General features: G+C 43.4%; 6 protein-coding genes across 7 annotated transcripts; 2 read left to right on the forward strand and 4 right to left on the reverse strand.

Annotated features, from left to right (window-relative positions):
• Positions 1–9,582: 9,582 nt before the first annotated feature.
• On the reverse strand, positions 9,583–16,151 carry LOC118792026 (pinin-like). The gene is made up of 9 exons (XM_036549711.1): positions 16,017–16,151; positions 14,513–14,584; positions 14,310–14,378; positions 14,017–14,092; positions 13,696–13,790; positions 13,523–13,598; positions 12,474–12,629; positions 12,240–12,378; positions 9,583–11,569 (listed from the first exon to the last, which is right to left on the reverse strand). Exons 1-9 carry the CDS (start codon positions 16,127–16,129, stop codon positions 10,344–10,346), a joined length of 2,022 nt encoding a protein of 673 aa, XP_036405604.1. The 5' UTR covers positions 16,130–16,151; the 3' UTR covers positions 9,583–10,343.
• A 682-nt stretch (positions 16,152–16,833) lies between these two features.
• On the reverse strand, positions 16,834–20,123 carry LOC118792490 (NPC intracellular cholesterol transporter 2-like). Its single transcript, XM_036550346.1, has 5 exons — positions 20,081–20,123; positions 19,579–19,668; positions 18,217–18,324; positions 17,757–17,929; positions 16,834–17,487 (listed from the first exon to the last, which is right to left on the reverse strand). The coding sequence occupies exons 1-5, from the start codon at positions 20,100–20,102 to the stop codon at positions 17,401–17,403; spliced, it is 480 nt and encodes a 159-aa protein (XP_036406239.1). The 5' UTR covers positions 20,103–20,123; the 3' UTR covers positions 16,834–17,400.
• A 2,767-nt stretch (positions 20,124–22,890) lies between these two features.
• Positions 22,891–32,562, forward strand: zc3h14 (zinc finger CCCH-type containing 14). 2 transcript variants are annotated; one of them, XM_036549676.1, is made up of 17 exons: positions 22,891–23,048; positions 23,448–23,490; positions 23,609–23,723; positions 23,826–23,866; positions 24,280–24,472; positions 24,662–25,064; positions 25,297–25,487; positions 25,615–25,715; positions 26,157–26,312; positions 26,646–26,714; positions 28,660–28,834; positions 28,941–29,149; positions 29,589–29,724; positions 30,117–30,253; positions 30,500–30,576; positions 31,604–31,710; positions 32,494–32,562. In XM_036549676.1, the coding sequence occupies exons 1-17, from the start codon at positions 23,013–23,015 to the stop codon at positions 32,495–32,497; spliced, it is 2,193 nt and encodes a 730-aa protein (XP_036405569.1). In that variant the 5' UTR covers positions 22,891–23,012; the 3' UTR covers positions 32,498–32,562. The 2 variants fall into 2 exon arrangements, with proteins under 2 accessions (XP_036405569.1, XP_036405568.1); XM_036549675.1 differs by lacking the exon at positions 32,494–32,562 and having other exon boundaries at positions 31,604–31,777.
• A 4,668-nt stretch (positions 32,563–37,230) lies between these two features.
• Positions 37,231–42,947, reverse strand: LOC118792085 (transmembrane emp24 domain-containing protein 10-like). Its single transcript, XM_036549788.1, has 5 exons — positions 42,733–42,947; positions 41,487–41,607; positions 40,670–40,743; positions 38,863–38,989; positions 37,231–38,491 (listed from the first exon to the last, which is right to left on the reverse strand). The coding sequence occupies exons 1-5, from the start codon at positions 42,910–42,912 to the stop codon at positions 38,370–38,372; spliced, it is 624 nt and encodes a 207-aa protein (XP_036405681.1). The 5' UTR covers positions 42,913–42,947; the 3' UTR covers positions 37,231–38,369.
• Positions 42,948–53,645: 10,698 nt separating this feature from the next.
• On the reverse strand, positions 53,646–56,459 carry LOC118792176 (proto-oncogene c-Fos-like). The gene is made up of 4 exons (XM_036549928.1): positions 56,150–56,459; positions 55,328–55,570; positions 54,967–55,074; positions 53,646–54,856 (listed from the first exon to the last, which is right to left on the reverse strand). Exons 1-4 carry the CDS (start codon positions 56,288–56,290, stop codon positions 54,233–54,235), a joined length of 1,116 nt encoding a protein of 371 aa, XP_036405821.1. The 5' UTR covers positions 56,291–56,459; the 3' UTR covers positions 53,646–54,232.
• Positions 56,460–61,014: 4,555 nt separating this feature from the next.
• On the forward strand, positions 61,015–64,178 carry LOC118792148 (proto-oncogene c-Fos-like). Its single transcript, XM_036549874.1, has 4 exons — positions 61,015–61,298; positions 62,289–62,498; positions 62,868–62,975; positions 63,087–64,178. Exons 1-4 carry the CDS (start codon positions 61,152–61,154, stop codon positions 63,768–63,770), a joined length of 1,149 nt encoding a protein of 382 aa, XP_036405767.1. The 5' UTR covers positions 61,015–61,151; the 3' UTR covers positions 63,771–64,178.
• Positions 64,179–69,920: the final 5,742 nt, after the last annotated feature.

A 69,920-nucleotide genomic window follows, 5' to 3' on the forward strand; every position in this document is an offset into this window, starting at 1 on the left:
GGAGATCTTTCAGGTGTCAAACCACGGTCTCTGTCTCTGTAGCCAGTGAAGACCCAGTTAGATTCACTAAAAGCAGTCTGAGGCTCTGTCAGATCTACCTATCTAAACATCTCCCAGTTTAATTAGCTGACTAGATCTATGTACTACCTCAACTAACAAGTTAGATACTGCCACAAAAAATGGTAGCCAGGGGGGTCAGACTGCCACCCCACCACCCCACCCACACAAACACAAACACACACACATATACACACAAAGTACTGCGTCCAATGCTTCGAGATCTGTGTGAGTGATGAGAGGAGGTGCTATTCAAATCCAGCCCGATTGCATTATCATTACCATCACTGGCATATGGCTCATTGGCTTGGTACAGGTTTATGTGAGGTAACGCTTGGCTGCTGTGCGGCAGGGGTCTCTCAGGGAGGGGCCAAAGCATAGATGAGATTTCTGCCAGTTTAAGTCAGTGAGGACACTGGCAGAACAGAGAAGCGAATCTGCTTTGATATCCATCTCCCGGAGGAGTATGCTAGGCCTCTGGCCTGCATCCAGCAGGGCCTCTGTGTCCTCCACGGATCCATCAGGGAACACTGTGTACATAAGTCTCTCTCCCACTCCATTCTCTTCAATGAGAGTCCCCCCGGTGGGAGGGGCTCCGTACTGCCCAACCGCCATAATTGGCTGACACTTCAAAGAACGGGGTGGCTATTGGGAGGAGAGCTCGGCTGCAGGAGCGTCTGTTGACCAGCAATGGGGTGAGCGAACCGCCTATATTCAGCGCGAGAGAGATTCTATTTTTGACATCTGTAACACTAACAGAAGAATAGTGGGTTTCCACAGTTCATTGTATTTTGTTGGGAATGGGACACTTTTTGAAATATCATAGACCCGACATATGATGTTAAAAATTCCACCAGACGGAAAAAAACAGGTATTTGGATATATATTTCTTCGCTTATTACTGTCTCTCAACATGGTCCTGCTGTGGTTGAAGGGGTAGTATACACCCAAGTTGCAACTGTTTTTTTCCAAGACAATTGGCTATGGAGGAAACCTTGGCCCTTTGCAAGGGTGGCACTAATTGATCCCTCATTACACTCCAGCAGACAATGTCGCTAATGGACACTCTCATCCACTTCCTAAGTAACAAACTGAAGTGCTGCTGTCACTCTCCTGCTGGGATCACCAACGGCGGCAGACGTTCGTGACGGCTATCGACAGCCTTCAGCCCTAGCTTTTCATGTGTCGCAGCAACCTAACCTGCCGTCACCATGGAGATACGCTTTGCCATTGAAGAGGTGATGTCCACGGTGGGCCAAACAGGTCAGGCTGCTACAGGTGCAGGGAGCCCCAAAAGTTCCACTCCCGTTTCCCTCCTACGGTGCGCAGCAGATGGAACCAGCACAGCGGGGGGGGGGGGGGGGCGTAACGTAGCAGCATTATCAAGGTCATACGTCTTGTGCTCTCATTTCATGGAAGAGGCTAAACCCTGGATTCCATCAAACGGCCAAACTATCACAATGGAACACAAACCTACAGAGTTTAATCCACTGCTACATGACCACATTCCTTAAGAGAGTCTGGCAATTTTCATTCAGTCTAGGTGTCAGTTTTTTTTTTTTTTCTAACACAGTGCCAGATTCATCAGGGTTTTTTAATTGTTCTGGATTCTTCTTTGGATTGAGCAGAACTCCAAGTCTACTGATCAAATTCAGGAGAATATCTAATCATTTGCTATGCAGTCCAAACTTTGGTAATGTCTGCTGCTCATAGGAATATCCACACGCAGAGCACTGGAGAAAGGCTGCTTTTTCTATTTTGCCAGCAGTGTTAAAAAAATTGAGACCACAGCAGATGCCCAGGACACTTCTGCTCCTCTATAACGAAGCATTTATTAACTGCTCCATGACAGCAGGTGGCCTTCGCTGTGGGATCTGATCAAAACTCTCAACTGACGTGGTCCACAAAACACTTTTCTACAAATGGATGAGGAGTAGGAGTCTTGACCAATCAGTGGAAAGTGCACATTGAGTGCAGATTGGAGCAACACCCCCACACTGCTGAGGCCAGGATACTCATTTGATTGTTTCTCCTGTGGGGTTTACGAATCTTTAAGACCTATGATATGACTCCGGTAAAGTGGCACAGACACTTTATGCATGTGTCCAAACAGGCCAGTTAGGATTTTCTCATGCCAGCCCTAGCAAAGTTTCAATCTCTGCAGAGCAGCGTAAGTGATACCAATGATCAGCCCCACCTACCTTTACGACAATCCACTTTTGGTTACACCCCATTCCTTCGTCACATGCCAAGAATGGAACATTCCATGTGTTCAGAACTCTATGTCCCTTTCTGGCTTCTATGCCCACACATAAGGACTTCAAATAGCATCTGCAGCCTGGCTTCCTTTAGAAAGCCTCAGCCGGCTTGCCTGATCAAAACAGAACAGTCTGCCAAAGAACAAAAGCACAATATCTGGCCTTGCCGACGCGTTCTGCAGCTAGGAAGGTCACCCTAAAAAGTAATGCCCCACTTTCCTTTTTCTCAGCCATAAAGAGATGTGGAACGTGCCTGTATATCTAGCCGATTTATAGGGAACACACACTGAGAAGCAAGAGTTATGTCTTCCAGCGCAGACACTGTAATTGTTTTGTTCTGGGTGTTTATTATTTCTTTTATGTGAGGCAATACCTCCTGGGCAACCCACATGCGCGCTCCCCCTACCCTCCATTCAGACACAGAGCTGTGACCCACATTGCTCTGCTGAAAACTATGCTCTCAATGCAGGTCCCACTAGGAAACACTGTGACTCACACACCTGCTGAGAGAGAGTAGACAGGCTGATGGAGGATTTCGCACGTGGGCGGAGAGAGTCAAACCCCAGAGGCAACTTCACCCGGAGGACTTTCTGGTTTATGGATCGAGCAACAAAGGCGGAGGTGGGAGATGGCAGGACGGAGGTAGGGAGGTCAGAAATCCACAGGGACACATGAGAATGCCGGAGAACCCGGTCACGTCAGATGACTAGGAGGCCGGAGCAGGGGTCACTCTCACAGGGTGGGAGAACATCAGGCCAGCGGTCAGGGCCTCTGTGGACTTGCTCACGAGTCAGAGGGCATTCACTGCACACTTCCACCCTGCCCAAGCACCCCACAAACATATGCGCTGATTGAGCATCAGGCTTTATGTATATAATCAAATAGAATGCATTGAAGACTACAGAAAACAGCCCCACATGTGGCTTCTGCCCCCGCCCCCCACTAACAGTTTAACAGTATGATGTGTTCGTAGTTGGCTAAACAGGTATAACATTTTAAGAGACAAACAAAGGAGTTATATGTAATTAATTTTTTTCTCTGATCTAATTTGATTATTAGGGCTATAGTGAATTTCTTCATTCTGAATGTTTATGGTCAAAATGCACTGTCAGTGTCAACAGATGTGAAGCGATACCATCATTCAGAAAAACAACCAAGCAACCAGGCCACTGTCCTTCTCCCAGGGCAGTCACACGCGGTCCTGTTTATCTTGCGCTTTTTGAACCCGATCAATGCATCTCACTGTCCAGTCTTCAAAGACGCACATTTCTAATGAGATCGAAATAGATGACTAGAAAACTAGTCGTTTTCAGTGGTGATCCTAGACTCTGGGGGAGTCCAGGCAAAGAAGCCCATCATACTGCACAGACAGTATAAAGTAAAATCAATCTAATCATGGTGTATTTATTTATCATAATTATATCCACTTACCACTGTCCTGGTGTCTTTTCCCTCCTCTTCTTGTTTTTTCTTTCGTTTCTGGTGACCAAAAAGGTATGCTTGTTTCATTGTGCTGACGGTTAAACCTAACGTTGTATGTATGACAGTTACAGGTAGCTAGCTGACTGTCCTAACTAACAGTATCCAGCTGTCATACGGTAGCTAGAAGGGGTCCCACTTAGGGGGTTTTTGGGGCAGCGGTGGTGCACTATATAGTGCCTTTATGGGAGGTTTAAGGGGGTTTATAGTTGTCATTTCAAAATATGCCAATATGAGTGGCCGTTGGGGGCCCCTTTTCCCAAATTTTTTTGGGGGGCCCCAAACATTTGCCTGGTTTGCCTCTCCTGACGGTGTGCCCCTGGTAGATTTCATAAATAGTGGTAACAATAAGAGACATTTTAACTGTAGTCTGAGCATTTTCTACCACCACTTACATTTATGACAGGAACTCTAGACTTGTGTGGATATTTCTATGAGCACATGTTAAGTGTCCCTGTTTGTTTTTAACCATCTTCTCTGCACTGGGGAAAAGAACCAAAGCTGAAACGGAATGGAGGGGAGAGGGAATGCAGACACATACAGCCCTCTGCCATACAGCCCTGCAGTCTCCTCCTGCAGAACTGAAGCTAAGTACGGTTGACCTTGCTAAGTGCCAGAGATGTGAGACCTCCTGGGAAAATCAGGTCGGCTGCTGGAAGTAGTGCCAGTCAGCTATTACTGGCAATCCCTCCCTCTGGGCCAAGCAAGCGAAGTGCAACGATGGGGACACTGTGCCGCTGGAGGTTCCACCTGTCAGATGGAGATGTATTAAACCGAGATCCAGACTTGCTGTAGTCATTAAAAGGTACCATGCCACTTATCGGAAGAGTAGTGGGTGTCAACCCCTGGTGGTTAGGTCAAATTCCCTGACTAACCGGCCAGATGGAGAGAGTCAATCATCCCTTCCATACCCAACTGGGCGAACGGTCCTTTACGTTCCCCCCCCAATGCCTTGTTTTCTCCAGGTCGACACCGCCAAACAGAAATGGGTTTCTCGGTCGACCTTCTCGCCTAAACAAAGGTTAAATAAACAATTACAACAGTGAGGATTGAACTGGAAGCAGAATGGAAGCAGGCCTTTGTTCTAATCAATTCTCCCAGTTGGTGTAGGGGCCTAATCTCCAGTCTTCAATAGACTGGATCGCTTAATACTTAGCTTTGAAAATATCAAATGATCAGCTGTGAAATGAAATCCATTAACATGGGCTGGAACAAAATTTGTTGCACAATGCAGCCATCTGTCATCTGATTGGATGCACAGACTCCTGGGCCGGAGCCTTACATATCCATACTGTTCCACACATCGGCAAATAAGCAAATAATCAATTATGAATAATTCATCACCATTTTGAAACAAAGATTGGCTTGCACTGCATGGTTCCCCCTAATGTATTTGAACAGAAAAAAAAACATCTTCCTGGAAGGCGGGTGGGAAGTTAACAGGGTGTGAAAGGAGAGTCTTTGAAGAAGGGCTCTACTGACATCTAGTGGCATGATAACGCATTGCAAAAGTTTCAATTACCTGGTCTGGCCACAGGGCTTTTTGGTTCCATTTTTGACCTAAGTAACTAGCCAGGGTTGACTCTGATTAAGCCCTGCCATTCATTATAAATATTTGTTTCCCACCTCATGATTTTTGGTCCAAACATTCATTTGCATCATATAAACTAAGAAATTAACTAAAGAAATATTTGACAAGGAATCAAGCCAGAAGTCTAGTTAGTCTTAGCTTTTGGTCACAATCATGTGAATGTTTTCAGTGTTCAACAGATAGCTTAAGTTTGTGTTGAACAAGAATAATCATTCCATGTCCAACATTGCAAAAATAATGTTGGAACATACAGTGCCAAAAGTAATACACCAAAGTGGTAATATAAGCTCATGAGGTTTCAACGCAGCAAACCAAATAAATATGCACCTCAAATGAAAACTGCACCAGACAAAATCAGACTTACGGTCTCATGGGCAGCCTAACACAAAATTGATCTTGGTAAAACAAAAATCTCAAAAACACAGCAATCCCCAGAAGATTGAGTTGAATGAGACCACCAAAATACCTCTCTGTGAATGGACAAGAAAGACGCAAAAACCCCTAGTAGTTTGGTATAACTCAGCATATTGATCCAAACTTGCAGAACAGAACAGTCTTGTGCTGAAAACTGCAAACATTTTGTCCTTTAGGATTGATCACAGTGATGAAGGCAAGGGAACTGTCTGCTTATTAAAAAAGATACAGACAGCTTTGAAAATACAAAATATTACACGTTAGGTGCATTAATTTCAGCAATTTAGAATGGCATAATTTCCCTTAGTTAAATAGTGTAATGAGGTCATGATTTTTGTTAGATTTATTTAACTAATGATTTGATTTTTTAAGCCAATTCTCCAACCATTCAGGTGTCTGGTAAGCAGATTCCTTCAAATATGCGTAGGAGGCCAGGATGTGGCCAGCAAGCCACACACAAATTGGATGCTTACCTTGTACTCAAAGTCTGGGTTAGTTAACAGCAACATGCAATCTTGTCTCAGTCCCCCGTTGGTCTGCTGCTCCACCATAGGCTACAGGTTGGTGCAAACGGCTCAAACAGACCAATCCAAATCTCTCAACAAGAACTGTGAGTGGCAAGCAAAAGCCCCACATACTATACTCACATCTTTTCCTCACTCAGACCCTCAATGGTAGAACTAACTAACCACAACCATGTTCACTGCAGAACAGCCTACCATCTTTTCAACACTCGCCTGTCCCCAGAACCAGAACACATACTACTACAGACTGCAATGTAGCGTACTGGTAAAGAGTAGGACTAGTAACCCAAAGGCTACCAGCCGTATCCCTGGGGGAGGCACTTAGCCTCAGTAAATATCCAGCTGTATAAATGGATAACATAAAAATCATAAACTGTGCAATTCTCTATGGATAAGAGCGTCTGCTAAGCATATGTACACTTAGCTCCTGGTACCTCATCATCCCCCACACAGTGAATGAGCTTTGACAGAGTGTTAGACATCACTGTGGGGTAATTTGTGCATTTCAGCATAATGTGATGTTATGCTGCTCTTGAATCACCATAAGGCAGTGTCCATTAGCACAACGTAGCTTGTCACTGTTGCAAACCATCATCTATGCTATGAGAACGCAATACTTTCTTTATAATCAATTAGGTACTATGCATTTACTTTGGTTGTTTGAACGTGTATCTTTTTCTGCCCTTCATAAGTCTATGATATCTGGCTTTTCTGTATCTACGCACTAGTCCTGATTTCTCTCTGGATGATTATTTTCCAAATTATTAATGCCAACAGAGGGATGGATCTACAGTGCAGTATGAACAGAAAGGCTTAACTGCCATTTTCTGTGAACTATTGCAAAACCGACTAGAAAATACTAGAAAGACTACACTACAAATTCTTTAATAAACCTTTTAAATAATTTTGAGTGCCATTGCTCCCGATTGATCCCTTGAAAAAATGATATACAAACCTCAGTATCACAACTGAATCATGACTGTACCCTTCTTTCCATTTCTGACAGTAAAACACATGGGTAATTCCCGTTGTCATATGTTAAAAATCCAGGCCCCGCAGAGAGTAGCCGAAGGCTTAACTACTAACACAAACTAGTTTTCCTGCATCATTCCACAAAGAGCACCATGTGTTCAAAGCAATGGTTAAAATCTATTTTAGCTGGTGGTAAAATCTTTTTTAAAATGAGTTGTAGTCAAAACTGTAAACTGAACACACGCTGATAGGGAAGATGAAGGCTTGGAGGCCCATGAGCTACTGCTTACCTGTGCTCTCTGGTGGGAGTTCATCCAGGAACGGGGTTGCAGGTGCCATCCAGGGGTCTTTTATGGCAATACATCACCTGATAGTCCCAGTATGGTCTCTTCCATTATGGGTATTCCATGGGTGGTGTAAAAATGAGACACTGTTGTGCAAATGTCATTTTGACGTATTGTAACAACCATTGCGTGTAATATGCATGCCTTTTGAAATAATCTAGATCTTTCTGGGAAAGGTCTATTTTGAATATTTTCTATGGTACATGGGTAAGATAACCTTCCTGTACCCAGAGAGAGGGGCTACATGTACTCAAGTGCCTGTTCAGAGCTCCCAAGAAGTCTAATCAACTAGGAACTGTCCTGAAAGTTTGCAAGCCAAGTATTACCAGGGTCAGTAAGGGCCTAGCCTGAAAAAACATGTTTTGTCTAGTCTACAGTGTTAGTGTCTTGTTCCAAAATATACTGTCTGGGACGTGGGGATTCAGGAACCTGCACATTGTGTAAATAAACAATTGGTGTTTTTTTTTTTTTTTTTTTGAATCTTGTCTCATGACCCTAACCTGATCTCCAGGTCACCCTGCCGCACCCTTCCCAATTTCCCAGTAAAAGACCAGATTCACATATAGATGTCATTATGCTAGCACTAGCCAAAACATTCCTGTACTCATTTGGAAAAGCTTGATACTGAGGTAGGGATCTGATATACACTGCCTGGCCAAAAAAAAAAAAAAAAAGTCGCACACTCTAATATTTTGTTGGACCGCCTTTAGCTTTGATTACAGTGCACATTCGCCGTGGCATTGTTTTGACAACCTTATGCAACGTCACAACATTTATTTCCAGAGTTGCATTACTTTTTGGCCAAGATCTTGTAATGACAAGGGGAGAGTCGAACCACTCCGTGAAGTCTTCTCCAGCACATCCCAAAGACTCTCAATGGGGTTAAGGTCAGGACTCTGTGGTAGCCAATTCATGTGTGAAAATGATTCCTCGTGCTCCCCAAACCACTCTTTCACAATTTGAGCCCAATAAATCTTGGCATTGTTTTCCTAGAATATGCCCCCGCTATCAGTAAAGGAAAAAATCCATTGATGGGATAACCTGGTCATTCAGTACATTCAGGTACTCAGCTAACTTCATTTTATTGCCACATAACGTTGCTGAGCCTAGACCTGACCCATTGAAGCAACCCCAGATCATTTGCTTATTTAAATCCAAAGGGTGACTTTTTTTTGGCCAAGCAGTGTACATTCTTGAAATTAACATACGCTACATGTCAACTCACCCTGTTCACTCTAAATAGCCAATAAGCTCATTTTTCACAAATGATGTGGAGAAGGGGAAATCAGGCTAAAATTGGTTACTTGTTAAGACACCGTCTTGTGGATGAAATGCTGAACCCAGGTCCTGATTGACTGTGGCCACTAAAACTCAACTGGCACTGACTGGAAAGATCGGGGAAGTTTCTTTCACCACCTTCAAACCACCCACAGATAACAGGCACACTGTCTTGGAAAAATTGAGATGCAGCAAGCAGGTAGGTAGTTTAACCGCAAAGGCATTGCTGTCGCATGCATTCCTCCAGGTAATACAGCTGCCAGAAAAATAATGTTTCACAGAGCGCAACTGTATCGATGTTCAGTCCCCCGACACTTCCTGAAGACTCATACTGTTGCATGTGTTGATGAAGCAATTAACTGATGACGTTCTGCATAACCTACATTAGACCATAAGGGCTCAGACTGGATAACTTGTAAAGATATTTATAAGAATATACATAAGAATGAGTCTTATGTGGTAGAAGGCAGTATCAGAATTACATGACTGCATTTCTCTGCATGTTCTTGGAGATGAGTTCCAATCCATAGGCAATTTGCCACAGGACTGGAGAGATTTTATCCTCCCTTACAGAAGCAGCTGATTCTCATCCAAGTTTTTTTGAACCAATGGTTTTTTATTATTAATGAAGATGTTTTTGATCACTTGTACAAAAAAGCAAACCTATTCAGCAATTTCCCAAAAGCACTGCCTCCACACACAGGGTTCCGAGATGCTTGACCATCTCAGAGAGCAAACGGAACTAAAATTAAACATGGACGTGGCATGTACACGCGACTGCGACAAATTACAACCTGTCCACACAGTCGATGAGAAAACCAGAAATGCTTACATTTAAAAGGTTGACGCAGACAGGTTCTCCTCCTTGAGCTCTTTTTAACTAATCTGAATGGCTGGATCTCCCCGCCGAGACGTAGGTGATCAGAAATCATGCGACACTGCTCCGATTAACCAGGCCCGACACACAGATGGCAGAATTAATTAACAATTAACATTATCACCTTAAAAGCAGTACAATATAAAAAAAAAATAAAACAAGGCTTATACAGAAGACAGGACAGTTTTGCTCCTTGCAACTCCAGCATGACAATTGTTTTGACACGCAGTTTGCGTTATTGGAAAACCCCTTGCCCCTCCTGAAAAAAAGTGATGGACTCACGTCTCAAGAGCTGTTGTAGATGGCAATTTCAGTCCGACTCTAAAAACAGTTTAACAGGAACACGTGGAAGCCATGTTGAATTATCTAAACCTGGAAATGGCAACATCCAATTGCCCCTCCAGCGACCGACAATGTGTTTGAGTCTGAGACATCAGTGACGCTTTAGACGGAAGTTTACCCTTTCTGCAGAGCAAACTTCACTTCAAAGTCCATGTTCAATCCTTTCCTGGAAACATGGCTTCTCTTTTTAAGGGGCTGGGGAAGAACTTAACGCCTCTTGTCTTTCCTGTCTGATTTGTGATCCCTCTCACTTCGTGAGGACCTTTGCCCTGATCGGCTCCCTCCTGAGAGGGATCGCTTCCTGTCAGACTTGGAGCTCTTGGCGTCTCGGCTGCCGCCTTTGGATGATTTGTGGCCCCTCTCACCACTTGCCCCGCCTCGTTTCCGCTCGCGGTCCCTCTCGGAGGGCCGCCTCCGGCGCTTCCTGTCCCGGTCGCGGTCACGGCCAGCACCGCGACTTCGGCTCCGGCTGCTGGAGGAGGTGCTGGAGCTGGAGCTGCTGCCGGAGCTGGAGGAGCCGCTGGAGGAGGAGCCCGAGGAGCTGGAGGATGAGCTAGAGGAGGAACTGCTGCTGCTCCGGCTCTTCTTCCTGTCACGGACTGTGCCCCTGCCCCGCCCCTCTCCCGGGACGCCAGCCGCCTTGGGCTTGGCATCGGGCTGTGGCTGGGACTCCCGCTCTGGATGGGCTGCCTCGGTCGGCACCGGTCGCTCGGCACCAGAACCCTCCTGCAGGGACTGGGTCTCGGAGGCTGGGGCAACCCTAACTTCAGCGCCAGGCTCCGTCTCCATGGCCTCAGGGGGCTGCTGCTGCTTGCTGGTGGAGGACTGGGCCTCGATGCCATTCTCCTGACCTTCGGATTCCACTGCGGACTCCTGCCTCGGGTCTGCCGGGGGCTCCTTCCCTCCCTCTGTCTCTCCTGACTCCCTCCCGTCATTACCTACCTCCATCTCTACCTCCTCTGGACTCTCCTGCCCTCTCCCTGTCGCCTCCTCCACTTGCAAACCCCCGTCTCCCGGCTGCTCCCGCTCGGTACGCCCAGCCTCCACGGCGGCCACCCGCTCTTCCACCTCCCTGCCCTCCGCTTGCCCTACATCCTCTTCCTCCTCATCCTCCTCGTCTTCCTTGCTGGCCTCCGCCTGCCGCGCCTGCTCCTGCCCCACTCGCTGCTCCTCCTCCTCCTCCTCCTCCTCCGCCTGCTCCCCGTCACTCTGAGCTACACTCACCTCCTCCCCCGCCTCCTCCATCTCCACATCCTCCCGGTTACCTGTCTCCGCCTCCTGCCCGCTTGGCTTACCCTCCGCCTGCTCTTCCTGCTTCGGCTCTTCACTCTGATTGGCCTCTTGCTCTCTGTCCCGCATGGACTGGCGCCTGGGCCGCGCCTCCATCTTGTTCAACTGCTCGGCAAACTCCGCCTGCCTCTCCTCGAACATGGCTGCAAACACATTGGTGACGTGAGGACAAAGACTACAGGAGAACATGCAACACTACTTTGACTGTTCTCCACTTCAAGGGCCCATTTATACTGTTCTAATACAGGTAGAATGCATTGTTTTTATTAAAAAAAGTTTAAGGCTTACACAAAAACAGGATGTTCTCAAATTGCTCATTTGTTTGCCAGTTATTTTAGAAATCACAATTAACAGACTGCAAGCAGTTGACAACGCACTGTTAACAGTATAGCTCAAAATAGTGCCTGTAAAAGTGTACCTTTTTGAATATTTCACTTACATTGGCAGCCTGGTAATGAAATTACTTCTACAACAGCTTTCACTGACCCAGACTGTGTTTGTCTGAAAATTAAACTAGGCCAGCGGACACATCGGCAGCAGTGGAGTACTGATTAAAAAAAATCTACTTTTGACTAGACAGCTGCAGTTCCCAGCCCCTATGGGAAATTGTTGTAGAAGACAAAGTGAATACAGAGTCACATAAATGGGTAACGTTGGGAAGGAAAAAAAAAAGCAATGCAAATTCATGGCATTTCAAATTTCAGCCACATTAACCCTTTTGTTCAAACAAAGTCATTCTGGTTCACTAAAACACTGCCGTTCTAAGATACAACTGAACTGTGACTGGATGGTGATAAGGCGCTGTTTTCTTACCTTTCATTTTTTTCTGAGACTCCTCCAAGAGCTTATGGGTGGCTGAGCACATCCGCCCAGGGATGTAGAAAATCGGTGGCTTTGTTTTCGTGCGGATGTACTTGATTATTTTGGCGTTGTGAACGTTCCACTCTTCTTGCTGCAAAATGAAAAACAAAAAAGCATTTCTACGTGATGAGCGCAGCAATGAGTGATGTGTAAATTTCGGCGACGGTTGCTACGGGAGTCGCGTACCAGCTGAGCGAGCTCCACTTTCTGCTCCAGCAGCCTCAGCTCAGTCTGCTTTGCCCGCCTCTCCTCGAAGAGCTCTCGCCTCTCACTCTCCACCTTCTTTCGCTCTTGCTCTGCTTGGACTTCAAGCTTTTGTTCGATCTCCTGACGCCTTTTTTCCTGTGGGTACAGGAGGGAAAAATATTCGTATCCCTCCATTTCCATCAGCCCAATTACTTCCTACCTATAAAGTGGAGTACCATTAAAGTACCATTTCCCACAATGCACATAACTGAAAGTGTCATGTTTATGTTGCCATCTGTAAAGAAAACAAGAATGTAAAATGTATTTCTGAACTGCTGCTGACAAATACTCTAGTCAGTGTGTGGACTGTTTGAAATTGGGTAATGAATACATTTTACAGCTGGTGAGAATATTGTATTGAATCGTAAAGAGGCAATCAGGTACTAAATTTAATAAAGTTTCAATTTCAGTTGTCTGCACACCACTTAGAGTGGGAACAAACTGAAATCACATAGTTATGTCTCAGGTATGCATTAATAAAAAAAAAAATCAACTTTCATCATCATTTCACGTAGTTCAGTAAGATGGGAATGGCCACAGATCTGCCCAGAGTGGTGATCTTCCCCAATGTGGTCTTGCGCAGATGTGACGCCCCTAACCCAATCCATAGAGACTAATGTTTACTAAACCAGCCACAGTGCTCCAAGCTGCATTTCGCACACGTGTCTGGTTTCATCAATTTACTGCCATAAACCATACTAAACCGTTTTAACATTGCGGTCTCTGTGGCATGTTGCGGTGTACAATTCCCTGGACGAGTAAGAGGGACGTCACATCCATGAGCAGGATCGCATGGACAAGGTTGCCTTTTTTGGAAAGATCTGCCTTTGGCATCTGCAGCCAGAATCTATCAACATTTCACAGCTGATAACTTCTGTTACCCAGCCATTAACAATTTTTAAATTGTTTTAATCTTTCTGTTAAGCAGTATACAGTAAATGGGCTTGTTAAACATGATACAAAAGATTTGAGACAATGGAGGACCTTACCTTCTCTGTGGCCACTGTGGACTCCTGTTTGAACTTCTGAAGAGTACCCATCAACAGGCCGAACATGCGTCGATTCCTGCAGTGTCAGAATCCAGACAATAAATTAATAAAAATAAAATTCTCAACTTTAACCAAAAGTAAAAACTGACATCCTTGGGATAACAGGCACATACCTTTGCTTTCCCTTTTCGTCCATGGTTTGATCTTGAATCAGGTCCCGACGCGTTCGCTCTTTGGAGGTAGCAACAACGGATGACTGCAACGCTGGCTGTTTGGAAGAGAAAAAAGGTTTTCTTTCAACTTTTACATGTTTAAGTCACTTTTGCACACTGTGGTGTTTCTTCATCCAGAGACCAATGCAAGCTGCAAACTCTGCATCACAAATGAATGGAAAGAGAATCATTGACCATGGGTGCACTCTCCTAAGGTTTCCGATGTAAATGTACTGTCTGCCTTTTATTATGTCGCGATTCCTCTCACAACGGTGGCGTTACCTTTTTGACGTCATCGTCATCGTCTGCGTCGCTGTCATGGCGCGAATCTCTCCGCGCTCGCTGGTCTCCGGCCAACCTGAAAAAATTTACAAGACTTTGTGAGTTGGCTCTCAAACCGAAGCTCCACCATAACAATTCCACCATCATGAAAGAATGAGCAGTAAAACCAGACCAAGCCAGGCAACATGCTGCACGGCAGGGTTTTGTAAGAGACACCACTGACTCGAATGGAACATTATTACCACCCCATCCCACCCCACCCCTGCAAAACCAGTCTGATGAGCAAAACTCACCTGAGGAGTGCCCCTTCGATGTCCCTCTGCTTTGCCGGGGGTCCTCCTCCGCTGTCCGAGAGCCCGCGCCTTGACAGAACCGCAAAAGAAATACATCCAGTAAATGTTTCACCCTCTCCTAAAATTTCTTTGCATATTCTTTCAATCACAAAAATCATTCATAACATGTTAAGTCAGTGTACGTGAACTTCGAAATGGCTTACCTCAGCAAATTAATGCCACGCCCCCTACCTCCACCAAGCCCTGCGATGGGTAGTCTTCTGGCCTGGCCAGGTCTAGGAAAAAGAAGGGCACCATTACATGCCTGAGCATGCAAACACTAAACTATTATTCAGTGATCAGATCAACTTATACTGCACCGAAATGATTTAAGAATTGTTTTGCACCACACAACACCTCCGAGAAAAGACGAGGGGTTGCGTTCAGGGAGCTAACATGGTACAATGTATCAAGCATGTCTGTCTATGATATGTAAATTTATAAAAAAAAAATGCACGGAAATCCACAACCTGACCCGAGACGTACACAAGACGGGTCTACACCTAGCGGAGTTCCCTGTTGTTACAACAACCGTATCGAGCTAACCAACTTACGAACCCTCGTCTAATAATAAACGATGTTTTTCGTACAAGGGCAAGGTGACTCTTTACAGGTCAGTACTCTCAGCAGATTAAGATGTTGAGTTCACTACCTGTTGGTTTTCAGATCGCACATTATCGTTTTTAGCAGATCACCGTATTGTTTGATGAGCGAGTTATCGCTGAAACTGAAATTAGATACTTTTCCCACCTTTCCTGCATCCAGCTAGACCGCAAAAAAGCCGTAAAATTGAATCTCATACCATTGTGAATAACAACCATACCACAGTAACTAACATTGTGTCTGGCTAGCCAGTTAGCCATCTGCCCAACTAGCACGCCAAACACGTACATACGGAACCGCAATACCAGGTAGCTGTAATTCGCAACCAACCAACGAATTATGAATTAGGTAGCTGGGCAATGTCAACAGCACCGATCAGGTAAGTAACTTCTGTATCTTATAGTACCTCTATTTTTAACACTTGGAGACTGTATAATCAAGCCACTTAACTAGCCAACTATAACTTTAAGGATAATGTCGGCATCCATATTTTAACAGGTAAGACATAATATACATGGACACTTTCGTTAGCTATCCATCTGGTGTGGGCAAAGGCCTAGTCCAACAACATAGATAGCCATTACCTAGATAACTCATCGAACTACTGCACACAAGAAATACATCTACCTACCTCAGCTCACTACTGCATGCACGATAACGGATAACGTCGTTAGCTTACAAGTTTAAACAGTCACTGGTATACAGCAATCGATTCTGTCGCATATGCTTGGGACGGAGACGCTAGGCCTAACTAGCTAAGACATTAGCTTCATCATTTCGTAAAGGATTGAAGGCTTGTTCGTTAGCTAACTAGCTAGATGGAATACCGAAACCCCAAATGTACTAAGATATTCTTACTTTGCTGGAAAAGTAAGGTTAGCTTGCTAAGTTGCTGACTGTGTATATTTCTTTGCATAGTTAAAACTCCATTTAGCCATAATACTTATCTTAGCCACTTCGGACCAAACAAATGCCATGACCACACCATGCATACCAGCTATCTACCTCTAGTGATAATTTACTAACGCTGATTGTTTGTGCCTGTACCTTTCATGTCACACGTACCTGAGTTCGTTAGGATCCCTCCCCGTTAATTTGCGAATGTTTTCATCCACATTTTTAAGGCTTTCTTTCGCCTTTTCGAGCTGATCTTGTAGAGTTCTTACAGCCACCGCCATTTTAGTGGGTTCAGGAGCGCGTTCGCCTTCACTGCCGCAAAGCATCTCTGGGTGAGCACACCACAGCGCCTTTCAATGGACGGAATTTCTCTCTTCGAAGACTCATCAAATGCGACTGTGATTGGCTTAAACTTGCCGGATGCAGCGCCTCAGCCAATCATCCGCTACACGTGGACCAATCAGACATCAATACAATTTATATCCGATTGGAAAACAAATAGCGCCCTTTGCAAAAGAGCGTTGTAAAATTGACATGCTTTAACTTGTGTCCTGAAGACAAACTACAATAGAGGCAGGGCCAGGCCGGGGTGCTTAGGGATGCATTGCATCCCCAGTTGTCTCCTTATATCCAGATATCCACCCCCTGTATTTTTTCCGGTCGCCGAGCTTGGCTGCTACTGTGTCTCAATAGAGCCTTGCTCCTGGAACTCGTAGCCCTTTTGATTTTCATATGAGTGTGTACCCATGTTAAATGCACTGCCAAGGACGCTATTATTTGTATGTGAACTCTGTCACATTCAAATGTTTTGTTTCTGTGACAGGTGTTTGTGTATTTATGATATCCAATCTTGGCATGACGTCAACAAAAATGTGCAAATTTAATTTCTGTGGTAAGTAGCTGCAACTCCACTCTGTAGGCTCCACAATTCCAAATGAGTTCTTACAAGTAAACAGACCCCAATGTTTATTAAATTTAGGTCTTTATTAAATGTGAACATTAAAATACATTTTTAGTAACATTACAAAAATACAAAAGGTATAATTTATTGACAATCCCTTTGGATGAAGCTTCCAGTGCATTTTCTACCTGTGTGTAAGACCCCAGGGACACCTGACATTAGCTAGTCTAACTAGTCTAAATCTTAACAGCTGGTGAAAAAACAGCATGAAGTCACACAATTTAAATTATACATGTTAAAATAACTATGTGCTAAAAGTTTGTTCTTTTCCGGTCAGTGATTCACTATGGAAAAAGCATGAAGGAAGAACAATTAGGCAGCATTAAGGCAGTTTCAACAACGTGACCATTAACCATAAGAACTTAAGACACTCTTTATACTCTTTTATGGTGATAAGAAAAAAAAAGTTTAAACATCAAAAACTTAATGTGCAATTTAATAAAGGTGTAAAATTTAAGATCAATTAGAGACTAAAATCCATTAATAAAAATGAGACAATTCATATGTGTCCAAAACTATTCCCTTATCAGACCTCTGCAAATATGTTGCAGCCTAAGAACCTCATTTACATTACTTTCAGCCATGTCTCCTTTAACTTGTGATCTGTACAGGGAATTTGATGCAAAACAAGTCTTTGCCAGAATCATCCCTCAGCTCCCATTCCACAACCAGTTTGATCTGGGAAAAAAAAATCAAAGAGCACATTTAAACAGGGTCTAGTGTCCACTGGAAATTGCATAAGGCTGTAAAAAAGGGTTCACTTTCAACATGAAGACCCTGTAGCCAACATCAGATCAATGGAGGAACTACCTCTGCAGTACACTGTTCAAGACATACAGCATGAAATCAAGTATGAAGGAGCTAAATGATAGGTAGTGAAACAGTTAACAAAAGACTGTATGTATTTATGGATCCTGTTCTGCCCAGGAAACTGACAGCATACTCACCGAGGGGTACTGTGTCTTGACAGGCAGCTTATTGACATAGCTGTAGACCTTCTGCTTCTGAATGGGGCAGGTGATCCCAGACTGACAGCCATCATCGTTCGGGATGGGGAAGGGGACAGGCACCTTCAGGATCACCCCATGCACCACCGCTTTACTTGTCTGACTTTCGACAGCTGCAGAGTTTGCACAAAAAAGTGAGCAGTTGCAACACCACGGTAATTAATGTAATTCCATTTGTCCAAACACAACTTCCGAAGGCTGTGCGAACCATTTGCCAACACGTCTTTGCACCCAGCAAATAAGTTGTATATTTGTACACTTTGTGCCATTTTGGCACTTTGTGATCTCAGAAAAAACAAAGGCCTGTACTTTCTCCTTATCAAGCAAGGAGTTTGACAACCACCTTTCTCATTTTTTGTTTGCACTTTCTTTACAATCAATAATAAATATAAATGTTTACCACTGCTGAAGGTCACATTGACTCCATAGGACTGTCCTTTGTGCAGCTGACAAGGCTGTGTCGGACATGGTTGGATATCAACGGTTATGACCTTTCCCTCAGCTGATCCTGGAAGTGGGTCACCAAGGCAGTTAGACAATTACAATCACAACATGATGGTTCATTACGTATAATAATAATAATAATAATAATATCCTTTATTTCCACAGTGGTTTTCATACTGGCAACCTAAAGCACCCTCTAACTAAAATATTAAAAATAGGCATTGAAAATACACACGCCAAATTTAAAATTAGGTAGGAACATCAATAAAAGTGGGCTAATTGATAAAATTACTCAGGTTAAAAAAAAGTAACAATTACAAATAACCAACAGTAAGTTTAAATAGCTTTTTAAAAGGGCCTAAAAGTAGCCATGGACCCAAAGGGCTCCAAGAAGGCTTTTCATAGTTAAGATGAAAGCAGAGGTCAGGCTTAACTGGACCAGCCATGATCCTTTCACATGAAAACTTTAGACTGAATCAAACCACCAGCATGCACGCGTCACAATGAGCAGTGTTGAGTCACCCCTTACATGGCATCAGGTCTTGTAAGTATGATCGAGAGGAAAGCTATTTTAGTTTTTCACAGCTATTTGTGGGTGACACTTCCTTCTCTCTGACAATTGAAGACTTCATGTTCACAATCAGTATACAGTAATAAAATTATTTTCCGCTTTCAATTCTGCAAACAAGAAACTATGCAAGGACTCTATGGATGGAAGACTAACGTGTAAGTCAAGATAAATTATAAGGACAAGACACTATTACTTTTAATGTGCCCAAATTTACAGCAGTTACATTACTGGCATGGGATTTGAGGCCATACTTTTTCAGTCAAGAGTTGAATACACATACTCTTGTCTGGCAAAGTAATAGCATTTACTAACGGTGTACTCACAAACTCATTTAGTGGGTTATACATAACGTTGCTTCAGCAAGCAGAACGAAAAACCGACCTGAATAGGGCTCTAAAATAAAATCCGCAACTGGCAAGGCAAAACTGAACAAAAACCTTATTCCATACGCACGTAAACGGGAATAAAGTGTTGCGCACAAAGTAAACAAACAAACACGTAAACAAGCCCGCAAAAGCGATTCTCTCACACTCAAAGAACTGTGTGACCAAGAATGTGATTTTCTTGCAACTTTTGTTTTATGTAAACCACTGAGTCCAATGTGAAAATCAACGTGAATTCTTCCCTTTTGATAAAACAAAAGGTTTTAGCTTGTTAAGAAAACAAACCATGACTAACGCAGACGAGCAGTAAGTTGCATAAATCGTTGTATATTTCAAAAAAAAAAATAGCTACAGCACTACTTACCACAGTCAATAAACTTCACGAGTTCAGCAGAGGCGACCGAGAAGAGGGCGAGGCAGATGGCAATGCGAAATTGCATTTTTGGAGTTTCGGCTAAAAGGGAGAACACAACGAATTTGACTTGCAAAGCCAGATTGCTGTACTCATGTGGTGTTCTAACAACACAGGTGAAGTAGGAAGTGCGACTCACTTTCCATGTGACCGATGAGGCAAACTACATCAGCATTCCACACCCTCTTTTTGTCCCCAGTTTGCTTTGTTAGTTATTGGTTCTTGACATTACCTAGCCAGTTAATTTTAGTCTGTAGACTAACACTTTGTAATGAATTATATCACCACGCTATTCAACTTTCCGAAAACCCATCATAGAGTAAGCAAGTCTTTGCTAGACTAGTCACATTATTCGTAACTGAACAATTTAGCCTGTGCATCAAACTATATCGCAAATAAACAAAATTGGTAAAGCTAACCAAATAGATTGTAAAATGTAAGAGAGACGCTTAACCTGTATCGCTCCAGTTCAGCATGCTGACACACCCGTAATGACTCTCAACTGTAGATCTGCTTTTCGGGGTTTGGGGGGGGGGGGGGTGTCGGGCGTCGAAATCCAATGCATGAAGCGTGTGCGTCCGCAGACGTCAGAGACAGACAGCCCCTCAACCCAATCATTCAACGGTGCGTGCTGGAAATCATGGTAGCTAACACTTGTAGCGGCTCTAGCAGCACCTTGCTGTAGTTAACAATATGGAGCTAGTTTTACAAATACTTGTAGTTTACTAAGTTTTTAGTGAGAAAATACTTTCCGCAACCTTGGAACAAATTTACGAATCAAACCAGTATGGCTGTAGAACTTGTATTGGTTGCCTGGCAATATCCATTATGCTACCATACTGTTTGGGATGGAAGTGAGGGGTAGTGGGTTGGTAACCTGAATTACTTTTGTGACCACCCAGCCAGTTGCATCGATAATAAATAACACGATTCACGATGCCATCTTATCAACAAATAATAAAAAATACTATAGATTGCCATTTCAGTTTCATTAATAAAGACTGTAAATCACTAAATACATGAAGGTCGCCAGTGTGTTTATATTAAATACAACAATAATATTTCTAGTTATAATGATACTGAATATTTGTCAGTTACTGTTGCTTGTTGACCAGGTACTGGCAAGTCTGAAGACTGAAGAGAGACCAATCATCCACTTAAGGAAAAGCCAGACAAATATGGCTCAGTTTAAAGAGAAGTCAATAAAGCCTTGATCCACTTAATACAATAATATCTGAAGCAAATCTTGTGTGAAGGAGAGGACAGTCAGTGCTTCCTTCAGTATTGGCAGAATAGTAGATTTAGCCCTTGTTTCAAGTTAAGGAGGGTTAAATGAGTAAATATTGATTTCTGGATCATTTTGCAGGTCAAAAGGTGGTTTGTGAATTCACCAATCCACATGTAATTTGCATTTGCACTAACTATAGTTTAACCCTACATCACACTGAAGGATATTCGTCATGCTTTTTCATGGCCTAATTAATTACATTTGGAAGCGGGTTTTGGAAATCTGACTTAGAAGAAACTGAATGTGAGTTTTGGAGTTGTCGGGTTGTTCAGTGACAAGGATCCCAAATTCACTTGTAACAATGTGTTTGTGATAAAATTGACTTGCACACTGTGTGTCCCTACCATAATTGCCACAGGAAAAAAAGCATGTGATTTGGGGAGCCGTGTGTGGGACGGTCCCTGAGTCCTGATGTATGTCTACATGACTGTGGAAGAGCAAGCCAAGCACTCAGACAGATATTTAATTAAGTTAGACAATCAGGTAGCATAGACGTTGTATGGCAGAACATTGGAGAAATACTAGAGTAATCCAGGAAAGAATTCTCATTGGTGTAGGATCCCTGTAATACCTACATCTTTAATCACTTCAGCATATAGTGGACAGTCACTCCATGGAATGGTTTCCTCAGAAAACCCTCAGGGCTGGCTCAGTGTGAATCAGCCAACAGTTTTTTTTTTTTTTTTTTTTGTGTATTGCTGGAGCTGCTGGGTGGGGGCCATTACATTTTAAAACTGGTCTCATTATAGGGTTGACTGCTTAAGTTTACATTCACAGTTACACTTAATCATTTGATAGACATGCTGATCCAGTGCAAAGTACAACAGGAAAGGTATCAAAACTGCACACAGTATGAAGCCATATGAACCACATGAATAGCATATGCCGGGAATGACCCACATCTGAACATGTGTTAATCTGCCACACAGCACTATAATAACCAGTGTCATGCTGAATATATAATAAGTGCCATAATAAGTACATTTCAACAATTAGGGTAAAAGTACTATAATCATTGCAGTAATATACAAGGAAAGAAAAATGTAAGTGTTATACTTACATAGACGAGCCAATATGCAGCCTGAAGTTGTGTGTCTTCACCCTATGGCAGAAAACAGCCATCTAACAGCATCCATTCCAAAGGCCAGATGTAATGAGTTTGTTACCCATGGAGTTAAATGTTTGAAGGGGAGTGTCTGGAGGTGCAAGGGTCCTCCAGACCCTTTGGCATCCCAGGATCTGAGGTTTCCTTGTAGTGCTTTACAAATGAAGTATGGAACACTGAAACAATGATCTAACTGCTACTAATGACAACCGCAAATTGAGATTCTAATGCTTATGAAAAGGGCATGTGGGACAGAAAGAGTAGAATGTTAACATGGCATTCTAAAAGGCAGTGAAGTGAACATCAGCTTAGTTCTGATTACTTAGGGTTTGTTTCTTGTTTACTTTTTTCGGGGGGTTCAGTGGTGGGCAGAGTGACTGATCTCTATCTGGATTATTATTTATTTACGATGAACTACTGAGAGGAGTTCATTTAATCTGTCAAGGCACCCAGGTGTTGGATTAAATACAGACAGGTTTAGGGTACCGATTAATACCATACTACCATAGGTCCTTATTATTTTCTATTTATCTTACGATCAGCTGGTGTTCGTTGGATATTGGCCCTTTGTGTAGCCTTCAGCAAAAGTCTTGAGCGAAAAATCGATAATATTTTAACTACTCAGAGGAGCTGAGACGAGCACAATGCCGTGGATACTTCTTGGTTAAATGGGTCGAAGATAATGTACGTTTTCACCGAGATACAAGTGATACCTTTATTTTAGTTTCCGATTGAATTGCCGAACACAACCGGAAGCTTCGTTAAACCGGAACTCTTTATTGAGACTAGGGAGGAACGCAGCGTGGGTAATCTTCGAAACGATAAAAGGTTGAAAACATCTCTTTCCCAGAATGCAATTTTGATGGCTAGGGAGTTAGCTAGCGATATTTAGCCTCTACAATACATAACGCCAGCTAGGGAGCTGGTAGGGTCTACAAAACGTAACAGTGCTTTAATTTGAAACGTTGTCTAACTTAAAATAAGAGAGCCACTATGGAGATCGGAACGGAGATAAGCAAGAAAATACGGGTAAGATCATTCGGTTATTCATATCAGTTTTGGAAGATACAGTGTAGGGAAACCAAGGCCTAACGCTGTGTTTGTGCCATTGAAGGACTACAACCAACTATCTGTCTATCTCGTCATCTAGGTAGCTGTAGCCAGAAGTAATCGTTAGCAATTTTGGCTATATGGTTCTTAAAATCTAGATTGGCTAATTAGCTAACCTATACCTAGTTATGCATTGGAATGAACTAACTAGCTATCTAGCTACGTGTTTGCTGTTCAAGACCGATAGCTAGCCAGCTGTTAGCTGAAAACAGCCCGGCATGAACGGTGTGATTGCCTTTGTTGCTAAGCTGCAAAGGGAGCAGTTGATACTTAACTGCCGTACAAAAATGTTTATATTTTTATATTTTCATATTTCAGGCTGCTATTAAGGGAAAACTACAGGAGCTTGGTGCTTATGTGGGTGAGTTGGACATTGGATAATAGGTTCGGCGCTGAACCCATAATTTACCAGTTGTGCACTGGTAAAGTACGGAACCTAGTTATCTATATCATAGTGTATCTGTTTTCCTGTTCTTCAGACGAAGAGTTGCCTGATTATATCATGGTGATGGTGGCAAATAAGAAGAACGCGCAGCAGATGGCAGACGATCTTTCACTCTTCCTTGGCAACAACACTATCAAGTTCACAGTGTGGTATGTATGTGCAGGAGTCAGCGTGAGAGTAGTTTAAAATTAACCTCACGTCCTGTTGTTCTATATGTATGGTAGATGGAAAAAATGTAATTGTCTTTGCAGGTTACATGGAGTCTTAGAGAAACTGAGATCGGTGGCTGTTGGTAAGTTTCATCTCAAAGTCTGCATAGTGGAAGAATACAAGTGCAGTTGTTATTAACATAGAAAAGCTAAAGCATTGAGTTAAATTGTGTACATGATCAGATTCATAGCTTTTACTTTGATTTCTAGAGGGGAATATAGACTTAGGTGGTGGCAGATGCCTACCATGGTTGGGGCAGCAGTGTACCATTAGGGTAAAGAGCAGGGTTTGATTCCCCGCTGGAGCACTGCTGCTATACCCCTGGGCAAGGTACTTAACCCACAATTGCCCCAGTAAATATCCAGCTGTATAAATGGATGAAATTGTAACCTCTACAATTCACTCTGGTTCAGAGCATATCTGCTAAATGACAATAATGCAGTGTAATGTAAGAGTTTCCTCTTGGCTGTACAAAGTTGTAATCTGCGTTTTCAGAGCCGGCCTCGCTGCGACCGCAGCACCTGTATACACATCCCGGCGCCACTGTCGGGAAGGGTCGGGCAATCAGCGGAGAGGAGAGGAGGGGGGAGGAGCTGCGCGGTCTGACTGTCTCCAGCTCACGCTCTGATAGGACAGAAGCCCGGGTCTCCACCAGTTCTGCCCATGAGCATCACAGTTCCTCTGGCAGGTGTGTGTTTTTTTTTTTTTTTTGTAATAGTGAATAGCTATTTTGTGGTGCAGCTCCAGCAAAGCGGAGCAAAGCATTGAAAAGGCTGAGAGCAAGTAGCAACCAAGGCATGTATGTGCCCAGCTTTCCGTCCTCCCTCCATCTGAGGGTCTCCTGCCACAGCACCTGACCGGCCTTGTCTGCTTTCAGGAGGGGCTCTAGAGAGAGGACTTTGCCAAGGCTCACATCAGCAGTGAGGCCCCTGATGGAGCCTGCGGAGGCCGTCATCGACATCAAGCCAGAGCCGGATGATGACCTCATCGCCGATGACCTGGCAGAGGCAGGCGGTACCTCACGTGGGAAGACGGGCGTCACTGTCACCTATGGCTCCGCCCGGCCCTCAGCTGAGCTCTACAAGCCCCCGCAGGGCGGGCGGCAGTCTGCGGGGGCCTCTCGTGCCCCTGGGCGGGCCTCTGAGGGCCTCTACAGCTACAAGCCCACAGAGATCGCCCATGGGCCAGACCGGTCCTCCTCAGCCTACAGCAGGGGCCAGCACAGCTACGCTCCTGACAGGCGGGGGTCCAGGAGCAGCATGGACCGAGCTGCCAGAGAGGTGAGCGGCTCATGCACCTGCCTCATCGGTCAGGCAAACTCTACTTGATTTTGTGTTCTTATCAAGCGAAATAATACATCAAGTTAACAGAGCTTTAATCTCATTAGCATGACCAATCGTCTGTCCAAATAATGGCCCATGGACTGTGTGTGAAGCTCCACGTGTTCGATGTTCAGTAGGCTCTGGTTGCATGACGTACTACCTGTGTGTCCCTGTTTATTTGGGGTTGCAGGAGGAGGGGTCCCGCAAGCGCAAAGCCCCAGTTGCAAGCTCCATTGTTCGGGTGAACAGGACTGGGGATGAGGGGCAAGAGAGTGATGAGCTCGAGGAGGAGGAAGAGGAGGATGAGGATGATGAAGGCTACTCAGCAAGAAGTGGTGGCCTGTCCAGCCGAGTCTCCTTGCCGTCCAAACCGGAGCGCAGGTGCGAGGGCGTTCCGCGTAACCCGCCCTGTCCTCTTTCCCATCTGTCGTCTGCACACATACAATGTGAATGGAGCCCTCGGCTTCCAGGTATCCAGCTGTAACATTGACCTTCATCTGTTTTTCAGGCCATCCCTGCCCCCAGCAAAGCAGGCCAACAAGAACCTGATACTAAAGGCCATCTCTGAAGCTCAGGAATCCATCTCAAAGACAACAAGCTACACAACAGGTAATAACATATGCACTGCCACCCTGTTGTGCGTTATAGCCAAACTTACAAAGCTCCTTTCCTGAGGAGACATCCTTTCTTCTTCATAAAGCCCTATTTGTTTGAGGTTTGCTGTCGACAGCACTGTTTCTCTAAAAGACAAAATTTCAATGTGAGATTTCTTGTTGCTGAAATATTTTGTAGATGTATTTGGTGAAAAACAAAGGTGTGCAGAAGGTCCTCAGTGAAGAGGCAAACATTTCTGACTACTTTCTTCAGCATTGGTTGGTCACACAGCATTACCTTGCTTTTACAAAGGCTCTTTCTGTGGCCTTAATTGAAGCCAGCGCGCTGTTGTCTGTTTGGCATTGTTGTCATGACGACATGCGCTGGCTCCCTGCGTCTTAGTTTTGTGTGGGTCCCCTTCGCCCGGTTGTCATGACGCCCTGCCATTTGTGCCAGTGCCACAGAGGCAGACGGTTCCCGTGGCGCCGCGAACGCGTGTGGCCGGTGAGGAGGTGGGAGCAGCCGTCCAGCTGGTCCAGGAGCACCTCCATGCCCTGGCCCCCGGCGGGCAAGCCCACACACCTGCCGAGCCGCAGCCAATCAGGCAGGCAGGTCAGAGATCCACCCATCCGGTCACTCACTGGCTGCAGATCCATTATTTGACGCCCCTTGTTCACTTCAGACAGAGTTTCATAGACTTCCAAAATTGGACATACTATGTTAACATTTGCATAAATACTTCGGCCCTAAATTTCCAAGCTGTTCCTTTGAGTTGTGTCGTTTTCATCACAACTACTTAATGTTTTGCCCAGCTTGCTTTCAGTGCTGAAGGTGGATAGAAAGCAAGTTCCTACTGTACTTCAGTGTTCCTCTCTGTGGTTGGCTCCTGTGCTTCCCCTCAGGTCGGAGTTCCTCATTTTGATTGGTTTTTGTGCTTCTCCTCAGTTCAGAGCAGGTGCCTGGCTTCCCGCCTGCAGTTGGAGCTACCGGAGGATGGAGTGAGAAGCCAGCAAGGTAAGGGTGGGAAATAAGAAACCTGTGACAGCCTGGAAGCACCAGAGTATTTAATACATCAAAATAAGAATGGTTCTCGGCCTGTTTTTGTGATTACCAAGCCTACCAGCAGCTCATTCCTTTAGACATAATTCTGTGAAATGTGTGCTTGTGCACTTCGCATGAAATTAGTTTAATAACTACAGTTGCCCTTCATTACATAATTTTCATTGTAGCAAAGAGTCCAGAGATGGGTTTTTAACTTGGAGCCAGGTTTTTCATGATCGCTGCAGACAGGCACAACCGCAGCATTGGATACTGTCAGATGGAAACGGAGGTTGCGTTAGACTTTCTCGCTGTCCGTCATTTTAACGGACAGAGTCGTAAAAATTCATAGTCATAAAGAAGTCATGAAAAAGTCATAATCTATTATTACCTGTCATTTTAATTTTCATATTTAACAGCATTTAATTTTCATTCATTCATTTTCATTTTTTAACAATTAATATACAGAACAAGCTTATAGATTATGCATTTATAAGGGCATGGAGAGCAAAGACGAACAGAGACACCGACCGTGCAGTCACTTTTCATGTCAACACCGCACAAAGCAGATGATGCATTCTGCAGTGCCAGAGGGTATTACATAATTGCCAGTGAACACAGTTTCAGGCTCCCCTTTCTGCTTAAGTGTCAGGTATGAGATCAGCATTTTCTCAACCGTGATATTAGTAGTTTCATCTACTGTTACCCCAACGTATCTACTGTCAGCGATGCGGTCATCGATAGCACTGGTTATGGTCATTGCTATGGCCTCCTCCATCTGACTGACTGTGTCATGGTGGGTGTACGTGTGTGCACTGTTTAGGTTTGGACACCCGGCAGACTGTAAGAGGTTTATTAGGTTAGGTTATGGCTCGGGGGAATTTGTATTTGCCATATACAACACAACCTTAAGTTGCGTTTTTTAATGCCTCCTTATAGGCAGCCTGCGATTTCTCCACATGCTTTACCATTGCTACGCACTGGTTGACCACCCTTGAAGCTTCGATGTGGCTATGGCTTCTTTTGTGATCATTTAATGCCGATTTCTGCATCGTCGTGCACCCTCGGACAAATCCGTTACTCATGTTAGCTTTTCTACAGATGTCGCAGAACATTCTGCCATCTTCCCTCCTCAGCCACGTGAACTCCTGCTTTCGCTGAACCCGGTACTACCTCTTGACCTCATTGCTCCACACTTGCTTGCCCCGTAACATTAGCTGCCGCTGGCTGATAAACATTATCAGGATTACTTGCTTGTCCTTCATCCTCCACCACATCAATCCCTCTTTTTTCACCTCGTTTATCAACACCATCACAGTTATTGGGTTTTTTAAAGAAACTTCGGACACTCAGCTGCCGTGACATTTTGCAATGGTATGTAGCGATATAGCCTACCAATGCGATGGCTAAAGCCAGCTAGACAATGAGGTCATGCATGTGAGATCAAAGACAAGACTAGACAATGGCTAATTAATATGCACGCTTGCCGCCAACTGGACAAGGGTGTGAATTACTTAAAGTTATGGTAGATCACCCTCATTGTTGTGATCTGTCAAAATGAGGGACAGCTTTCAGATTTTTCCGTCATTAAGAAAATTCAGTCAATGACGGAAAATATTCGGTTAACGCGACCTCAGGATGGAAACTCATCAGCTCACCATGGGCGATCCTTAAATTGGAGTGTTTTGTAATCGCACAGAACAATGGAAAATGGCTTCAGGATGCTAGACCAAAAGTTTAGTAATGAGGCTCCCATGTCTGTAGCTCATTAGCAGCCAGTGCCAGTTGACGGTATTGTCCCATTGCGGGACATCAGGCCACATTTCTCTGCAGCTGGTTACATTAACTGTTGTTAGAATGTTGGTTGGACATCATGAGGCCTGCTGTGGTGTGTAGTCAGCTAACGGTTGGCTGTCCGCAGCGCTCCTGTTGGCAGAGATGGGCGGGTTGAACCCGAGCGACACGCGATCCTTCATTGTGAGGCGGCCGGAGGTAGAGGAGGCGGCTGTGTCTGTCCGCGGCCGACTGGGTGCCCTGATGCGGGACGAAGCCCCACCCACTGCCACACCCACCACGCCCCGTACAGTGCAGGCCAGGTGAGCACGCCCCTGCAGCTTACAGCATTATCTCAGCCTATCGGAGGTGCAACAGACGGGTGATTGACAGTCGGCATTTGTCTGACCGGCATGTCTCTCTCTTCAGTCGGGACGGGGCGGAGACCTTGGGCAGTGCCAGCCCCAAGTTCATTGTGACCCTAGATGGAGTGCCCAGCCCCATGGGCCACCTCGGGGAGAGTGATCTGGATGTGGATGATGGTGCCAAAGTGGTTAAGTGTGCTGTCCCGGCCGGTTACCCAGAGAGAAAGCCCAGCATTCACCAGAGACTACAAAGTGACCTCCACTACTCAGACGGTAAATCCTACAGAGTTGTTTTTAGCTGTATGTTTATCTTGCCCTAGGTGGTGGTGATCCAGTAAAACTTCCTCCTTGGTCCAACAGTTTCCCTTTTCAGAGCCACGTGGGACCAAGACAGATGCACCTCTGTCCCTAGAATCTCAAGAAACTAGGTCTGCAATGCATCACAGTAGACTACAGACCACTAAACAGGATCCTTTTACTGCATCTGTAGGTCTTTGCGCATTGGGTCTTTATTTGAGTGACATTTGAGAGTGATGCTTTGCTGTGAAGCTTTCTTGTCAATTGAAGGTGGGGGAAAAAAAGGCTAGGAAAAATGTCCTTACTTTGAGGCAGTCGCTAGTGGTTGCTAGAAATATGAGAATGAACTGAGCCTCAGTGTGTGGAGTGAAGTAGTGCACCACTCTTATTTGGCTGTTTCCTCCCTCTCCTGTAGAGGAGGAGGACTACGGTGGCGAGGACGATGGGCCGGTCCCGGGGAAGAAGCAGAAGGTTCTGGAGCGCTGCAGGTTCTGGCCCGTGTGCAAGAGTGGGGACGAGTGCCCATACCACCACCCCACTGCTCAGTGCAAGTAGGTTCCCCCTGAAATTGCGAGGGACCCCAACGTACCTGTGTTTCTCCAGACCCACACCCAGTGAAAGTTAATTTATTTGACCTAGGCCCCCATATAGCAGCAGATTTCTAAATCAATGAAGTCAATGTATATCTGTCTGCATTACTAATGTAAGGGGCTCAGATAAACCGAATTGACCTCAAGAAACACCTTTACTAGTATCGTTCTGTTACAAATGCATTCCGGCATTCAGGTTATGCAAAATTTAATTCAGGTAACAGCTCAAACCAACCTAATTAATTCAGTCCAGCTGGAACCCAATTCAGTCCAGCTGAAACCAGCAGTGGGTCTCCAGGAGCAGTGTTTAGAAAGACTGCCACAGACAAACCTCTTTCTGCCTTCCATTGTAGGACCTTCCCTAATTGCAAGTTTGGAGACAAGTGCTTGTTTGTCCACCCGAACTGCAAGTACGACGCCAAGTGCACAAAAGCGGACTGCCCCTACACCCACGTCAGTAGGAGAGGCCTCGCCCCTCCCCCCAGGCCAGGTAACTCCTGTTTATTAGATCCTCCTTCCGTGCGTGGGATTCACAGGCGAGGTTTTACACCTGAGGCAGAAGTTTTCCACAAGTGCTAATCAAGGACCATATTTCCCAGCCACAGTTCTGATCTTAACCATTGGAGGGTAAACGGCAAAACTGATCAACACTTGCAGGCAGCTTCTGTCTGGAGTGGGTATTATAGCCATATGTGTCGCTGAAGGACCCCCTTTTCCGTCTTTGTGTTTCCTCCAGCTCCAACATCGTCCAGCAGCGTCTGCCGCTTCTTTCCAGATTGTAAGAAGATGGACTGCCCCTTCTATCACCCCAAAGTGAGCCGTTTTCCGTTCACAGAAACTCTGAGAGTAATCCACTGTACACTTCATAGACGAGTGTAGAGACATACCAACAACAGGAGAGCTGACTTCATGAGCTCCACAATGGGGAGAGTTACAGTGCGCTGAATGGCATATGTGTAGCAGAGCTGAAGTGATTAGCTCGTGTGAGTCCTGCGTAAAGCCTTAGGTAGCGGGTAGCAGGTAGCCGAGTGGTTGCAGCGGCTACGTCACTCCCTCTGAGACCTGGTTAAGTAGCGTTGTCGCCGACAGGCTAACGGCAATTTGCCTTTAGCTCAACTGGCAACGACGCTGGCTTTAAGGGGTTGGCAGCGAGCAGTAAGAACCTCGGTTCGAAACTCGCTCGCTCGCCAACCCACGTAACATCATATTAAAACACAACGCAAGATACCACCCGTTACATTGGTGCCGTGACCCGGATCACTGGCTAAAGCACAGCTTGGCCGCCAGTGGTCGCTGAGGAGTCAGAGGAGGTCAAAGGGGGGGTGAGTGTAGCAGAGCTGAAGTGATTAGCTCGTGTGAGTCCTGCGTAAAGCCTTAGGTAGCGGGTAGCAGGTAGCCGAGTGGTTGCAGCGGCTACGTCACTCCCTCTGAGACCTGGTTAAGTAGCGTTGTCGCCGACAGGCTAACGGCAATTTGCCTTTAGCTCAACTGGCAACGACGCTGGCTTTAAGGGGTTGGCAGCGAGCAGTAAGAACCTCGGTTCGAAACTCGCTCGCTCGCCGACCCACGTAACATCATATTAAAACACAACGCAATATACCACCCGTTACATATGCAATTCAGCAGTTAATCCCAAGCTTTTATGCATTTGATCCAAGTACTCCTGGAGATTCAGACCTGGTTTCTTTCACACACAGACATTTCTCCCTTTTTTTTTTAGCTTATTGGGTTGCGTGCATGTACACGGATTTAGGTTCCACCAAAGTTTAAAGAGTTTTGTGGCCTTCCCTTCGCTGCATTTCAGTCATTAATGCAGTGCTGTGATTGGTCTGTTTTACAGCCCTGCAGGTTTGCAGCCCAGTGTAAGAGGGCTGGCTGTCCGTTCTTCCACCCTGCCCACTCCGTGCCTCCCAGACACGCCCTCAAGTGGACAAAGACCCAAAGCAGGTGCCCACAGTCTCCCACCAAAACACAGCAAGCATAAAACGCCTCCTGTTGGATTCCATGCAACACATTTAAGACATCACCGTGGAACACATCCATACTACATTAGCACCCCTTCTTGATTTTTTTTTCCTGCTCTGTAAAAATACCATCAAGGAGCTTTGCATACTTAACTACTAATTTGACATGTGCATATACATGTTGTCAAATCACAAAACATAACATGGGGTAATTTCCAATTTATTTGTTTCTGTGCTAGAAGATGTCACCAGTCTTATGTTAAATGGGTGATGTGCTCACCTCCATTGAGAAATATGCATGTTATAGGCTTCTATTTAATAATTTTAAAATTGAATAGCAAATGTTTAAGTAATTGGCATACACATAAAGCTGATAGTGAATACACAGGTAGTAAACTACCAGTTTGTGGCGTGTGGAGTAATTTGGAAGTAATTATATTAAAAAGTGTACCTTGGAGATAATGAGATTTGTTTTCAATTAAATTCAGGCCTCAACATTGACACTCACAGCTAAACAAAGTGCAGGCACTTGATAAATTGGTGCAACTAACCAAAGTGGTCTTTCAGAAGCCAAAATAAAGAATGGAAATCATACAACATACAATCATACAACTCATTTGCTTAACTCACTTAACTCACTTAACTGTTCACTAACCTTTAACGATGTCACACTTTTGTCACACTATTTTGTTAAATTTATTCCAGTAGTATAAATTGGCTTAAAGTGTGACCATGATTTCTGACTAGTCTTTCTTTTCTCCCACAGTTAAAGCACTGGCACTGCAGACAGCCCTGGAGGAGCTGGGCAGAAAATGTGAATGTGATTAACATGGGTGTTCTGGTCCTACATATAGTTTGTTGATTGTCTGCTTGGTCAGTTTTTTTTCCATTTTATGGATTTTTAAGTTGTGAACTGTTATTTTTTAAACAATAGAAGAAAAAGGTATTTCTTTTGTAAACTGTACATTCATGAAAATGGCACGTGTGTTATAAAATGTGCTTCTGACCAAGTTGTGCTCTCCTGGTGTTTTTGTATTTATTGCATGACTTTGCTTGGGTTGCTCAGCAAGTGATTTCTTTTCCTTTTTTGGATTTTCACTGAAAAAGAGTGATGTGCATCTGTGTTAAAACTAAACAAAACATTTTTCATGCATTCGGAGCAACTAGGATAGATCGCATCATTAAAACTTATCTCTGTAACAAAAACTGTTCTCTCTTTATAAAAACGCAATACATGCGCAGGACAATAATATTTGACAGCAAAGAACACCGTGACGTGGGAATGAAGTTACCTGAACACAGCGTTTCCTCCACTTGATTATTAATTATTTTAATAGTTATAATTACTTTAGAGTCGATATTATAAATATATAATATTGACTCTACATATTATAAATCTTCTGATTTCCTCAGAAGAACGGTGAGGGGATAGTACTTCAAGGTTATAATGTTCTGACGCTTTGTGACTGTTAGACGACATATTCTGCTGGTGCCTAGTTACCAAGGTAAGTGATCGTCATCCTAGCTGTCAGGAATTACGCTGCCTGTCTGTTAGACACGTGGTTATAATGGAAAGGTATTTCTGCCTCAGACATTAAGTAGCTTTATACGAAAAGTACTTTGTGAAGGCCTCCGGACGAACAGACCACAGGAAACAATTTACAAATTACGTCGTGTCACTATTAACGTAATTTAAATAAATCAAATAAGGCATAGGCAGACTACAGGTAAACATTTCGTTCGGTTATTATTTCAAAACGCGTCGTTGTAGTACGTCTGAACAAAGTTGGTATAATGAGGTTGTTTATCTGGCAATAGTTCTAATCAGGCCGGGCGCTATGCGGATTTGCACCCCCGGACGGACCTCATTGCGCCCCCAATTGTGTCCTTAAATATCCCAATGTCTACAGAGTATTTATGACTTTCTGTGCACCCCCGTAGATTCCTCTGTATTTTCTCATGGCGTCGAGCCTGGTGCTAATGACAGAAAGTGAATATGAATATTATGGTATTTAAGATGTCTTTATTTGAATGAACTCAATGTATCAATCTATCGTGATTTCTAGATCATGAAAATAATTGGTTACGTCAAATTGGCTAAAGATGCGGAAATACTCTGAATCTAGTTATCCGTCCGTCTCTCAATGTTCCGATTTGGATTCTGATGTACCATCATGTGATTAAACCGGTTGTTTCATACAAGGAAGTAACACTGGACCAGTTAACGCGCCTCTACGAGAATATATAGCGTTTGCATTTGTTTCACGTTATAATTTTGTGGTTTGATCCTTTTTTTTTTTCTTTTTCGAGCATCTTACATGACCGAATCGAAACTCGAATCACCTGCCGAATACAAATAATGAAACGGTACGTCTTGTTAGTGCTCTAAACTTCTGCTCTAAAGATGTGTCCTGCCGCGGCGATTGCATGCATGATTTTAGTCCATGCTCTTGGTTTCTTTCTACATGTTGGTTTGCAACTTTACCGCAAGAGGGAGCTATATACCTAGACTCGCGTGCGCCGGCGGCCTGACGTCACACCACACTCCACTTGAAATGTTTAAAGAGTGCCTTCAGCTCTCGCCGGGCGCGGTGGCGTGCGCCTGTAATCCAAGCTACTGGGAGGCTGAGGCTGGCGGATCGCTTGAGCTCAGGGGTTCTGGGCTGCAGTGGACTATGCCGATCGGGTGTCCGCACTAAGTTCGGTATCGATATGGTGCTCCTGGGGGAGCCCGGGACTACCAGGTCGCCTAAGGAGGGGTGAACCGGCCCAGGTCGGAAACGGAGCAGGTCAAAGCCCCCGTGCCGCTCAGTAGTGGGATCGCGCCTGTGAATAGACGCTGCAGTTCAGCCTGAGCAATACAGCGGGACTCAGTCTTTTCATGTTTTTTCCTCCTTCACAATGTGTTTTATCAACTACGTTCACATAAGATGAAAATGTTTATTTTGTTTTGAAACCGCGCACACAAAAAATCTATGGTGGCCTGAATGTTTATCGTAATATACAACCTTGAGGAATCTTACTATATTGAGCCAACTGCTTTCCTTCACTGCAATGTATTAAACGGTTAAGTGTTCAGATAACACTTTCCTTAGCTAAGGTTATTGCAAATATCATCAAAGTAGTGCATTTTTGTTTTCCGTTTGTACGAGGCGTAGTTCACAAACGCTAGAATTCGTGACAGTTTCCGTTCTCAGTATCGCCTCCTTCTGGAAGATTTAAGCAAAATATATTTCGTGGAATGCATTGCCAAAACAATCCAGTAACCGTCGCTGTGACGGCAGTGAAACGAACTTAAAAAAGCCACTAACATGAAGATTAATCCACGAAAGAGGCTGAAATTCCCGACCAATTGCCATACCTTGTTATACATGCCATATGGCACATTCAGGTGTGCAATATATGTACAATAACTTTACAAATATCTGGATTAATCCTGAAAAATGATAGCAAGGGATACCACATTTGAACCGGGAGAGGTGAAGCTCAAGAATTCACTGTATGGTTCAGATTCAGATACACCAATATTTCTCATACCTTCCTAATATACATCACTCTAAAATGGATGGAGATCCTTAATTCATTCAAATGAGAACAATCTGAAGTTACAATGTATGCTGATTACATGCAAAGGGTTACGTTATGGTACACGCATACACACGTTCTCATAGATATATATGAAATTATCTTTATTGGGTTTTTACACCGGTTTCTAAACAGTCAAAAAGTTAAAAACACACTTATCAATACTTTAATCCATGAAATACCAGTGCTAATGTACATACTTTCCAATGGAAGAAGGAAAAAGGAAGATACCCAAAAAAACCAAACTATACATTTACAAAAAGAAAATAATCACAGTAGAGTTTAAAAGGGGGGCACAGGGATTTGGTATTTCGATGCTAGGTTGGAATTGGTTATTTATATGCTCTACAAAGGGCTGCCACAACTTTTTGAAAATTTTCACATGAGCCACCAATGGAATATCTCATCTTTTCCAATTTAAAGTGGACCATTACATTTACCACCCACCGTCCATATGATGGTGGGTTGATAGATTTCCAATGCATCAAGATAAGTCATTTAGCCAGCAAAGATGAAAATGCGATGACACCCTCAGGAGCTATACCAAAAATACCAATCATAGGATCAGGGTCTATTTCTTTGGTGAAAATTTGAGAGTATATATCAAAAATTGCAGACCAAAAAGGGTCAAGTTTAGAGCAGGACCAAACATGTGATAGAGTGTCGCTGGTGCCTGATGGCACTGAAGGCATTTTGGATCTGTATTTTGATACATTTTAGCGAGTCTTGATCTGGAGAAATGGAGTCTATGGCAAACCTTAAACTGCAGTACACCATGCCTGATACATATGGAGGAGGTCTGAATCCTTTCAATGGAGCGCTGCCAATTCACATCCAGGATATCACCTCCAAACTCTTCCTGCCACTGCTCCTTTATATGGTTGAGGGAAGGTGCAGTCATTGTTTGGATCATATGATATAATCTAGAAATTGACCCTCTAACAAATGGATTGCAATCGAGACTCATCAATCTAGTCATTATATGACAGAGCAGGGAATGAAGAAAAGGTTTTTGTTTTTTTTTGATAAAGTTTCTAATCTGTAGGTATCTAAAGAAATGTGACTGTGGAATTGAGTGATCTTTTCCCCTATGCTGAAAGGATATGGATATAAACATTCCAAAAAAAGTCCTAAATATGAATGAGACCCCTCTAAATGTGATTCCTACAGACCGGTGAGTTTACTTGGGTGTGATTACAAAATTCTCGCAACGGTGCTGGCTTCTAGACTAGAATTGGTCTTACCTAAATTTATACATTCGGATCAGACAGAGTTTGTGGCTGGCAGACATTTATTCAGTAACCTGTGGAGAATGTTTAACTTACTGTACTCCTCTGAGCTATCACCCACTCCAGAAGTACTTATCTCATTGGATGCCCAGAAGGCTTTTGATCGCATTTAACATAATTATCTATATAGGGTGCTTGACAAGTTTGGTTTTGGCCCTGTATTTCAGTCTTGGATTAAAGTGTTGTATGCTGCTCCTCAGGCTGCTGTCCGCGCCAATAAAATATTGTCAGGACACTTTCCCCTTTGTAGAGGCACCAGACAGCAGGCACGCCCTGGTTTACAGCAGGGTACCCATCCTCAAAATGCAACTACTCTAGCTGCGATTATTCAGCAGTTTGTTGGCAGAGTTCCCGTTTGCTGTTCTTGTGACACACAAGCACACACACACACACACACACACCATAAAACATTTCATGCCAAAGTTGAATTTGTTACTGCAGTAATGAAGAGTGAATTTGATTTCCTTTATGATGTCACAGTTGACAGCAGGCAGTCGTGACTGAGCTTATTAGTATCTACTGCTATGTCTATCTAGCAGGAGCCTCACATTTAAAGCAAATGTCAAGCACTGACAGCTGACTGTCACATAGACTTTTTCCCCTTTTTATTGAAATGCCAGATAAAAGGTGCTTTTATTGAATAACAAAGGTGATCGTCCCATAAAAAAAACACAAACTGTATGGCATTTATAAATCTGTATTAGTTAAAATGGCCAAAAAAAAATCAAAAGCAACCATTCACCACAGCATTCTGTTTGAAAGGAGCAGGATTACAGAACGCACACTGATTTTGCTGTAAAGGGAAAGCAAGAAAACAAAAATACCCTTATAAACATGAACACCTCAAGCCTACCATACATTTATATTACCATCACTGTTAAATATATTAAGAAACTGGCGTCATCTTACATCAAGCAATAGCTGACTATAATTCCTCATCAGAATGTTCCAACTCAATTTTTGTAATTGCAACTATGATTACAAGCTAAAAACAGCTACCAGGAGGAACAGGTCAGAAGGGAGAACACTGCCTTTTTGAAGCTGCCATGTACAATTGCAGTGTTCTGGGTTTAATCCAGGCTTGGATTCCAATGCAACATGACCACACGCCTACATGTACAAATACTGCTGGGCACAGAGTATGCGTATAGTACATTTTTTTCAGCCAACATATTCAAGGTCTTATATTAACACAGCAAACAGGACAAAAAGCAGAGAAATTTATTTAAGGGACTTTGGTAGCTTTAAACGGATCTATATGCGCTACAGCAATTTCTGATTCCACAACATTCTTAGTTTTATAGCAAATGTTTTTCTATGTTTTTTTTTTTCTTAAAAACAAAACAAATGAACAAGGGATGGAGTAGGAAACGCAGAAGAATGCGCAAGCTCAAAAACTTTCCTCTGCAGTTCGTGAGACTGTTCCCCCGCCCCAAATTTTAATCTTCCCCGTAGAAAGTCCAAAAACAGTATTTACAAAAATCAAACACCACGTAGCAACACAGAAAACCAAGTGACCAATCATTTGTGAAGACAGACAAAAATGACGAGGGAGGGGAGAAAAAAAAAAAACAAAACGGCATTTCGGTGGTAAAGGTGGAGCTTTCATCAGAGTGGCTGCATTTCGCTGTCCAAGCTGTCACTCGACGTCTCCAAAAACTAGATTCAAACTGCACCGCTTCGCCTGCCCCGACTGGCTGATGGTGGTTTGTGAGCGAGCGAGGGCGGAGCCAATCGATGGACCTTTCCCTGGATGAAACTCCCAGCTTTACTCGATGAGCTTCTTCGCCTTGAAGAATCGGCGCAGGTAGAAGACCTGCCAGGTGGCCAGGCCAATCAGACAGCACATGGAGAAGATGCTGAAGTAAAGGACGCGTGTGTTTGTGGACTCTGGAGGGGGGGGGGTAAAGTGGGGGCAGACACACAGACCAAGTCTTAATCGCACACCATCCATTTTCTTCTACAACAACAGATGAACCACAATGTGAAACAGGCTTTGCCACAATTTAATTCTTATCTGTAGGAAAAGACACTACAGCAATTTCAAGCCAGAGTTAACTCTGACTCAGAGTGGTCCACAGAAAAAATAAGGGGTTTCACTAACTCATTTCACATATCTACCACCTGTTACGTTTGTCTTAAAACTATATTAAGACATACATACTATATCAAAACTTGCCTCCGCTCTGTGCAGTCTTTGAGAGGTGATTTACGAATGTAACTGTTAGCACACATCCAAGCTCAATTTACGGGGGGCTTACCATTAGTGTCTCTCATCTCCTCCTCACGCTTCTTCATATAAGCAAAGTCATTGACGATGGACTCAGACAGGTCCTCCAGTCTCCTAAGCTCCACCTCCAGGGGCTTCAGTTTCTCCACTTTGGCAATCTGAGTGAAGAGAGGGGCAGGCGTCATTCAAGGGCATTACACCACCAAAGAAACACTACATGTCCTGGCTGGCGTTTCCACAATGCTGTCCATTACACAGATTTAGCAGTTCTGAACACCTCTCAATCTGCACTGTACTGCTCGACACAAGCCAACCACTTGGGGGTAAAACGGTAGTGAAATTTCTGAGGAGGAAAAACTGAATTAAATGGGAACTGCCTCAAATTGTTCCCTCCAGTAGGTGTCGCTGTTGTTCGCAGGTTACATATCAGGCCGGTCTTTCGGCTATGAGGGACTTGCATTTCGCACACTTTGTCTCGTATGCAGACAGCAACTCCTGCCAGCCCCACACGCTGCATGAGCAGAAGGCTGTTCTGACTCTTGGATGCCAAGACCGCCAGCACTTTCACAAGCGAAAGGGACCACAGTACAACTGGACACTGCCAAAAGCAAGGCAGCCAGCCCACTGTCTGCCTCCCTGCAGCTATTACCTTCACTGAAAACACACACATGCACATGCTCGCACGAGCACACACACACCTGTGGGCCCCTACACTAATGAAGAATCAGAGACTCCCACAAAGGAGCTCCCTACCGGGGGATGCCTCACAGGATTTCCCAGCAGTGTTTAGTCACGAACTACCCAGAATGCCTCAGCCTTCCACCATGGGCAGCGTGCCAATATCCCAGTTGTGCCTCTGTCGGGATTTCTGCCAGGTGAAATAAAGGTCCTGAAAATAGCTGAAACTAATGAGGCGCACTGAAAAACAAGCAGTTCTGGAATCTGAATGTTCCTGAATGACACTGCCGAGAACCTGTCATGAGAGAAACAAGTATACAATACTTTCCCCCCGCTTTCCCTTTTTCTTTCTTTGAATGGAGATAACATTTCAGTACTGTGTTTTCACAGGCAATGTCTGATACCACATCATAGCTGATGACTAAAGCAGAAGGCACTTTATTTCACAGTATAGGTTTTTTTTCTCCTCATCATTTCCTCTAACACCATCCGCCTGGAACCACAGTGTATCTTAGAATCCTTAAGAACTGAATATACGCACAGAAAATAACACCAGGGACAATTTAACTGCATTCCTAAAACCTCAGCAGCCACACTAATAGATAAATTATATGTTCTTGCCCCTTGAATTCCTTAAAGCTGTCATATTACCTTTCAAAAGCTGTGGTGCCAAGAGGCAGCAGTAACATTTATTTATTGCTCTTAAAATTACTTCTGGTCAGTTGTAGACTCAATAACCTACCAAAGAAAATCTGTGCAGCTTTCAAATCCATTCAAATAATAAACTCTTCCAGATCTCCCTCAAAGATCAAACAAGTGATCCCACTGTACCATAATTAGCATGGAATGTCTCGCCAGTAACAGGAAGGCTGTTTCTCCCTGCTGTCTGGTGCTGGTATTAGTGGCATTAAATAACAGGAGCCCGTTTCCTACCCCTCAGATGAGCTCCTTCCAGACTTTCACTCCGAGGAGACAGGGGGAACCCCAGACTCGGGGGAGGGAGGAGGGGCGGCACTCAACCTTTGTGGTGCGGGGAATAAGTGTGTTTGCGTGAGTAGCCCTCATGAAACTTCACCGTTCTCATGCCAGCTTAAACACAAACCAGGCACAACCTCACCCTCACCCCCACCTCCGACCCCCCCCCCCCCCCCCACACTCACCTCCTCGTAATTCTTTGCCTCCACGCCATGCTTCATGTCCAAATTGACCAGCTGGTCAGGGACCCGCCCAGTTCCTGGAACCAGCATGAAAAGAATAATTGTAAGGGAGCCAAACGTTCCGGGAAATGACTGACGCCCCCTCCCGCCCCCAGGCTCCACCCCTCATCTATTCCCCTCGCCCTCCCAAAACCAGCCCCCTACTCCCTTGCACCCCCCCCCCCCCTCCAGTTGCCAGTCTAACTACAACCAGATGATATGCATGACTGCAGGTCAAAGCACTTTACCTTATTCACAATGGGGGCATTTCATAATAGTGCTTAGACCTTCATCAGCTACTAAACTACATGACATGCTTGGTTAAAAAAAAACAACAAAAAGTGTATACTTCCTACATTTTGCATTCATTAAAATGATGCGCTGGGCAAGTGCTGAATGACTGGCTTCAGAAGTTTCCTGAATCTAGCGTGTGACAGTTGTTTTAACTAAAGTTTGAAGGAGAGGGAAACTGCTTCATAATTCACTGACTCTGTCTGGGTTCATCCAGTCTGACTGTAATCCTCCTGTTGCACCCTGACCTTACGCACAGTAAACTCCTTTTAATCAGCTCTAACAGCCAATAGTTAATGATTTGGATTTATGCTTTAGCTGTATTAGACAGCTGCATCATCTTCTCTTGGCATATTCACTGCTCTTCTGCATTACCTCTTGGTGATCTGAACTGTAATGTCTAATGGTCTGGAAGTTGCATAGGGCACATTAATGAAACAACAACAACATCAAACTGGTGTGAGGTGAAATGGGAAGGACTGATACCTACCCATGGGAAACTTGCTCTCATAGCAGACTTCAAACATGTCGTAATCCTCAGTCGTGAAGGCGAACTTCCCCTTGGAGGCATCTTCTTTTGAGTACAAGATGTGGCCAGAGGAATCTGTGATCTGCACAGAGGTTTGGAACAATATTATATATAATACAAGGACATTTCACAAAGCACACAAGGTGCAATCTAAACATGCGGCACAAACTGAAGCATTTCCTGTACTGACTGATTAAAATACTGTATGGTGCAAAACCTTGCTGCTTGGCCCCTTTTGCCATCAATTCCCAAGCTGCATCTAAAGAAAAGGTGAGGTTATGAGCATGAAAATACCGACAATACCTGCTTTTAAAAATCTGTATTTTTCACCCTTCCCTGAAAAATAGTATCTGCTTGTCAACAGAAGCGATTTTAACTGAAACACATCATTATCACATCTGTGATAGGTCTCACATTGGTCAATCAAATAGTCAATGCAAAAGCAAACATGTGGTTTCATGACAGAACATTTGCACTGCTTTTCCTTCCACTGAATGCAGTGCTGCAATTTACGTCAAATTGTCTTAGTGTATTTGTTTTCAGCTGATGAATGGCTACATGCGCGCACATTGTACTTACAACCCAACGTAACTCATGAAATATTACCTTCTGTGTTACCTGACAAAAACGAGTAAAATCCTTCTGAAAATTGATATCTCTGAATGCACGATGTGGAACATGACTGTAGCCGGTTGAATTTCTTGGCGAGTAGTTGCAAGCTTGCACCCTATCCTTGGGAGTTGTTAGGGTGACGTGTTACTTTCTGAGTGAATGAGAGTTAGCTCATTCTAAATATGAAAACGTCCTCATCACAGTACTACGACCGACAAGCGAGATGCATTTCGCTTATTAACAAGAGTCTAACTTACCCATTTTCACGCACAACCAAACCGGATACATGCATGTTATTTCTATTAAGTTTAACTACCCAGCTAGCGCAAGTAATCGATTTGACAACCAGGAAGAGATGCTAGTTAGCCAACTGCGAGAGCAGAAAACTTCCGCGGCTTCGCAAATACTATAGAAATGCAACTACTTAAACGTTAGAGCCTAACACTATAGTGTTATAATGCATATAAGTACACGATTAAACGACAATTAACGTTCTATTGAAGCATTTTTCCGTGGCTCCTCGAGGGTCACACGATCACTCTTCTAGGCCTACTCGCACATCCTCGGCTTTTCCTGCATCACCGGCTGGACTCACCTTAAGGTTGGTCTTAGTGTTAGGTTGCTCGCTAACCTCATATTCCCCAGTGACAAGCACGTCTTTGTGGATCTCTTCCCGCAAACATTTTCGAGAATTTACCGGTAAATAAAAAGAAATGGAAACGGTCGATTCAATAAGAACCGTAAGAAGTAACGTTAATGCACAAAACCGATGCATGGCTACCGAGGCCTTACACAATATTCTACGTAATAATCTACTGCAGCGTAATACCAAGGCGTCTGCTCTGTTTTTAGGTAGTACTTAAAATTAAGCGCGCCCCCACTGTAACGGAGGAATCATGATCCAGTTCTGGTTGTTGTCTAGTCGCGGTTTTGGCCCATTCATTCGAACTGATTTTGAATTAGGAGTGATTGAGCCATTAAGTCAGCATCTGGACGTTACTTGAAAAGTATTTTCTGTTCGTTCTTTGTGAAATAAATATGTTGTTTGGGGTGATTTTTATCAACAGAACGAAACAAGGTAGACATATCTTTAATTTCAATGTCTCAGTCAATTATGATAAATTATTCCAGGCACAAAAATAATGAAACAATTGCACAAATAACAAATCCTAATTTAAGATTAATACTGTTCCATCCATAACCAACATTAGAGGGGCAAGTGAATAATGATTAAGTTCAGAAATAGTATGATTGTGAAGATATGTAAAATTCCGATCAGTGTTAATTTAATAGCTGACTCAAACAGAATTAATTTAGCCCAGTTGGAGCGGAAAGTACCACATTCAACGTGGGTCCCCACACTCAGGATTGGGAAACAGTATGATTGCCAGATAATTAAATTTCCATTAAATGACCAATTTAAATTATTGAGCCTCTGTCAAAATGGATTGATTTTGCTTGTTTATTTATACATTTACATTTACATTTATTTATTTAGCAGACACTTTTATCCAAAGCGACGTACAAAACTGCATACAGTAAGTATAGCGACAGTACGGGGACAGGATGTGTATAGTTCCACAATGAGACAGTAGTTCTCAGCTGAGAGCAAAGTCTGTTTGAGGACGCAGTACTAGTTAATTTATACATAGGGCAACTGTATAGGGCAACCAACAATATCCAACCTCAAAACACCACAATGAGTGCCTGAGTAAAGGTGGTAACAAGAAAACAAAAACAAAAAACACACGGCAATTTTTAACAGCACTGATCCAGATGTGGAGCTGAAAGATGACAGCAGTTGGGAAATGAGTGGTCGGGGGGGGGGACAATAGAATAGAATAGAATAGACTTTATTGTCATTGCACGGTGGGGGTGCAACGAAATTGTGGGTGGTCTACAACAGCAGCGCACTGAGGAACATTTATGTACACACAGTACAAATAAGGCACGCGACATAGGAGGAAAAAAATATACAAAATATACAGTAAAATACAATAAATACAGTAAAATACAATAAATACAGTAAAATACAAATTTACAAATTTAAAAAAGAGAAGACACATTGTAAATGAAAAGAAATATAAAGAAAAACTTGTGCGTTGATATGGCCTTTTTTAAAAACTACTTAAAGTGCACAGTGGAATTGCACAGTTGTATTGAGGTAGAGGGGGGGGGGGGGTCAGTGTTTGTTAGCAGTCCGTATGGCCCAGGGGAAGAAGCTATTTGTTAGTCTGGTGGTGTGGGACTTGATTGACCTGAAGCGCCGTCCGGAGGGCAACAGGTCAAACAAGTGATAGGCGGGATGTGAGGGGTCTCCTGTGATGGCCTGAATTTTACTGAGGCAGCGGGATCTGGATATGTCGTCCAGGGTGGGCAGAGGGAAGCCGATAATTTTTTGGGCGGTGTTAATAACCCTCCGCACAGCCTTCCTGTCCTCAGCTGTGGAGCCTGCGTACCACACCCCCAGAGAGTATGTTAATATGCTCTCCACAGAAGAGTGGTAGAAGGCCAGCAGCAGCTTCTTGTCCAGGTTGTTCTTCCTGAGGACACGCAGGAAGTGCAGCCGCTGCTGAGCCTTCTTTACTAAGGCCTTGGTGTTGGGTGTCCAGGAGAGATCTGCAGAGATGTGGGTGCCCAGAAACCTGAAGGTGGTGACAGTTTCCACCCGTTCTCCATTTATGAGGAGAGGGGCGTGGACTTGTCTGTGTTTCCTGAAGTTCATGATGAGTTCTTTTGTTTTAAGCACGTTCAGTGACAGGTTATTTTCTGAGCACCACACGGACAGTTTCTCTATCTCAGCCCTGTATGCTCAAACTCAAAGCATGGCAAACTCAAAGCATAATCAATAATGATAACTGGAATCGACATCTGAGTTATATGCTAATTATGTGCAACTTCACATCTGACGACATAACAGTCATCAGTCTTTACAGACTGGGCCAGGGTTGCACTTGACATTACATCCTGTTTCCCTAGATACTCCCTTTGACTAGTGATCAATTTGTGTGATATCAATCGCATACTATGTATATGTGGCAGAGAGGAAGTAGTGTCTGCCTAGAACATTCTGACAGCTTCATGTGCAATTCATGATATCAGATTGGTGCACATGAAACCTGGGAACCCATGTTGCAGTGCGCTGCTAAATTCCACAGTAACATGACTGGGACAAGTTCAATGGGTGAGATATTGTGCAATGTTTTGTAGTGGTGGCCTGCTATTGAACAGGAGGTGAAGTGTTGGGATGCATTAGATTGAGGAACATGTCTGCACTAGCTCTGAGCTTAAAGTCTGTCTCACCCCTGAAATATTACACAGTTTTTTTTTTTATTATAAATTATTACGATTACTACAAAGTAGTTCTGACTTTTCTGGTGTCACTATGCCCACACTCCAGGTAGACTGGATTGCCCCTTTCTTATTAAAATATGAATGTCTTTACATCTGACATTTACGTATGAAGAATGAAGCCCTGATCCAGCTAATCTGAGATCCAGCAAGTCTCAGTTAATTAGGTCTGATTGAGCTACTTAGGTAAGCTACTGTGTTGCTTGAATACTGATCTGAATTTATCATTCCTTGACAGAGAGGAGCAGTAATTCTGCGGAAGAAATTAGTTATTGGAATTTAAAACGTGAAAGTAAAGATATTCCTTTGCTGACTTCTATTCATTTGTAATTCTTCAAAAAAATGGTTAAATAGTAAATTCAACATGATCTACTACATTGATTGACTTGACATGACTAAGCAAATTGATGGTTGGTGTATTGGTTGTTACAAGGCCCAGAACAGTTAAACAAATAATTAACCTTCATCCACTAAGGGAGCAGCTTTCACAGAAAGCCAATATAAGACAACCATCAGTTGTCAATTCCAGATCTGTATTCACTTAACTCACAATCACAAATCCTAAATAAACTGAGTTGTTGATGATGTTGGACTGACATTTAACAAGAAGTGGGAGCTGCCCTTTCTTCTGGGACTGACATAATATGGATTTTTTTCTTGTAAAGGTGATAAATCTGTCTCAATGTTTATGAAGTGGGAGTGGGAGCCAGAATTTCCCAATGTCACTGTCAAAATTCCACAGTAAAAAAGTTTCCGGCATCATCCAACTCATTCATTATGCTGAGACCTGTTAGATGCCTTTTACTATCCATCCACCAATGAATCTGTGTGTGAAACCTGTTTTCTTTTACATTTGTAATGAGTGGGAGATGATGGAACGGAATGGATATTTTGCCAAACATACATTGCAAACCCACTGGTTCAACTCTCTTGTGAGAGGAGAGGCACAACCTCCATACTCCTTAGCGAAGAAGGACCTCACATTGGTCTGGGCTTCATAGCAGTTTACATATTTAAATGTACGGTACTTTGTGACAACCTTGATTGTAAAAATGTGCTGTAAATAAAACTGAATTGATTGATTGACTGATTGAGTCATTGAGTGATTGATTTCCACAGGGCCCAATAACCTGTTTAATCATAGCATAACTCCTATGTGTAATGGATGTGTTCCCTTTCTTCAAAGATCCTTAGGCTTTATGTGGCTACCTCTGATCGACATAAATGGGGACAGACAGTTATTTGAAGTGTGTAGATTCAGTTCAGCATGTTACAGCTGTCACACGGACTGCCACATTGTTAATTCATTGACAATTACACCAGTACTGTTGCTTATTGCCCTCACATGTAGTTTTCTGGCCGTACAATGTGTGTGATTATGTCACAACTCTTGGAAAACAGAATATGGAAATGTCCCCTCTTTTTATGGGGTGTGATTAATCAGTATCCAGAGGAAGTGTGATTTATCATGTCATAAATAGAAAAAAGTCTAAAATAAAGAGTATGTCACATATCAAACAAACAGGTCTGTTCTTTCTGTTGCAAAATTTTGAGTTTAACTGGCTATGCCTATGCAGTTTTAGAGAGAAGAGGCTACAGCAGTTTATTTCACTTATAAATCAAAAATGCAATAAGCCACACTTTTTGTAATGCCTTTCCCCTTTATGCAGCCCTATTTTGTAATCACCAGTTAGATAGAATAAGCTTGTCTCCCTGCTACAGCCACTGTGCTCATATGGGAGTGCTGGGGTGTGGTGAATGCAATCCTCCAATGGCTCGCAGGCCTGCCACGCCTGTATTTCACACTGCAAGTCATCCAGTGCCAACTGGGTGGCAAACGCCAGCTGGGCACGGCTTCACTGACGTCATGCACGCAATACATGCCACAGGGTACCTGAGAGCTACGAGGTGAGCAAGCCCTTCTAAGACACCCACCCCCATCCCCAGCTGAACAAAGCTGATGTCTTCCAAGGGACTTCACTGATGCCTGATGAGCTGTTAGAGCGAGCAACCAAGAGAGAAAGGGGGACTCTGCTGGCTGCCCCTGGCTAAGTTCGGCCACTGTAAGCTAACACCTGCTAATGGCAATGCTGGGTGCGAACGTAGTCCGTAGCTGACTGAGTCCCTTGGAAGCCCCCTCTTCTGCATTTCTGAGGGGGCTTTTAATGCTGTAAGAGCTCTTATTGTGTTATTCTGAGCAGTTGAAGGATTCCCCAGTTATATTTGGCAGAGTTGTCCGGTTTCCAGGGAAACATCCCTCCTCAGATTCCCCCGAGGCAAGATGACATCCAAACACTTACGCAGATTCTGTCTGCCAAATGCACCGTCTGTCACCGTGAGCTGTGCTCACCGGATCCTCAAATCCCTGCGGCTTCGCCGCCCAATATGTCAGGCAGACCTCTGAGAGAAATCCACGAGCAGGAGACGACCCACAACTGCCTAGCGCTGTGACACTGTTACAACAGGAACAACCAGAGACAGGTTCCGTAAACATAAAACGATTCCAACAGTAAGAGTGCCACCTATTCTGTGGCAGCTTTTCATTCTCAGCAATGCTACGACTGTGAACGTGACAGGCTGCTCGTCTTGGAGGCATGCCAAGACAGCCCTGATAGTCAGCCGCGTGATGCAATTCACTGTGTCAAAGTCCAGGTCTGTCACACAAGGCGAGAGCTGACAAGGTATGAGCTCACCAGTCTTCTCCCCACACCCCTCCTATGAGCCGTCACCATCTTCATATAAACAAATGGGGACTTCCCTCTGTCCCATCATTCCTTTCACACATGTTGTTTTCCCAGTCTACATTTGTGAGACATTCCCTCATAATAATTACATCAAGTAACAGGAAGTGCTGGTGTTTCAGTACAACTGATACAGGTGATGACACTATGCCTGTGTTAGACTGCTTGTTGAATCTCTGTCATTGTTATTGTATCCTGTTCGCCATTTCAGAGTCAAGGCTGGAAATCTACGCGACACAGTCGCCAGGGCCACAGTGGCCCAATGTGGGCGTGAATCAAGGCCCAGTGATTGTAGAAAAAAAGAAAGGCCCGTCATCCCTCTCTCACCTGAATCCAAGCAGGTTTCTTTAAACCCCCCCCCCCCCCACTTATTCGGGCAGCCGCTGTTTTCTTCCTCCCCAGGGCTGCCGCAGAGACGCAAACTGGCGTCACAGCCGTTCTAATTTTACTGCCGTTGATGCCGATGTTTAAAAAAAGGCAGCAGCTATTTCGACCAACGCCGCTTCTCCCTGGGGCCGACAGGTGATATTAATAGAATGAGTTATTATGTGCCAAGCAGTCTCCCAGTGGGGGGGGGGGGGGGGGGGGGGGGGGGCGTATCGCTGTTCTGCTAAAGAGCGTGGGTGGGGGGGATCAGAGCAGGTACGACCTGTCTGCTTATGAAACAAAAGCTTTCAAGACAGACGACTCTTTTCTTTCATGTCACCTGCAAATGGATACCCGAAACCATAGCATGTTTTTCTTTCTGTTTTCACCTTTTATCAGCATTTTATCTATGAAGTACAGTCAGCGTAGGTCCATGCTTACTCTGTTCCAGTGAAATGACAGCTGAGACCTGACAAGTTGTTACGTTTGACAAGACATTGCTCGGAGAATGAGGGGGCATCAGTGCAGTAATGATGAATGTGGTGTTGGCTACACTTTTCAGATTCTATCCTACAAAAAAAGGGAGCGCCTCTGATAATGTGCGTAATTGAATGAGAGAGCTGATTTTTTTTACCATGAGTATACACTCCCATCCTGATATGCAAAAGCAGATACGCACACGCACACACCCACAAGTCATTTCCTGTGTCAAATCGGGTCACACACGCAGCCGCTGTTCAATCAATTCAAGTGAAATACACGGTCAAAAGGATATGAGTGTAAGTGATTGCAGACAATGGGTGGAGTGGCGATAGCTGGCGTGTGCCTCTGAGGTTGCTTCATTACCAAGTGCACGTCCACTGCCAGTGTCCCAATATCCTGTAATACTTCCAAGATGAATATGAGCTAAATAATGAATACCTTATTACTAATTAACCTGATTGCTCATTTCCAAAAGTATTCTGCTAACAACCATGCAGATACCTATCCATCATTATTTATCTGATTAACAGCTCCTGTATTAGATGAATTTGAATAACATGTATAGAGTACTTGTACTTGTACGACTTACTTGTACTTGTGTTACAATGTTTAATAGTAATTACATGTACTTTTACATGTTCAAGTATGTGTAATGACTGTTACACTTTTTTGGTGGGGTGGTGGTGGTGGGGGGGTGCTTCACTTATCAAACGTTTAATGATTTTGATGGCAACCACTACCCAAAGCTGGACATTCTGAACAAGTCATTCTGAATAAGAGCACCTGCCAAGCAACTACAACATATTCTAATCTATGTAACTCGCATGGATTTAACAATATGGACGCCAGTGGTGGGGAGTCCCCCCTGCTAACAAGCTAATATAGGTATGCATAACATAGATATCCATATCAACATCCATAACATTATACATACAATATAATACAATAATGTGTGTGTTTGTGTGTACATTGTGTACCATTGTGTACATCACAACATCACAAAGCAGATAACACACAGAGATGTATTGTACAGATAATACAGTTTATTCTCTTTTTTTTTCTTTTGTAGTAACAGTGGCGTTGGTAAGCAGTAACGTATGACGTCAAGGCTAATAAAATGTGTTTGGTGGGAAAGGTGTGAACATCAGACAAAGCACAGATGGTGCATTCTGTTCTTCATAAACACTGAGAAATCATGCAACATAAGCCGCAAATGCCAGGGAAAGAAATGAGCACAATGTTTGGCATACCACTAGAGTCTGTTTCACAGGTTTGTGCTTCGAGGAACACATTACAATAATTTTCTGGAACCTGATATCTGATATCTGTTCACTAAAATGTTGGACTGCAGCTTCTCACATGTTCCCATCTGCTACGATCCCATCTTCCCCACCCCCCTGAGAACATCTCCTTCACTCCAACCCTTCAGACGTGGGCTGAAGACACACCTCTTCAGACTCTACCTGGACTGACACCCTTGCCATTTTGACCTTGTAAATCTAAGATTCTTGGCTTGTACTTGTAGCTCTACCTTTATTTGCTTTATTTATAGCTTTACCTTGTATTTGTAGCACGTTTTTGCCTAGGTAGTATAGCGGTACTTTATTGTCCCAGTGACTGTATTCGATATATGTAACCTTAGATCAGATTATTTCTGTCTTGCTACACTGAACTTGTGCTCAGCTTCAGCACTATCTGCATTGTATGACCTGCACATATCTTGCCCTTGTGCCTGTTGCCCACTTGCATCTTGCCCACTATATGGACTTTTGTACGTTGCTTTGGATAAAAGCGTCTGCTAAATGAATAAATGTAAATGCAAATGTAAATGCCATGATAAACATGATGAACAAGAACACTTCATGCACTTCACAAAATGTCTTTCACCAATACTTACCAGAAACTCCCAGATAACCCCTGACTAGTCTGGCCATTGACGTGTTTTGTCGATGCAACTTTTGAGGAACGGCGCAAATGTACACAACATGATACTTTCAAAAAAGGAAATGAGAGTGAACCTGTGCGTCCGTTGTTGGGAACGTGCAAAATGGAAACGCCAACATCTTTTCACTAGTCGGCGTGGCCCATTGAGCAACGCTAAAAACTTACATAATGCTGAAGTGGAATTTCTCCAAGCCGTTTCACGCAATCAGCCAGGCTCCATAATGCACATCATTTCTACGTAAGATGCATATTTGTTGTAAAGTGTAAATGGGTTTAGAGAAGAGTTGTAACCCACCCCCACCTCCCAACAAAGCTTCTGTTGAGCAACCAAAATAAGCATTCAAGTCAGTTGCTGGACATCCAAGAAGCTGAAGGTTAATGGAAAGGCTGTGTATCAATAATTCAGAAAACACAGCTTTGCTCTTAAAACAGCGGTTCCTCACCATTTCCCAGCAGTCAACACTCTTGTCCTCCATTCCCTGACAACTGGCTCAACCCCCCCCCCCCCCCCCCCCAGTCCATTTATTTCCAAGACGGGAAATTCTAAAAGCACTGCTCTGTAAATAAGAACTCAGCATTAAAAGAGGGAAAACTCCATCAAGGCAGTTTCATAAGCATCAGATGTGAGAATTTTCTGTGAGGCTTTTTGGTCCAGTAGTTCTGCTAACTGAGCTGCTAACTCGGCACTGACATGAACTTAACATTCATTTGATGATCATCAGCAAGGTGTCCTTTGCAAAAGAAACTTGTTCTGTAAGAACGCGAAAGTACAAATATTTTTCAATTTTGAATGGGTCTAAAACAAGTGAAATAACAATGAGCCCACATGTCCAGGGGTCCTAACTCAATGGACAGATATTTACACAAAGGAGCAAAGAAACACCTCCTATTCATATCTTTAGTGCTCTTAACACGCATTTACAGTAAATGGATGTCAACATCCTGATGAGCGTTCAGTAAACTGCTAAATCGGACCGGCATACACAGCAGACGCTGCCGCTGACACAGGACGTACTGTGATGAAAATGTGGGGGGCAAGACGCACAAGAGAGCTAAATATATATTTGGTGAAACGTGACACATACGTGATTGTTATGCGGACTCCACTGTTTTACTAGTCAAAACACGCGACTTGTTTTCATGTATCACAATTACTGGTTTCTTCAATAGCGGAAGCCACAATATTCTCTTTTTCTATCCTCGTCTCAGATACCTAGAGACAGCCTGCGTGCACCTTACGGCTGTAAGATCCATAAATATCCGTGATGACGATCTATGGTCCGACTGTGTGCACTGAGAAGATAAGCGAGGCGAGCAGACCACCTGAAAACACTGTCGAGCACCAATTTTAGTGAGGTCTGCTGTTGTCGTGAATACCAGTTTACACACAGGTGAAATCAAACGTCGGTTTAGCACGACAGATCCCATATTGTGTGGCCTTGTTGACAAGTTTCCGCCAGTTTTTTTTTTTTTTTTTTTGGGGGGGGGGGGGGGGGGCGTGTAATGTTTCGTGTTGCGACTGTGCATTTATATTGCGTGCATCAATTCTCAGAAACAAAATGGGACACATGCAGATAACATGCAGGTGGAAGTGTATGTGATTGAAATGTGTCCATATTATTTATGTTACACACCACTACCACAGTATGAGAAAACCAAACGCAATTTTATTGACGTTTCCCTGCGTTATTTTACTTTATGGCTATAGTTCCACATAAAACGAATTGCACGAGATTCTCGATACTGCCTGCAACATAAATTAAAATGTTTACAGAAAATAAGACTCGTTTTGCCATCAACAGCTAGAGACAATCGCATTAGGTTAACGTCCTTCAAATGTAGATTTGCCGTGTGTGACGACTGCACTTTAATGGGTTTCAAAATTAACAATAATACTTAATTCGCTGTTCTTGCACATACGCGGTACGATCTATCCGTAGCCATGCAGGGAGTCACACTGTATCACACTGCTTCTTGCAAATGCTTTTGGCAAGAAACTGCCTGAACGCATTTTATCATATTTGGCTGGCTACCTACCTGTATTCTGCAGGTTATTTGATCAGTTTTCCTTACATCTAATCGCCATGGAAGAGCCTGTTCCTACGCATGCGTTAAACTTCAAGTTTCCAGAAATTTCCACCCAGTGGAAGAGAGAACATCTATATTTGGGCACGGAAACGGACGTCATTCCGCTAACGTTGCAAGGGTATTAAAAAAAAAGCAGAAAAATGTAACACGTAGTGACGTTAGCCAGCGCTCTGACGTTTTGTGTCAACCTTGGAGACGGAACAGTAAATAGAAGGAACGGAGGGGTTATCTGAACTATTTTTGGTCGCCTTCTGATTTTTTAATGCTCAAACGATTATATCTGGAAGGTTTTAACGACCTTATGATAGCGTCAGTTTTTCGAATATATGTACTAAAATAAAAACCGGCAACCAAATGTATTTGCGTGTAGAGTGGGGTTATTCTTGTAGTTTTGTTTGGCTGGAGCAGTTTCCCATCGCAATCAGACAGTGATCAAAGGACGATTCACTGAAACATTTCCCACATTAAATTAACTTTTAAACATACTGTCCCATGCTTAGAATTGAATGGATAAAAACATGCCGAGTCGCTTTCATATGTTTTGAGATATTTATTTTCTGTTAGAATGAGCAAACAATATTAAATGGTTTGCTTTTGACAAGCATTTCAAGTAGAAAAATAAAATCAAAAATATAAATATCAGAAACAGATTTCATAAATAAATTAAACACACAGCGTTTTCACAGAAAACTCTTGTATACTTTGATTTACCCCACCACTCAGACCATGGTTAAACAATGCACACCATTTAGAAATATCAAACAATGTACAATAAGAACACATTTGGTAAACTGGAAAACAAACGTCAAGTTAAGTCTATTGCCATTAACACATTTTTATTCAGCTGCACTAATACAACTTTAATATCTAGCACCAATTTAAAATAAACTACTTTGTAACCTAGCATGTTGTGACATGCCTCAATAATTTGTAACGTGAAACTTGATAAACATGCTTCTTTTTTTTTTTTGCTACATACTTAAGAGGTAAGTATGGTTGGCATTTTAAGGGTAAAACGAAGGAAAATATGTTGGTTCTTTTACAAGTCCTTTCTATAGCCCTGCGTCTGAAGATACTGTTATGTTGGATTCATGCATCCTGCGAAAGTTCTTTGAGGTGCCCTCACAAGGCTAGCAGGGTGGGTGAGCTGAGGGAGTCAGAGGAGTGGTCATTGCTGCTGCTCTCCCTCCTGTGGGCCACACTGCAAGTGGGAAGGGGCTCGGCGTCAGGGTAGGTGAAGACGAAGGAAGACGTGTACGTGGTGCAGGCGGGTGTGCAGGTCACCACTGGGGTGCACAGGGGCTCCAGGTCACCGGCAGCGGGCGTGTAGAGGGGCTCCCAGTCCTGCGCACAGAAGGAGCCGGACAGGTCGACGTCGGGGACCGACCGTGCCGTCTCCGTGCCGGCCTTCCTCCCACCGGTCAGCAGGTCCAGCGACTCCTCCAAGGAGCTGTCCAGATCGGACAGCCTCACCGTGGGGGCGGCCTCTGCAGCGCAGAGTTTGAGGGCCTCGGGGCGGGCAGCGGCGGGCTCCTGTGAGCTAGAGGGCAGGGAGGCGGCACTCGACTCGGAGGCGGGGAGCGCAGGGGCAGCGGAGGTTTCCGGAAAGTCGGCATCCAGGTCAGAGGGCACTTTGCATGCAGGCTTGTGAGCCAACAGGATGAACTCGAGCCTCTCTTTCTCCTTCATCAGGTTGGCGATTTCGGTCTGCAGAGCGGACTTCTCATCTTCTAGACTGTCAGTTTCCTATCGGGTAGATGAAACATTAGTTTGGTTGCTCCTGAGCCACGCTCCATGTCAGAGGTCAATATCCATGAGACAAGGATATGAGCAGGCTCATTTGAGATAATACTTACAGCTTGCAGTGTGTCTGTGAGTTCTCGCCTTCTGTTGCGGCATTTTGCTGCAGCCATTTTGTTCCTTTCTCTGCGAATCCTTTTCCTTTCCTCCTCCTCAAGGGAAAGCTACAAAAACAAAACAATGTTCTTATTTTCTGTTCAAAAGATATTACCACAACACTGACTGATTAAATCATTATTTTGCCTGTTACAGGGCCATGCTCCTTCTGCAATAGCTTTGCATCTGAAAACTGGATGCATTGTTTGAATTTGTCTCTTAGGATTTCTTGGGCTTTAAGTATTCCCTTCCAAAGGCAAAATATATATTGAAATGATGGAGTTAGAGTTCTCTGTTTGACTGTCCAGGATCTTCAATTACCTGTTCAGTGTTGCCTCTCTTGCGAGAGTTGGGGCCCTTGTCTCCGACAGTCCTGTTCATCCCTGCTCTGGTGTATGCTGGAGTCGATCTCTGGACACTGTAGGGGCTGGCGGCGCTGTAGGACGGAGCGACCGACGAGATGAGGTTGGTCTGCTGGATCATCCACTGCAAGTCCGGACTAGTGGAGATCGCCGTGACGGTCGGGATGAAAGAGGCACTTGAAACGGTGAGATCGGTGAACTCCTGAAGAGGAAACAAAAAAAAAAAAAACAATTTAGAAATTATATGAAAGAGTGCTCACTATTCACAATAATTGGGATGTTATGATGTTGATCTGAGACCTCCCCAAAGGCATTAATATGTATAGAGTCGCTCTACATGGTAGTCTGGTCTATAAAAAGCGAGACCTTTATAAATATCCTAGTGATGCAAGTCATGACGTAGAACAGCTCTCTGGAGTTTCCTGAATGAATGAACTTTCTTGTGTGTGTGCTGCAGGAACAGCTCGGAGACTAGACACTATCATACAATGCAGTTGCCAAATAATGCACATAAATTCGAATTTTTCGTCGTAATTTGACGAAGAACTATCGGTACCCCACCAACTGAACACTGTTGCAAAAACGAAATTAAATGCATCAGCCATCAAACAAAAATGCACATTATCCAACTTATTTGTAAAAAGTGAACATAATCGCTATAGATAAACTTAACTTTACATAAGTTCTTGCAGTCTAGGTCGCATATAGTGAAACAATTATATACTTTAGTGTACAGTATTTTAATGTTTAGCACTATTAACAAATATCAAACTTCTCTTACCTGAGACTGGGTGAGAGGAGAGCCCATACTGGAATAGGAGCCCGTGGGAGACGGATAATAAGCGAAGTTTTCGCCGGCTGGTGAGGCAGTGCTGCAGCGGGAAGTGGAGTCACACTCGGATCCGAAGCCTGTGTACATCATCGCTGACAAAAATCCCAAAGATCGGAGAGAAAAAGAAGTCTCCAACGGAAGTTGTAGACTCGGCTTCAGATGTCAAGTTTGTTCCTAAGAAGTGTTTTTTTTTTTTCGTGTTGGCTGTCTGTTCGAGCCCGAAGATATTATACGAGGTCCTGTCTCTTTCGCTTGTAGTTGCTCGAAGTGAAGTGCCAGTCTCGGCAGTCAAGAAGCTTTTATAGGTCCTCGGACAGAGGGGGAAAAAAATAAAAAAATAAATAAAGAACTCATGAATTAGTCCAAGTACAGTGCCGGTAAACGATGGAGAATCGCTCTTCAAGATCTCTTTAAAAAGTTACGTAGAAATTCAATATAATTGTCATAACATATTTACTGCTGATTTTTATAGAATTTCTAATTAAAATCATGTATTCTGTAGTTTACGAAATGTATGCTTTCAAAAACTTTCGTAGAATGATAACTTCAAACTTACCCACTCTGAAAATGGAATATTCCAGAAAAGGGGTTCCTTATGACGTAATTATCCTTATATGGAATAGTTCCTGTTAAACGAGGCGGGTTGCTGATGGGAAATGTACGTACCCACAGAAACATCACAGCAATTGGCCGACACGTGGTGACGTCAGAAGCCGCATGGTGGGGGGGGGGGGAGTCGAACTGTTTGCCTGGAAACTCTCAGAGATTTTGGCAGTGCAATGAGAAATAAGGGAATCGCGGCGTTTACTGGCTTATTTATTGATGTGAATATGGTGATATTTTAACCTTAACATTGTACTGTGCCACCAGAAATCTAGTTTACTTATTACCAACGTTACTATCACCATTAGATCCAGAACTCATGTCACTTAACTGGCACCCAAATTAAGAATGACTATGCAATAATTATACTGACTATGCAATAATACATTTTTCATTATACATTATATTAATTTATAATTCTGGATTTTGAGGTTATTAAATTACTCATCAGTACAATTCCCAGGATTACACTTGCAACCTTTGATTTATATAGCACATAGCTGTAAATATCGTCCTTTCAGTTTCTGATAGGACTCTTGTCATACTGAACAATATTAGGCGATTATCAATAATTGCAATAACAGAGTATTGTAGACATAAACGATCATCATCACGATTATCAATTTTCTTTCCAGTGTAGTTCCTTTGTCAGACCCACAACTCAAGCTGCTGACCTTTCACACTGTTCCACAGAAGCAATGGAAAAGCACCTTGATTATTATATTAAGTAAACTTCAGCCTTTTGTTTGGATGAATCACACACCCTTTATCCAGGTGCTAGTTCAAGCCACTTTGTTCAAGTAACACCGTTGCCGTAGGTCTCAACCACTTGACAGTGTGGCAGGTAACCCTGGACTACATTACCGTACAAGGTTGCTACCTGTTTAGTGTTTCAGTGTAACAATCAGAGTCATGACACCTTCTAGAACATGGTACCTATCAGTACCTTTAGGGATCAAGTTGTACTAGGTACAGTGGTGAGAATGCTTGTTCATGACCAGCAAACACCATTTTCACGTATTTGGACTGGAGAAATAGGTATGTCACGAGGCTGGCAAAGGATCAAAATATGTTCTTTACAAAGGCGGGTGCTTTACCCCCAGGCATGTGACGTGCTTTGCAGAGAGTTATAAGTGGGTGTGTCTGCCTCGAGGTAGGACTCCTAGAATGACTTCCCTACACTTGTGTTTTCCCACCCTGTTCTCTGTGCTGTTTATTTAGATTCTTGTGGTGCTTCCCTTGGAATGTCGACAAACTATTTAGCTCAGGGACTCCCTTGTGTAACTGTATTATGGCGACATTTCTGCGCACGTCTAGACACAACTTTTTCAGCTCTTTGACCTCTCCAGCGAGAAAAATGTACCGTGTATGATGTGGCTTTGCGTATGCTGTGTGTGAGCGTGCATCTGTTTTGTGACTTCAAACAATCACGGTTGTCCCAGAAAGTATCGGGAGGGTCTTAATTTACCTGTAGACCTGGAAGTAGGCTATATGATGCAATCAGCAGCGCTTTCACTAAAATGAACACTTTTGTTTTCTTCGTAAAGTATTTTTTGTTCTCAAGGCAGGAGTTCTTTGTTAAGTTTTTTTTATTATTATTTTGTTGCCGTTTCAGCTATTCCTGGGGGTCGTTTTAATGTCTGCTTCTGCCTCACCAGACTGTTTTTATCCAAACAATCGGTGTTGTCTTGGTAACGTCCCACCCCCTTGCGTCGGTGACGCAGCGAAATCCGCAGACAACGTAGCGACGTATTTCTGACTTTCAACGTTCTTTTGATGCTGATTTTGTGGTCGGGGGTAAGCCGAGTTTGACTGACAGATGTTAAACCTGACCGAATTTATTGATGTAGTTCTTCAGTACGTTGAATTTAAAACTACGGCGTACGTACAATGAATCACTGACTGTGTGATTTGAGAAGAACAGAATGTAGCGTTCACATTATATCTATCTACTTCGTATCAGTGTCAGGTCACGTTGTAACAAGGGCTGTTGTCGAATTCCTAGCTGCAAATGCTACGGCACACACACACGCGCGCACATTTTGTTCCGATCGCTAAGTTTGTATAGGCTACTGAACACTACAAAATACCGTGCAAATTGCTGAGCAAGTAATGAAATTTTGGCAAGAATGACTTATCCAGGTCTGCTTATATTCGGCTGAACAAAGGTCTTGTAATGACACAGGGGATATCCTTTTGTGTTAGCTCTTGACAAACGATGAACTTCGGAAGTTGCATAAAATAGGACCAGAGAGCTCTGACTGCATCTGATCATTGATGCATTTCACGCTTTGCTTCATGCGGAATCTCACTTATTCAACTGAAAACGGTAGCTTGTTGTGTCACTTTAAGGTACGCTTAATGGTCTCGGTCTGTAGTTGTCCTTTACCGTGTGCGATCCCTCTCACCACTACGCTCGACAGCGTGTTAACGAGTGCTTGTAAGTCACGGAGGCCGTCACTGCCGGGAATGCGGGACTTCAGAACGCCTGTCATTCGAGAGGCACCCTTTTCATATTAAATTACTATCACTGGAAAGGCCCTGTTAGCTCGTATGCGCTAAAAATACTCTTCACAAACGTTTACTAAGCTCACGGATGAGTTTTGATTTTAGGGATTGTCACATGTTATTGGCCTATATCAACATGTGTTCTTTATTTTTTGAAACATTAAGAGTTAATAACGGCTGTACAGCTATGTTCGCAAACAAATATTATTTGCTCGCATGCAAGATATGCGTCAGTTTATTATACATTTGATTTTAGCGTGTGATAATGAGAGGCTATTGCACTATATAAAATGACACTATAAAATGTAATGTTACGTTTTATGATGATAAAATGTATCAGGTCAATGTAGTACTGAATTAGCTCATTTTTTGCTTTTACAAGTAAACGACAGCGTCTCTGCAGCACTGCATCTGATAACTTCAACATGATGAGTTCATCCACGTAATTAAATCAAATTATTAAAATAAAATTAAAGAGGCAACACAACTGCTGATCAACACTTTTACTACAATAGCGCTACCAAGTACAATTTGAGGTCATGTGAACAGGATGTGCCATATATGGTATGAAAGCTCTCCCCGGTGATTGGCTGGCTGACCAGCTGCATGTAAATTTTCTGTAGCCCCATTCTTTGCATTTTTCCAGACTGATTATCTAACGCAAATGGAGTCGATGAAGTGGGCACTTGAAAGGGTAGCACACAGACAGAAACACTAAAATTCAGTTCAGATTTCTATTCCAATCAACGGTCCCTGTTTTTAAGATTTTAGATCTCGCGTGGCTTTGCTTCATGCTTATGATATTATGCTTATGATATTATTGGGAAACAGCATTATTTTCTTGACCTTTTATTCTACTTGTAATCATTTGTGCAGTTTGTCCATCTGTGTGCTGTGCTGTGTGTGTGTGTGTGTGTGTTTTGGGAGCTACCATATGAATATAATGATGATGCACAATCAATAAAAAGCAAAAAGGAATGAATTGCTGCATTTATGTCTTTATTTCTTCTGCCATGCTATTAACAACGTGTGCTCTCATTTGAATACAGTAATGACACAATCAAACAATGGCAAAAATGGAAAAATATGCTGAGGCATTCAACTGAGATTCAACTAACTGGGGCCACTGACCACTGACCTAACTGGGGCCACTGACAATTCTATATTAACACTATTCAGATAATAATAGTGTGATTTCATGAAATATTAACATTTTTATTAAATATTTTCAATTCTTTTACATGTTCTGGTTTGTCTGCCCGACATACCTTGGCGTACATAATCAAATCAATGTGGCTTTTAGTAAGGTAAATCCTATATAAACGGCAAAAGTTTAAAATTGGATGGTTGTATCTGTCTTTTAAAAACATACAGAATTCCATTTCAATTTGAGCTGAATGAAGTAACATATTGCAGATACCATATTTCAGATCACAAGCCTCACGTGATAATCTATAGGCTACACTTCTTATTTCAAGATTGGAATCCTGAACGTTTTCCCAATAATGAACGATTTATCCGGAATAAAACACAATGTTCCTTTGTATGAGAGGCGGCATTGTTGAGAAACTGATAAAATGGAGTTGTTTATTTTCTCATCCAAGGCTCTCCCCTGCACACAAATGGTACAGCCTTTGCGCACAGATTTCATTCATAAAATTGTGACACAGTATAAAAGGAGGAGCGAGCAAACTAACCTAGCAGTTACCGGGTTTGTAAACCTGGAAGAAAGAATAGTGAAGACTACGCAAGGGAAAGTATCGTCGGTCACTCAATTGACCATTTAAAGGACATAGGATTGGTGATCTTTGCATGCCAGCGGTTGCACCTTTTTGGCGACATGTTTCAAAACTTAAGCCCCGACTACGATTCCTCGTCTCGCTGCAGTACTGCATCTCCTCCCGGGGACATCCTTGCATACAACCAGCAATCTCCAGCAAATTCGGTTTCTGCACCCTCCGCTTCATCGATGGAGAGTACGGAGCAGGTACTTTAAGGATTAATTATGTTGATTATGACAATAATTATTGCTTTAATGCGTCTCTCGTTTTGCTTGTATTGAACCATGTAGCGCGCAGTAGTACTCGCGTAACACAGAGGGAAAACTTGCTTTGACAGATGCGCGCTCCCGTTTCATTGATAAAAAAGAGTCCAGCAGGACCGTTAATGATAATAACGTGTGCCAGTAAAGAAATAGCTGACCATTCGACATCAGTAAGTAAGAAGCGTGCATACAGGTAATTGAAAGAGACTCAAGAGTTCATAGCAATGTATTTAAATATACCAAGAGACAATTACGATATTTTGACTGAAAATATTTTCCTTGCGGTGAGTTTCATCTCCCTGATTCAAATGTGCTAGGTGGGGAAGTAGGGGGGGATTAAGTTGTGAAGGCACTATGCAGTATATCAAAAGATGACCATAACCTCATTAATGTATGACCACAACACAATTTAGCGTCTGAATATAAAACGCAAATCGCGCAGTTTTAGTGGGTTTAAAATGCACGAGATTGGCAGAAGTTATATGTCTCTTTTCTGTGCCCTCTAAATGGACGGGTTTGTTCATTGAAGGAAAAATAAATAAAAATAGGAGACTCCACAGCAATGTTGCGTCAGTGTTGACGTCAGCAACAGTTATAAAGCCTTGTATTGATCGGATGGTGGATATGCGTATGTGTATGTATGCATACGTATGTGTGTGGGTATAAATATAATGCAGTCGCGGTTCTTTGCATCTTTAAAATGTGTATTTATATATGGTAATATACAATATAGTACAATCCGTATCATTTTCTGTGCATTTTAACTGTTATAAAACATGCTATAAAACACCGTAGAACATAGCCTATATAATATATTATAATTGTTTTAAGGGTGTTTTATAAGCTTTAAATCGCATTAGATCAAAACGTAAATTAATATAAATTAAATGTGATTTATGTTGAGTAATTAAAATGTGTTACACTGTCTTGCAGGAATTCTGCACTGAAATGGATGTGTCTGGATCCCCCTTTGTTCCAACTGTCACTGCAATTTCCACCACCCCAGACCTGCAGTGGATGGTCCAGCCAACCATAAGCACGTCTGTTGCACAGTCTCACAAGGCACAGAGCGCCACGCAGGCGACTCGCAAAGCATGCAGCAGCAAGGGACAGACCGCTGCCAGAAAGGCAAAGAACGAGCAGGTAATTCTCTCTCTCTCCCCCCCCCCCCCCCCCCCTCACTGCAGCGCATAGACAGCCTCACAGAGAGCAACACAGATTAATAGCATGGTTGCATTTCTTTTTTCCTTAAAAATCACCCTGTGCATTGCCAGCAGAACAGACTACCCGTGTTCACATGCTGCAAAGGTGCGCTTAGCTCAGCCATCCACTTGATATTCAGCTCATGGCGAGTCTGCAACAATGGTCTATTTTTAGATGCACTTAGCAAAGGATATGTTTTGCCACTCTTCTCCAGAAATTAGACATCGGCTCCGGAAGTCGAGGCTTAGGGAGATGAACTGGCAAGATTGTCCAGGGTGATAATTGCGATTGTTCTTGTGATTGACACAGCTCTCCCCGGAAGAGGAGGAGAGGAAGAGGATCAGGAGGGAGAGGAATAAAATTGCTGCGGCGAAGTGCCGCAACAGACGGAAGGAACTCACCGACACCCTGCAAGCCGTAAGTGGACCCACTGTTGTCTTGTGGAATCGGGCTCTGTGACCAGCGATGCAGGGAGGTATGTGTCTGCTGCTGGGGCTCACCTGCTCCCGATCCCTGTCATCCCTGCAGGAAACCGACAGGCTGGAGGATGACAAGGCTGTGCTGCAGGCGGAAATAGCCAGCCTCCTGAAGGAAAAGGAGAGGCTGGAGCTCATCCTGGCTGCCCACAAGCCACTCTGCAAAATCCCGGACGACACGGAGGCCGACTTCCGGGAGCCTCTGGACTCCCCCCAGCTCCTCTCTGCCCTGGAGGAGGGGAAGCTCCCCGAGGGTGGCGCGGCGGATGCCCCCTCACTGCCGGAGCTTGACGGGTCCACCGTACCTGCCGTCCCCACTGCTGCTGCCGCCATCTCCGGGAACTCCAACATCCTGCTGTGTGCCAGCGCCGAGGCCAGCCCCTGCGACCTGGAGGCTTCACTCGACATGAAGGAGGAGCCCCTGGACGGCCTCCTCCCCGGCACAGGGAGGGCCGCTGCGGAGACAGCACGCTCCGTCCCAGACGTCGACCTGAGCGGCTCCTTCGGGGCCACAGACTGGGAGACGCTCTACAAGTCCGTGTCTGGCGACCTTGAGCCCCTGAGCACGCCCATCGTGACTTCCACCCCATCCTGCAACAGTTACCTGTCCCTCTTCTCATTCACTTACCCGGAGTTTGACCCTTCGACCTGTGAGGGTGAGCACTGCAAAGGGGGAGAGGACAGAACCGATCTGGCGATAGATATCCTCAATTCTCCCACCCTGTTGGCTTTATAATGGCCGACGTCAGAAAAGATAATCAGCTGGACAGAGAGTGAAGATCGACGGGACTCGATCCCATCTAATGTGACATGGTGTCTGTTCTTTAATGTGATCAAGCTTTTGATCCAGAGGTTGCATCCATGAAATGTTTACTGTTGCCAAATCAATATTAACTTCTTCCAAAACACAACGGTATAGGTAAAAGCATGGAAATTCATATTTCTGACAGAGATGTTAAATATGTGCAGGTATTAAAAGCATGCAGAAGGGTGCCATAAATTTTGAAGAGTATTTTGGTTTTTTCTGATGTTAGATCTTTTAATGTATTGTGATGTCCCGTTTTGTGTTTCGATTGAACTGTATGTTAATGTGTAATATTGAATATAGTGTCTGGGAGTACACATGATATCCATTGCGTTTGCATGCCTCAGCGTTCGACGTTCTGTGATTTCCTGTCATTTTCAAACCGTTTAGTTTTCCATGAAAACTTTTAGTGTGCTACATTATCTATCAAGATGAATTTTATGACATAGTTTATTTTTCTACCTTCAGAGTTTTGACTTGTTTGTCAAGTGCAAAAAAAAAGATGAGCATTGATTGCTTACTATTATCATTAAATATATTTCAAGTGATGTTTTGGGTCCCATGTTTTTAACCTTTTCAGAGTGTCCAGAGTGAAAGCTTTGTCTATTCCAAAGGTGTTTTATTATAAAATGCAATTACATATACAACCACAGCCGAAATACAACAGGTGTGCATGGAGCATGAATCGCTTTTATCTAACTAAAACAGAGGAAATTTTCCATATTTTTACAAGAAAATAATTGGATAAAAGGATGGTTTCTGTATGTATTTGTGTGCAGGCTCCTCTGTGCTACAGGCACAAGCTCAAAAGCAGGTGCGCAGAATAGTTCCAAATGTTCTGCCAAGTCTTGCAACATGCACTAACTTGAAACTTTGACATGGGTGCTATTGCACAATTTATCTGCTGGAACATTTGCTGCCTCCATGTTATAGCAAACGTATAGTAGGAAGGTTCACCTGGGGCAAAGCTACCCTCACTTGGACTTCTGCATGCACTACCTTTGTGGCAACCAGTCTTCCCAAGTCTAATGAGCTGTTGATCGATCTCTAGTATGAATTATTCTCTTACTATGCTCTGCCCTCTAAGGTCACAACGTGTATGTAAGCATAGTATGCTTGTCACAGTATGTGCTGATCAATCAGATCGATTCTCAGATAATTAAAGTTACATATCCTGAGGCCTTTAGAAAGAAGTTATATTTGCATGCTTGTTTTATTTATTCATTGGTTAACTGATTTACAGACAGAGCCCTTTAAGGTGAATGTGTCAACACCTGGTATTGAAACCAAACACATGCTGGTGGAAAAAAGGAGTGGGTAAACAGTGATGAGCCAAACCTGCATTGTGTGAAAATCAGTTTCAAGACAAAATCACAGAAGACAATGACCTTAGGAGGGGGTTAAATCTCAGGTGTAGACCACTAGTCACCTGACCTATGTGGGGCCCGCAATGACTGTGTCTAATCTCCTTTATTAACACCTGTTCAAATTCTAATAGAATGCAGTGCCCCCCTTGTTTAAACCTGAGGTTTACACCCTGATAAGACTGAATTGAATCCACCACACGAATGAGTTTTTGCAGTCTTGGTTTGAGGTAAAACAATATTCTTTGCGTATTTAATATTTGAATATAGATGTGTGATGTTGTTGGACATGGAATATAATATATTCATAAATGTGAAATTGCTTTATTTAAAAAATATCTACAGCTGTATTGGGCTTGTAAACAACATTTAAAGTCCCATTGCGATCTGTTAGGGTCAGCTATTCCTCTGATGTTCTTCTTGGAAATGCAATAATCTAGTCTATATGTAGATATATATTAGATATTATATTTCCCAGCCGTTCGCTATGTGCTGGTCTGTCTGGAAATGTGTATTTGCTGGAAACATACATATTCCTGCAAGGGTAAAATTAGAAAGTCTTTCATTAAAACGTCTCTACCCAAAACTCACAAGTTATGGTTTCACTTAATTGTTATTGTGGCTATTTTCATTATCATAAGTGAACCTTTGCTTGGATACTCCCATATTTCATCGTACGTGCCCCGGAGCGTGAAATGAATTACGTCAGAGCGTGTTTGCATTCCTTGCGTCGCATGGCCCGCGATTTCGTTTCACTTCCGTGCCCATATTTGGAAGGGAACTGGTACGAGTTACGTTGCAGTTGCTGGTTAGTTCTGGGCGGATCGATCTACCCGAGAGCTGGAGATCAGATGGTTGTTCTGTTTGGTCTCCATGGAGACATGTGGAATAGGGTTTCTCACAGGACAAGTCAGCCTTCCCGGAAAAAGACAAGGGAGCGCTGGAGAGCGGACTGCTGCCCTTTTTACGGGAAGCAAACATTCAGGGAATCGACTTTAATTTAGGAATCGTGAATTATCGGACGAAGCCAAGATCCTTCCTGTACAGCAGCGTTTCTGTAAACGAAAACAATGCAAAAGAACACGCTGCTACCTTGCTAGGTAGTAACGTTAGTAGGCAATTTTGCTGGACAAAACCAGAATAGCTCGCTGTGTACCACCGAGTTTATTGTGACAGGATAACTTGCCAACGTTAACGTAGCTAGATAGGTAGCTGCCTATATTTAAAATGTCAAGCAAAGCACTTTTCTTGATAATTTCATTAGCTAGCTAGCATTAGCTAGTTAACTAGTATCTACATTGTCATATCTGCTAATGTAGCTGGCTGATCGTGCAGTTATTGAGGATTGCTGCTCCTGCCCGGATAGCTAGTTAACGTTAGGTATTTTCATATGCATGCATGTGCTCGTTCAGTATTGCCGCACATCAAGCAAATTTGTCAAGCCCTTGCAGTGTTAGAATAAACAATTTGACTTTAACGAGACACTAAATCCCAATTTCATATTCATAATGATCCCAAATCAAGTCAAATTTAGATATGCAGAAACACGCAGTTTAGCCTACATCTGTCCAGGACAGTACAATATAAGGCATGTTCGGATATTTTCATTGTCTGCAATGATAATATGTTGTTTTTTTTTAAGAAAAGGAAGGAAGTGAAAACATGCTGTCCAGAGCGACGACTTGACATCATCGGAGCTGTATTACGGCAACCTTACCACAGCAAAAGGTCAAGAGAACCATGCTGACAAGATTCAATCCGAAACCAAAAAAAAAAAAAAAAAAAAACGTGACCAAAGCTGTAATGCATTTCCCTTCTATTATACTTTCATAGTGCAAAAAAAAAAAAACATTGCGGTTTTTGAGCAACAATGTGCACTGAGCTGGACTGCCCCACATGTTACGTCTTCCGTCGGGTCTATAATAAATCCATGCATCTTCAACTCCAAATACTTTTTTTTATTTTTTTGGCCTTCCTATTAACGCCAGAAAAGTGAAACAAATCTGAATGTTTTCTGAAAAATGTACATTTTATTGCCATTATATAACAACACGTAGGCTACCGAGCCGGCGTTCTTGATTCAGGATCTCATAGGTCAAAATTCATCAGATAAATTTGTGTTTAGCCTAAATTATAATTTATGTTTATTTGCATGTAAAAATTAATGACTTGGTTCACTTTTCTTAATTCCGAGATAATGACGTGTTATCCCAGTAAAGATGCGCTATTTTACGCAGACCTTTTAAAGACGTCGACGTAGACTCCAAGAACTCATCCAGCCCTACACACCAGCCCGACCCCTGCACTCAGCAGCAACTGGACGCCTCGCTCCTTGCATGGTCAAGGCAGGAGGTGCTCGTTCTGCCGGACATCGGCGTTTCACCTACATCGCTCCCCAGTGGTGGAACGAACTCCCGGTCTCGCTACGGACAGCTTCTTCACCCCAGTCCTTCAGACGGGGCCTGAAGACGCACCTCTTCAGACTCTACCTGAACTGACCCAGCACACAATTGCTGCATCCCTCCTCCCCCCCGCCCATCAGTGCTGTCGTAAATTGCTGTGCTTTTTACATTGTGCTTTTAAATTGTCTCTTGTTGCCGCCTTTACCCTGACGCTCATTGCGCCGTTTGAAGTTGTCGAAGTCGGCCGTTTGAAAGTGTATCGTATTAGTTGCCCTATAGGCTGTAATTGTACAAATCTAATAGTACTGTGTCCTCAAACAGACGCTGCTCTCAGCTGAGAACTACTGTCTCATTGTGGAACTGTACACATCCTGTCCCCGTACTGTCGCTATACTTGCTGTATGCACTTTTGTTAGTCGCTTTGGATAAAAGCGTCTGCTAAATAAATAAATGTAAATGTAAATATAGACTGGACTAGATCCCGTTGTTGACCGTAGATGGCTACCACAGAAGAGTCAGACAGAATAAAACCACATTTTCACATTTGCAAACGTGCGCTGTATGAGCATCCTTGGCACGTGACCCTAGAAGTGCTGAACAGTTTGGCAATAATACAACCAAACGTATCTGTGTGATCGACTGCTAAAACTGCTTCTGCTGTTCACACAGGTGGCAAGGATTGGTTGCCAGGTTCGCAGAATGTGCTTAGCCTGGGAGAGGAAGCCTGAACTGCAACCAAGGGTGTCTCAACAGTAGAGGGAGTTGTGAGACGCCACTAAGCCTTGACCAGCACCGGCAAGCCATTTTGCATTTCTGTGAATAACCCATTCCTTTTCCCCCTCAATTGACTGGCTTGTTCAGGAGAGCCAATATCGCGTTGTTTTGAAGGTTGTCGCTACTTCCTCGTCATCTGTTATGACCGAATGTAGATCTCTTTAGCAAGGGTTCACTTTGATGCCAATGACAAATGACTTTTGAGCTGCTGATGAATTTGACTTTTGATAGTTTCAATTGTTTTAAACACACATGAACTCAGGCAGTGCGCTGACTGGGCTGAAAAATTGAATCCGCCTCAGCTCAGGACGGAGGCTCGTGGACAGTTAGGGAAAGCAGCTGTGTTTTGCGTTCCACTGTTTGTATGCATTGCTTATGGACTGTTTTCGATAGCAGGTATCAGTGATTTAAAGCAAAAACAGAAGAGACATGGTTCTGTACTGACTGTGACACCACTGCTAGGTTTTTTTCCTCCTTCAAGGGGCACAATGTCATAACAGAAATGACTGAGTGAAGGACACAAGCGTTTCTGTAGCTGCTTTTTTCTGCCAAAAGCCAAAAATATAAAAAATGTCCAGTTTCACAGTATTGATGTGTGTGCCATCCAGCGTACAATTGTAATTTATGCTTGCAGTTACATTTTGCACTGATTGTTGCCATTGTTTCTATCTGAATACTTATTTCAAGTTTCAACATTGATTTGTTTATGCATGAATATATGTAAATCTGTGTATACATTTCCATGGCGAAGAGCATTGTATTGCTGACCCAACAATAAAATAATAACTACAGTCTATAATGCTGTAATGTCTCACTATTTGCATGTTTTCAAGTGTTAACACCTTTGGAAAAATAATTCCATCCCAGCTGTGTGTCTCATTTTCCAGGGTCTGATCTAATTGTATTGGTGTCAAATGATTCAACACAAGTCTTTCCATACAATTTCAGAGTCACTTGGATATTCGTCAGGAGATGGTGAAGAGGTGATGTACACATGTGGTGAATCGAAGTGATACAATTGGAGTAACTCTTAGTCACCTGGTACTTGTGACAACAAGTTTAGAACAGTACTGACCTGGAGTCAGTGGAAAATACTGCAAAAAATGAACAGATCACAAGCAACATGATGTGTTTTAACAAACCGTGCCCTTGCTAGGTTGGCTTGTGGGGTCAAAGTTTATCCTCACGTCTGTAGTGTTAAATGGCTGATGTATAAAGTACACCTCCTTAGATAGGACCCCAGGCTGTCACAGGGCCATTACCCATTACAAACAATCTGTTTACTGCTGAGTGTCAAACAGAGAGGGAGTGGTCTTTATAGTCTGTGGTGTGACCTGGCCAGGTACTGAACCCACACGCTTCTGTGCCCCAGCTGATGGAAGTGATTGGGGGAGTGGCAGGCGCGAAGGCGCTGGCAGCTGCTGTGAAGGTGGCACTGTCCGCAGGCTCTGCGGTGTCACCCTCCTCAAAGAGTCCCGCTACAATAGCACATGACAGACGGCGTGGCCGGAGGGAAGTGGGAGTGACAGCCGAGGACAAAA

Source organism: Megalops cyprinoides, chromosome 17 (genome assembly GCF_013368585.1).
Source record: "Megalops cyprinoides isolate fMegCyp1 chromosome 17, fMegCyp1.pri, whole genome shotgun sequence".
Lineage (NCBI taxonomy): Eukaryota > Metazoa > Chordata > Actinopteri > Elopiformes > Megalopidae > Megalops > Megalops cyprinoides.

Bases quoted from the DNA above. Each gene is read 5' to 3' on its own strand.
- LOC118792085 (XM_036549788.1), bottom strand. From the start codon at position 42,912: ATGCATCGGTTTTGTGCATTAACGTTACTTCTTACGGTTCTTATTGAA. The intron at 38,990-40,669 runs GTGAGTGTGGGG...CTCTTCACTCAG, and splicing joins AGGCAAAGAATTACGAGGAG to ATTGCCAAAGTGGAGAAACT. The intron at 38,492-38,862 runs GTAAGCCCCCCG...CCCCCCCTCCAG, and splicing joins GGAGATGAGAGACACTAATG to AGTCCACAAACACACGCGTC.
- zc3h14 (XM_036549675.1), top strand. From the start codon at position 23,013: ATGGAGATCGGAACGGAGATAAGCAAGAAAATACGG. The intron at 23,724-23,825 runs GTATGTATGTGC...TTGTCTTTGCAG, and splicing joins ACTATCAAGTTCACAGTGTG to GTTACATGGAGTCTTAGAGA. The intron at 30,254-30,499 runs GTAACTCCTGTT...TGTTTCCTCCAG, and splicing joins CGCCCCTCCCCCCAGGCCAG to CTCCAACATCGTCCAGCAGC.
- LOC118792490 (XM_036550346.1), bottom strand. From the start codon at position 20,102: ATGCTGAACTGGAGCGATACAG. The intron at 18,325-19,578 runs GTAAGTAGTGCT...ACCCACTTCCAG, and splicing joins CGTGAAGTTTATTGACTGTG to GATCAGCTGAGGGAAAGGTC. The intron at 17,930-18,216 runs GTAAACATTTAT...CAAACTCTGCAG, and splicing joins CAATGTGACCTTCAGCAGTG to CTGTCGAAAGTCAGACAAGT.
- LOC118792026 (XM_036549711.1), bottom strand. From the start codon at position 16,129: ATGGCGGTGGCTGTAAGAACTCTACAAGATCAGCTCGAAAAGGCGAAA. The intron at 12,630-13,522 runs GTAAGGTCCTCC...CTGTACCCACAG, and splicing joins CCACAGTGGCCACAGAGAAG to GAAAAAAGGCGTCAGGAGAT. The intron at 12,379-12,473 runs GTACGCGACTCC...TTCATTTTGCAG, and splicing joins AAGTGGAGCTCGCTCAGCTG to CAAGAAGAGTGGAACGTTCA.
- LOC118792176 (XM_036549928.1), bottom strand. From the start codon at position 56,290: ATGATGTACACAGGCTTCGGATCCGAGTGTGACTCCACTTCCCGCTGC. The intron at 55,075-55,327 runs GTAATTGAAGAT...TTGTTTTTGTAG, and splicing joins AGAGAGGCAACACTGAACAG to CTTTCCCTTGAGGAGGAGGA. The intron at 54,857-54,966 runs GTAAGTATTATC...TCTACCCGATAG, and splicing joins TCACAGACACACTGCAAGCT to GAAACTGACAGTCTAGAAGA.
- LOC118792148 (XM_036549874.1), top strand. From the start codon at position 61,152: ATGTTTCAAAACTTAAGCCCCGACTACGATTCCTCGTCTCGCTGCAGT. The intron at 62,499-62,867 runs GTAATTCTCTCT...TGATTGACACAG, and splicing joins GAAAGGCAAAGAACGAGCAG to CTCTCCCCGGAAGAGGAGGA. The intron at 62,976-63,086 runs GTAAGTGGACCC...TCATCCCTGCAG, and splicing joins TCACCGACACCCTGCAAGCC to GAAACCGACAGGCTGGAGGA.